Genomic DNA, 72,089 nt, shown 5'->3' with positions numbered 1-72,089 from the left:
AAAAAAATACTCGAGTAGTACTCGAGTACGAGTACTACAACACTGCTAATCACCAGACCAGCCTAAAGTCAGATAGACTAATCATGTCAAAATCGATCGTGGTTTTTTATGAATAGCCAAGGTATTGTGGAAAAAAATACCACCAAACTTTAAAAGTGAAATAAAAAGAGAAGCGTTTTTTTTAATTCGTTTTAGAGCGGAATGCATTTTTTCTTCTTCAAAACTGTTAAAGCTCCTGCGGCATGTCTTTAGAATATATTAAGCAATTTGGTGTAATTGGAAAGCCAATGATTTTCGCATTAACAATATGACGTGTATAACTTGATAAGTCAAAGATGGGGGTTATTCCTAATTTTGTTATGGCGGGTCACATAAAAAAATAACTAGGCCTGCATCACAAAGCATACATCGTCATCATGATTATTAATAATAAAGATGAACGGGAAATGGTCATGGTTGTATACCACACGGTAACCGGGATGGGGAAGGTTGGCGGGGAGCGAACTTTTTTTTCCTAAACAACATCCACATTACATGGTTGTTTAGCGCCCTCTACGACACTTTTTGATACTTACGCAGGTGTATAATTACCATGAATTTCCAGGATTTACCGAGCAGTTCGATAGCTCGGTCAGTAGAGTCGTGGTTTTGTACCGCGATACAAGGGGTCCCCGCTATGTTGGTTCGAAACACCATTTTACCCATTTCCCCCCCCCCCCCCTATTTTTTTCATATCTGAGGCTTTGGAGGGTTATTTAAAAAAAAAAAAAAGTTCGAATTTATTAGGCTCGAATTAATATTCTTTTTTAATTTATTCCCCCCATGTTTTGAATACAAGTAATTTCCAAAACGTCATGGCGTACACTAAAGGCGGATGTCGTTTGGGAAAAAAAATCGCGGGCGGGGCGGGGCGGAGCGGGGGGGGGGGGATATGCGTGGGGGATATATTATGATGCATGATATGTACATACATTGAAAAGCTTCAGGCTCCAACTCCACTTTTATTCTTTTTGCCTCACTGTAAAACGTTATAGATTGTGAATAAACACATTTCTTAAAAAAACCCACCAAATCGGAAGAAATTAATATATTATTTCGCCCCCCCCCCAAAAAAAAAACAATATTCGACCACATGCCATTTGCAGCATCAGCAAGAAATTAGCATGGAAATTATTACTCAAAATGACCTTATAACCCAATTGAATTTACTAAAATTTCTATTATACGCTGAATATAAATATACGCTGCATGAAATCCCATCATATTTTCCTTTAATTTGGCTTGTTATTGACAGGCTTGTATCTCTTCTTTAGTATGAGAAGGTTTATTTTCCTGTTATTCTTAAATATTATGTATCTTATTATAAAGAAACACATTATCATAGTGTACAATGATAGAGTTTGCAAAATTTATAATCCGTGACATTAAATTATTTTATAATGGAAGAAAACGCTTTTTTTTCTGTAGTGAGCATGATAACGTCATTGACAGCATGGCGGTGAAGTACACAACATTTCTTCTGTTAACACTCGGACTTTGTGAAGCAACCTACAGGATATGCCCAGCTAACTCAGGTGAGAATCATGTCATAAAGGTATTTTCCGTCAAATTTCAGACCTCGCGCATTGTAAAACTTTCATTCAAAATTCACGCAAAAACTTGGCAGGTGCTTTCACATTCCTTGTACAGTGTAGCAAATTTTCCGTAAATTTTACGTTCGAAAGTCGTGCAGCGAGGTTCCAGCCTTCTACCGTATTTTTTTTTTTTTTGTATAAACATTATTTTTTTTACCGTGAAAAGTCTGCAACTACTGCCGTTTTGTACGTGCACTGTAATTTCAGAAAAACGGAAAATCAACGTTTTTTTTTCCTTATCTAGCCGCCATTTGAACAGTTTTGCCAATCGGTATTTTGAAGAGTTTTGACTGTCCTTTTATTTTGAACAGCTTTCAAAAATTCACCCGTCTTTAATTTTAAGCTTGTTGACATAGCCCATTCCATATGACGTTACATCTTTGTACATACATCAATAAAGTGTGGACGTAAACGCTCATATAAATTCATTGTTTACATTGTTGTATCGAACAATCGTCTAACCGGCAACTGCCAGTCTGTATCATAAGTAGCCAGATCACAAATAAAATTAACAACAACAAATAAAATCATGCCTCAAATTAGCCCTTTGATCAGTAAGCACTCGTCTGTCTCGAAAATTGGGGGAAATCCCATATAGTACACTGCGAGCGGCCTTTTACGGGTCGGCCCGTAAAATGTAACGCGAAGTTCATTTACGGTTACTCACAGTGAACATGTACATACCTTTCACCGGAAAAACATACTAAAATTTTTCATAGTGTAGTCTAGCTTAAGTTCAAAATATTGACCACTCGCTTATTTGAAATCACTTACAAATCAAACGCTCTTAGCAAATTAGAAACCGTAATTGTATCCTTCTCTCTGAATCCTTAAAAATGAAATTCTGACTGAGTGAATAAACAAGTTGCGAAATTAAATGGGACTGGTTTGGACGGGACGGGATATGAACACCTGTATTTTGTTTTAATTTTAATAATCATGTACAATTTTCGTTGGTTTTTCTTGTTCTAATTTTGTCTCTTGATTTGGGTCATACACAATTATTGTACATTGGTCTCCTTGGTTTTGTAACCCCCCGGATGTTAACTCATTTATGAGGTTTTTTTGTGTCTGCACAAATGTTTGTAAGTTGTGTTTTTTTATTTTCAATATGGTTAATCGTGACCACTTTTGAGACAATGATCTATGTGATTATGTAAGACACAGGTCCATTAATTTGATTTTCTGTCAAACTCTATTTTGGAACCGTGAAACACTAAAAATACAAGAGGACGCTATTTAACACAACCATCTTCCTCTCCGGTGAATTGTATACAAGGTAACTGCTAGATTACTACGGACCTTGTTTGTTTTAAGTATTGGCTAGGCATGCACTCTGCACAAACAGCGGTTTTAACTTTGGTGACCTAAATGGTATTTGTATAATAATATTTTCTATATTTGTAAAGCACACGCACCGTCCAGTCTTGGTACTCTAGGCGATACATAAAAGGATTGTTGGTGTACACTTATTACACCAGTCGTCTGAAATCAATACCCTGCTAAAGCCTACGTTTTTTTTTCCAGTGAACATTACTCACAGTGCTTTTGGTAAAGCCAACTACGTTCAACGAGGCCTATGGCACCAAGTACCTTGCCCGTCCTTCCGTCCCGATGAGGCCATCAGTCGGGTCATTTGGTACAAGCAAGACAGTCCCACGACTCCTGAGCAAACGTTGATCACGCACAAACGTAACGAAGACTACCCAGAGAGCGACAGGTACGCGTTCGGGACGTCTGGTTTCAGCCTCGTCATAAAAGGTGTCGAAGAGAGTGATGAAGGACGGTATCTCTGTCAAGTCATACCGCGTGACACCAAAGACAGAATTTACCTAATCGTCATCCGAGTAATAGGTAAGCTGGTTTTTTTTCATATTATTGGCAAGAAAGTTCCCTGAAAGATAGGAAGGCCCCTACCTAAAGTTTGTGATTGGAGTTTGATTATACATTTGTTGTGAATATGCGAAACGTAGCAATGCGAAAAGTGGAAGACTAGAAATGTCCCCTTTCGATTGAATTGATGTAATAAATTAATATTTAGCCAAGAGCCCTACAGGAAACCTGTTATAGGTATTCCCAAACGGCTTATCTATTTCTTTCGCTTCCATCGAGGACACAGTCAGATAAGGTCCAATTTTCAATTGCAATAATACAGGCGAAACATTTCCAGGAGGCAGTAGTCAGGCATCTTCCACTGCTAGTTTCCAGCGAGGTCGCAGACAGACAATACCATGTGAGTGCACGTCACAGACACCAGACGTAGTGTATTGGTCAACGGGAGAGGGCGTCACTACATATACACTGATCATTGGTGCACGTTTCTCTGATAGTGCTGCCCTGCAGATCAAACATGGCGCCGATTACAGCATTGGTAGCGACGCTTCACTTACAGTCAACTCCCTAAATGACGTACAAGATACACAGAGATTCTGGTGCCACGTCTTCCAGTCAGATGGTACTCTCAGAAATTGCGACACCAATGTCAAAATTTCAGGTAATGCCAACAGCATGTAAATTGACTAAACAGATCTAGTGCTAATACTTCGATGACGAAGTAATTCCAGAAAAATTTAAAATGAAAACAAAACAAGAAACATTACGGAACTGTTTCATTAAATACTTTAAATTCTTCCTTTGTTCGTCTTTAAACATTTGCTGTAACTTTCACTCTTTTTTTGAAGTAGATGAGGTGGAATCACATAGTAATGCACTGAAGGCCTCAGAAAGATCTTTCTACCTGCAAAAAGACACGCAGCAGATACTCCCTTGCCTGAGCTGGACACCTGGCGACACAGCTTGTGAGGTGGAGTGGAGTAAGCTCGACAACCCAGATCGACAAGTCCTCAGTTACAACCTGTTGACTGGTGTCGTCGATTCTATTTCTGAATTCGATCTCGCCAGTGAGTTTGGTTTGGCGATTCAGTCAGTTGATGATGCCCATGCTGGAGAGTATCGTTGTGATGTGGGAGATGAAAACCAGATAGATGTTGAAGTCCGAGTGATAGGTAGGAGTAAGGATTGAGCTTTAAGCTGATACTTCAGATATATAGTTTGATGACTATCACCATTTTATCCCTTCATATCTTCAAGGTTTCGATTTGTGGACTTCACCTTAACCTGTATATTTTTCTTTTTACTGTTTTTTTTTTTTTACTATAGGGGATCGCTTTCCATTGGACGGCGTCATCGCTACAGAAGGTGACAGCGTGGCATTTAAACCTAAAACTAGATTTTCTCTTCGATGTCCGGCTCTCTCAGACATCCCCTTGACAGCCAAAGCAACTTTGTTCTGGTCCTTTGGCACCCCTGATGCAGAGTCTACCAATGTGATTGGCACGCTGAATCTACCAGATGGTCCGATGGAAATGTCTGATCTGGGAGACAATAACTGCCTTGGCATATCAATGGAGGGCGCTCTGCTCCTTAATAACTGTTTCCAAGATAGTGACGTCCGACACTGGTGTCATGTCTTCCCTGCGAATAGCGATCTGATCAGATCATATGTGGATGTGTTGATAGAAAGTAAGTTTATGTCCTGGATAACTCCACATCGTGGTACCATGTTTTTTGGGTTGCCAGTCCTACCGCAAGTAATACGGAAATCATAGTAATAAATTTGGATCTAAAAATTAATGTGGTCTGACGTTGCGAACTTAGCAAGTTCTTCCTCAGGGGCTAAAACAGAAATGACAGAGGTACGTACACTAACATGGGGGTGCACACAAACATGCAGGGCTGAAAGAAGAAACACAAAAGGAGGATTAGGTGGGAAAGGTCCCTTCCCACCCAGCATGGTACTTTCAAGTGCAGTTCCAGATGTGTTGTCTGCCAGATTCATATCCAGGAGTCTGACTCCTTTTCTGGCCACTCTTCTGTCACTACCCACAGAACCATTGGCAACATCACTTGTAACACCTCTAATGTCATATATCTCATTTCTTGCAGGGTCTGTGGAGTGTAGTGTTTAGGTGAGACTAAGAATATGCTCAAGAAGCGTTTCTATGCCCACCGGTCAACGGTCAACACCAAGAAACTAGGCACCCCTGTTGGTCATCACTTCAACCTGCCTAACCACTCCATTTCTGATATGATTTTGCAGGGCATTGAATCTCTTGGCCATCGCAAGGACTCAGTTCGCCTCAGCAGAGAGAAAGTGTGGATGAATCGTCTTCGAACTATTCCACCACATGGTCTCAACATCCAACTTGGAAATGATTAATCCTTTTCTTCCTGCATATTGTCTTCTGTTACAGATAATCCACCTGGTCTTCCTTGTTTGTGTTTACCCATCTTCGCCCATCTTTCATCCCTCTCCACCTCCATACTGTTTCTCCCCCCCCCCGCATCATTCCCCTTCACTCTCACACTCTTTTGTCCGTTCCCACTCCCTGTGACCTTTGATCCTTCCCCTTTCTGGTCCCTCCCCTGTTTATGCCAGACCCCTGCGGTTTGCCATCTCCCTTTGTTTCTTTGTTCTCTTATCCACCCTCCCCTGCATCTGTCCACACCTTTCCCACCTAATCCTCCTTTTGTGTTTCTTTTTTCAGCCCTGCATGTTTGTGTGCACCCCCATGTTAATGTACGTACATCTGTCATTTCTGTTTTAGCCTCTGAAGAAGAACTTGCTAAGTTCGCAACGTCAGGCCACATTAATTTTTAGATTTATATATTTCAGGTCCATTTAGTCAGTAAGCAGTTTGTAGCAGTCTTACTTTTTTTCATAATAAATTTGGAGTGAAAAGTCATAATTTTTTCCAGCTACAATGTGTTTAAATATCAAATATCTGTAGTTCGATATGCAAAAAGACAACGAACGGCCAAAATGCAAGGGCAAAATACCCTTAAAATGCAAAGGCAAAATATAGCCTAAATGCAAGGGCAAACTAAGGCCGAAAATGCAAGGGCAAAGTACAGCAGAAAATTCAAGGGCAAAGTACAGTCAAAAATGCAAGACTACCAAATATTGGAGCAGGTAAATCAACTACAAGAAAATAAATGAAAATACAATTAATAATAACGAAATACCTTTTGGACAGTAAAATATATTCAACAAAATTATGTCTCTAGAAAAAGTGTCAAGCACACATAATGAACACAAAATGAAAATGTGTGTGATTCTAGTCATTTTTAACAGCAGATTTAACAGTTAACAGAAACAATAAATTTAAAGAAATACTACAATTTCAAAATAGTATAAAGGCGACTCGTATCTTAATTAAAAGATGTTTTACTTGAACTTGCTATTAAGCATCACGAGGTGGAAGTAAGTCTTCCTGTGTCGCAATGGTGTAACTGTAAAGCAGCATCCAAATGCGATTCTGCATGTAAAGGAATCAAGAACATGATTACATGACAATAAAACTACCAGAATAGTATACATTTAATAAACAAAAAAATTGCAAACTGTAAGTTTAGTATGAATATCAAATGTTTTCCACACTAACCAAAATTTGGCAGTTAATGAACATCAGATTGCCAGATGAGCTGTGTTTTCAGCAACGACAACTTTCAAAAGAAATTCAGAACACAATTAAAAAGAGAGAACGAAAATCAATCAAAGTGCCATCAAGCCATGGTGGTTGGTGCAGGAATGAGCTCACAACCACGTCTGAATATCTAATATATGGGGCACGCCCTAAAGGGGCGCACTAACCACTAAGAGTGTATTTATTTACATCTAATTATGTGATTACAAGGCATGTTCTAATCGAGAGCTCTGCTACAAGTAAATGGTCTACCTATGAATGTTATACACAAAGAGTAACACATGTACACTGTATACAAAAGAAATACCTATTAAAGTAAGTAATCAATCGTCTACATCTGTAGGAGGGTTTGTTACAGTATCATACGTGGACGTATTTATCAATAATGATATGTTTTTTTTTTTAAAGAAAAAATGACGCACTTTAGTTAGGAGCTCGATATAAATCATCTGCTAAAAAGAACTGATTGCCAATGCAATAACACACATGGCAAACAATAAGAAGATTGCAATAAGACGCCAGTAAATCTCTTTTCTGGGATGTCAAACCTTCGTTCTGTATATCACATCTTTAAAATGAATTAATATGTTCAACGTTTGTGGGTGGGTTTACCTGAAATTCAATCATCGTTTAATATATAATAATTCATATTGTCTTCATCCGTTGCTAAAGTCTTTGTGTTAATTGTTAGATTGTCATTGGATTCTACGTATGCATTAGATTTAAATGGTGATCCTGAATCGTCTAATACCGTTGCCATCGCTGTGTGCGTGCCTTTAGTCATCATCGTTCTCGGAATTGTTCTTTTCCTGATCTGGAAGCGGCGACGACGATCTTCGCATCACAGAGAAGACAAAGAGAAAGGCGACTACAAACCGCTGGATAAACAAGGTAAGAACATAACAAGGTTGATCAGAGAAGTCAATGAGGAGAACGTTTTTAAAGAATTGGGAATGTAGGGGAATTTGCAACCTAAGTCTAATAAGTCAAATCTCTGAGTATTCCAATGAGCATTGTTGTCTTTCGTTTCATAGACAGCTTCTCAAGAAGACAGTGCAATCTTGATTGTACTTAAAGACACTGCAAACCTTATTTGATGTAAACAAGCCAGATAACTTTGGAATTTCGGTGCTTTAAATGCTAAACAGTTGTGTTTCAAAAGTGACGTAAAGAGCTTTGTCCTTCAAACTGATCCGTTATGAGGAGGTATTGTAGAATCATTGATTAGAACACTGCTGGGTTGTTTTTAAGAGTTCAGTATATCTACAGCTTATAATGTTTTGCACTTTTTGAGAAAACGAAATAGACTTGGAGACGGACCGCTTCAATATGTTTTTTTAAATTTAGAAATGACATCAAGACCTTATACCCTCAACATTCTACACATGTAAATAAAAACTTTATGAAACCTTTATTAAACTGTTATTTTCTTTATAACAACACTGCAGGATTGTATTTAAGATTTCAGTGTTATCTGCTGGCCAATATATATCGATATACCTTATTTGGCTTGTTTTTTTTTTTTCTTTTTATGACAGAGCCCGTCAAGCAGCTGGATTTGAAGAGCCTGGCCAACAAGATCAAATCGTTTGTGATCAGCAAATTGGGCAGAATTCCTATTACACCGTGGGTTGACCGGGACGATGCCTGCTTCATACCAATAGATACAGTCTACAACCCCTTAGAGATGTTCGTCAATGTCTCTCACGGAGGAAACACTGTAAAGTATAAATTAGAATCAGAGTCTGGTATCTTTGATGATGGTATTCCAGAATTGGCCAGTAAGCATGCTATAATACAAGGTAGACGGGGTTGTGGTAAGACTACGTTTTTGCACAGACTGATATACGACTGGGCCATGGGAAGAGAAGGTGCACTATGGGGTAGAGATCAGATAGTTGTTCTTGTCCCAGCTTGGTTGCTTATTAAAGCTAAAACCATCGGTGAAGCAGTCGTTGAATGCATGCTTCCAAAAGACGCAAACATTTCGGCCGAATCCACTAATGCACACTATGCACGAGACAAAAGCAACCTGACAATTTTGGTAGATGACTGCAATGACAAGGACGACTTTGATGCTGTCATGAAAGTAGTGACGGGCAATGGTTTTCTTTGCTGTCCTTTGGTTTTAACAACTAGAAACACAGACCTTGCAAACTTTGCGTTACGAAAACATAACATGCGCCATGTCACTGTTACCGGATTTACGCTCAGTAATGCTATTGAATACATCAATGTAGTTTTGAATACTGCTGAAGTAAAAGGAAAAGCTACTCCTGAGCACACGGCAGTCAAGAGTGAAGCTGAGCCGAAATCAGGTTCGACTGCAGAGACAAAAATCGAGCAGAATCTATCCGACACCGAACAACAGCCCCTAAAAACAAAGAAAGGCCCTTCCACAGACAGATTACCTGAGACAGAGGCACCCAAAACACTCACACCAAAAACGAAACGCGAACTTCATCGATATCTGGAAGAGAACATTCTTCAACCAGATATTTCATGTCTCCCAGCTGTCTTGGCGGCTCTCTGTCAGATGTCAATCTGGTCAAAAGGAGATGCCTTCAAACCTGACGTTACCATGGCAAATTTGTTCTTCAGATTGGTCAAGTGCATGTTCGACAGGAGGAAAGGTCTGGAGGTAGGTGTCATTGAGGGAAACCAACTCAGTCTGCTCACGGAAGACCAACAGAACGTACTGGCAGAGCTTGGTAGAGTGGCCTATTCAAGACTGGTCAACAGTTGTTCAAATCATGCGGACTACTCTACCGAGGACTTCTTAAGTTCGTCAGAGAAGGGAAAACACGCCTTAGAAGTTGCAAAAGAAGTTGGACTTCTTTGTCCATTGCAGGTTGAGTCCCAGGTGAAATCTACGCAACATAGTACTGAGACAGTTTCTTCTGAGGTACCAGAAGTAGACATACGGACAGGGGTTCATTGTTGTAAGAGAAAGCAACTAAGTAGAACTGAACCAGATTCGAGATATCAGGATGCAGAGCTCACTCCCCTTACAAGTCCTAAAGTTGAAAGGGTTTATTTTGTCTTGGAGATTCTTGAGCAGCTTTGCGTTGGTGTGTTTTTCGCTCAGACCAAAGAAAAGGTGAGCAAATTTTTCGCAGACAACAAAAAGATTGGCAAAAGGGAGATTCTTCAGAGGTTTTCAAATGTATTCCAGTTTGCCCTCCAAGATAATCAGTTTGACAAAGAACCTCTTGTTGATTATTGTGCAAAGATCATCGAAGTAATGGATGATATAGAGAAATTTAGATATAATCTGGTCAGGCCCTTCCATGTTGTGTTGCATTTGCAAAAGTACATCGTGTTGTGTCTCCAGCTGAATTTCGAGAGGCAGTGTGAGGGGGCCTTGAACAAGAAGCTGAAGTCGATCTTTCCTGGCGGGAGGGTCCGCTTAATTGGGACATCAAGTAACAAACTGCGTCTGTTGTCGTACCTACTTCAACATGCTCAGTCAAAAGATAACCTGAATATTACGTCGGTTGAATTGCTTCGGATTGGTAGATATGACTGGTCAGAGCTTCTACAATACATTGTATATTTTAGTTCCTGGAAAAGGGAACCTGAGGATAAGAAAACGAAGATGGAGAAACCGACGAAGAAGAAAGCTTTGAAAACAAAAACCGAAGACACTCAGGCATCTTCAACTGGAACCAAACAGGCAAGAGCTCCAGCAACACAGAAAGGCATCAAGAAACTGACAACCAATGCCGGAAAGGTCAGTTCAAGCTTAAACGAGCCTCAGCCAAGCACAGAAAAACAACCAAAAACCAAAGCTGACCAAACAACAATCCCAGATCCACGAACCGAAGGTGACAATACACCGAAACTGGAAGTCCTCCAATATTCACCTTCAGTTGGGAGCGAATCATCAAACAAGGACGGCGGCAATGAAAATGAATCTATTGACTTGTCATTAGATGAGGTTACTGCATCGTGTGATGTAATTGAGAGTAACAACGATCAGGCTATATTGAAACAGTTGTGTGAGGTAATACATTCCAGAAACCAAGACATGCCTCAGTTTCCTCCAGGAATGTCAGATATCAGTGTCCTCCAAACTGTGCAGACTTTTGGTCTACATGAGCTCTTAGATTCACAGGCAGGAGAGTGCTACTCATCGGGTGCAGCAAGAGACTTGGCTCGCTGTCTTACTCGTCTGGAAATGCTGGAGAGTCTGGTTCTAGTTGGGACGATTCTGAGTTCAGACGCTATTTGTGAATTAGCGAAAAGTGCTCACCAACTCCCAAACTTGAAAAAGCTAGATCTCCGTCTGAATAAGGAGTTTGATGACAGAGCCTTTGTGGCGGTAACAAATTTGCCTCTAAGAAAGTGCACAAGGTTGAGCGATCTGAGATTGTCTCTGTACAGAGTAACTGATGAAGGGTTTGGTGAAGTTCAGAGGAAAATGAAGGATGGCGAAGACTCGTGGAGAAGACTGAAGACACTGTATCTGCTGCATGGATCGCCTATTGAAAAGTTTGTAGGATTCCTCAGCAGTTGTCTAATGTACTTCTATTCTGTTGAATCTTTTCATATTTCGGCCCGTGAAAAAGAACAAAGAATATCGGACAATATTCAGGAGGAGTTCGAAACAAAAATGAAACATTTGGAAATCATGCCGAGTCTTGAATCCCTAGACATTGGCAGCATGGACACACTAAACGTACGATTGGCATCTTTGAAACTCCCTAAGAAGGGAATCTTAAAAAAGTACGGTGACCTGGGGAAGAGGTCGGTGAGCGGCATTGTCGAGTCGGTAGCAAATACGTACCCTGTTCCCTTGGGTGTTGCTATGGGAATAGAGGTGTCTGCTGGAAATTGAACTTCAATGCCATTGCCTGGTGATAAGAACTAAGACACTTGCATGTTCAAGTGAATCCTTGACGGTGATGAAGGTTTTGAAAATTATATTTCGGATTGCTTTACACCTTTTCATTGTTCTTTGTCAAGAACTGCAATATTCACAGAAACAAATCTGTATTTGACAGTTTGCAGGTATTCCCGTGTGAGATGGCAATGAGGTATGAGGAATTTTTTGCACAAGCCCCAAATGGGCCTCAAATCCAACGAATAAGATGATGATTTAATGCTTGAAAATGTTACAAAATTGTTCGTATGTTGATATACCATTAAAGTAATTTGTGATCACCAATTTCAGATGTTTTAAAGGGATATAGAAATTGATATGACATTTCTGGTACTTTCATTTCATCCAAGTTGTTTTTCTACCGGACAATGTATGTATATAGCTATCTTGGGAGCTCTCTCTCAGATCTGCTCTAACAAGAGATGCCTCTAGGTCTGACGTTACCATGGCATTTGTTTACCTATTCGATTGGATGCAGGTCTAATAGTAGTTGAACCTAAAATGACTTGGACTTCTTTGACTTTTGAAGGTTAAGTTCTAAGGCTGATTTTACGATGGAAAACACTGAGGTAATTTCTTCGGAGCTATCACACTTAGAGATATGGGCAAGGTTTTTTAAGGCAAATTGTGGCAAAGTGGAGTCGAACCGAGTCCGATAAGGCGGGATACAAAACTCACGCCCCTTTAGTCATTTTATTTACTGAATGGCTTGGTTCGTTTTGAAGATTGCATTGCTCTTTTCTTGGCCTAAAAGGCAGTATAGGTGGGGGAAATAAGGTTTAACACCACAAAGATTGGCCACAGGGAGATTCTCGCGAGTATTTCAGCTTCAATGAGCTGAAATAATCGGCCTCAGGTAGATGCAGGGCTACCTGCAGAACGCAACAGAAGTCTGAAGCTGGTTAAACAACAGCCCAAGATGCACGAAACGACATGGACAATTCTTCCCTTAATATAAGCCAACAAACCGAAAAAGCCCAACAAAACAACTAACAGTCTTCTGTTCCATATCAATTATTGCATAATGAGAAACGTCTGTCAATAACCAATAATTGGACAATAAGAAACGTCTGTCGAAGACGTTGGAGGCACCGACATGAAAACAAGTCTTCCAATCTTCACCTCCAGATGCAAAGGATGGCAATGGGATGTGAGAAAACTTTCTTTTTACATCTGACTTTCAAATAGTTTGGGAAATGTGCCTGATTCAAAACATTAAACTGGTATGACCAAGGGCGGTTGATGAGACACTTTCAGATCCCAGAAAAGGGGAAAGCAAATCGCTTTTCCTTTTAAATTTTACTGAGGTATCTTAGTAAAAAGAATCTGAACAGTCATGTGTTCCATTATTCATGTACTTGTAAATATGATGATTCGTATGAGTCACCACCGGGCTTTGTTTAAACTTAGTTTATCAACTCTGACTTAGGCTGTTTCTCTTCTTTGCATCTGATGAAGTAGCTGTAGCAACGATAGCTTATGCCTAAATTGTATTTTATTTAGTTTTTAAAGTGCCACCTTCATTATGAACTTATATTTGCTATCGCCAACATTTCATATCTTAAAGGGCCATTTGGTGTTAGTTTTTACGGACTTGCAGTGATCGAACCAAAAAAATAACATACATTTATGATACATACAAAACATCCTTTTCTCGGGTCTTTAACCCTCAGATTATAATTTTAAGCTTTTAATGTTGCTTGTGGCAGAAAGAGTTTTTTTAAACAATTGTTCAATGAAATTTTGATTGAATTAGTATTGTAAGTAATCGTTTATTGCTAATGTATATATAGAGAAACTGTTGTGTATTATAAATTGTATATTCAGGTTTTTACGTATTTTTTTTCTGACCAACTAACCTCCTTTTTGAATTGATAATCCATGACATTCAAATGGGAGTGGTGTCCGTCTACGAACACTACTCAGTGTACACAATAGTGTACACAATAAACAACACTCGGCATTCTCTGGTTCTAAAAGAAACAATACACTGCATTATTGATGTAGAATGTATTTATCACTAAACATGTGTATAGAGGAAGGAACATGCAGTAATGTTAGAAGAAAAGGTAATGTTAAAAGATGTAGACATACATGCTATTTAAGTAACCATAAAAAAGATAATAATTTAGTGTTGCGACTTGTGATTGTCAAACAAACAGCTGCTTTATAGAATTTAGCAAAAAATTGATTACTTGCTGACTGCATCAAGTGAATCATTTCTTGTGTTTTTCTTCTACAGTTTCGCTGAATACAAAAGGTGTTTTGCAAAGCTGTATTGTTCGGTATAACTGAACAAAGATATTCGAATGTAGTTTCCACGATAATCAAGTATATTGTCATAAGGTGTTACGTTATGCATTAGATTTGTAAACGACTGCTATACGATGCACTTGTTTTTGTTTTGTTTTGCATTATTACGATTAAATTGATGGGGTGCTGTGTGGCCTAGTGGTTACGGTGTTCGACCCGTGTGACGTGGTACATTAAACCACAACAAGGTGCTACAAAATGAGTTTCATATTACTGAAAGACTTTAAAAATAGACATAATTTCCAGCGCCTTGAGTACCTAATTGTTGGCAGATACGTGTCGCTATTTAATACTCAGATATTGTTATTATCTTTGGTTGCTTAATTACTGTTCGCTTATGGCTTACTTTATTTGTGGTATGTTGTTTTATGTTGTCTGGAGAATTCGGTTTAATTTCCACGTTTTAATTTCTAACATTTATGTCTTGCTTTTAAGATCAACGTTTGAAATGTTAACATTTTCATTGGAATAATCAAAGTTTTCTGTTTTTGTAAAATTCACAGTTTCTTATGATTCATTTGATGGAGTTGTTTTGTTATGTAGATGTCCATCCCTTTGTCGACAAAATGTTAGTTGTTTCATTTTTTCTTTTTCCCCCAGTATGCCTTTGGTACTAAACAAATGATACAGTGCATCAATGTATATTACATGTCAGATTTTAAATTAAAATAATGTAAATATCTCAATTTTGTGTGCTAATCGTCAATGTACATTGTGCAAATACATCAGTCGGTTTAAAGTTATCATTTTATTCATATTTACCAAAGCCATGTCTGGGATTAATCAAAGTTCAAAACCTCTAATGGAGTCATTTTGTATATTGGACGTCCATTTTTGTATTCCTGCACTCTCAGAAAAATAATACATAGCTTAGGCAAACATTTACCAATGTTTAGATGTACTATACGAACTAGCTTGAAATTACGTAAAAAGTTACATAACGCGTGTGTGGTAAACATTTCTTGACAGTTGTGTAACAACTGACAAATATGTCGCGTTTACTGCGTGTGCGTCATGGGTAGGTGAACAGAAAAAGCAAACACGGATGGTAAACTGTTACGTGATTTGAAGCCTGCATGGCCCCTCATGGCCTCTCTATGGCAATGAAGGCATTCTCACTAAATATCCAAGAAAATATCTTTAGTAATTTTCAGAACCATGCACACTGTTCTTCTAGAATGAGTTTTGTTGCTTGCATGTCCCGTCAAAAATAAATAAATAAAAAAAAATATATAAAACAAGACGCTGATTGTTTAAGATTTATTTTTTGTTTACTGTTTAACTTTATTTTATTCATCAGCTCTTTCTATTTATCAGAATTGTTGATCATAATTGTATAAAAAGCAATACACATAAAGACACGATCACTGTTAATTACATGATAAATGGCGTTTTTGCGCAATTTCGAATAGCTGCTGTATGAACTGGACCCTATATGTTTGAAAATACTCAACAAATACAATGACAAACAACCAGCCCAACAAACAAGGTTGTTATTGCCCAGTACATTCGGTAAGGCCGTCCCTCACACAAACAGGATACAGTGTTTGTACTGCACTGCATCGTGTATAATACTTCCCAAGCTTTACTTTCATTTTGTAGTACGTGTGAAACTACTCATCGGTAGTATTGTGCATGCCTAAGTGAAGATAATTAGGAAAGTGGCTGGTGACGTGTGGGTTCAACAAATAAACGATAAATGGGACGAGATTTTTTTTTTTTTTTTTTTTTTTTTGGGGGGGGGAATAACATTATATCTTCCACTTTCGCAATGTGGCCATGGCATCAGGAGTCAAGCTATGGGGGGGGGGGGGGTTGAAGGCATTGGGCCTGGGACATCTTAGCCCCGGAAAAGTTTGAATTGTATGATGCTTTCTACAGACAATTTGAGAAGAAGTTTAGGAATTCTAGCATTCCATTTATATAACGTTTTGTATTAAGTAAATTAACATTTGCTCTGTCAGTTTCTTTTTTTACCACACCGACCATGCTGAAAGTGAAAACATAACTAATAACCTGCAATTACAAAACCGTATGGCATTAAAATAGATACTCAGTGCTTTTTATGTCTTTCAATGTACAATTGGCTCTTCAATGTGAATTTTATTTCGTCTGGAAGATATGGGGATACTATGAAAATATTAAACAAAGAAATGAACAGGGCACCGCTTTATTTCTCACATGGTATGGTGGAAATATACCCTGTTCCTGTCGTGCATAACACATTCGATTTTGATTCACTCCTTATAACGGAGTCTTTCTCTAAGAGTGATTGTGAATAACAGACTACCTACCCAACTAAAACTCAATCGTTTAAAGTCACTCTTAATGACCGGGCCGCCCAATAATCCGAAGGTTCGATAGTCCGAAAGTTCTTTAGTCCGAAGGTTCGATAGTCCGAATGCACAACACTTCAATAAGAGGGGGTTCGTTAGTCCGAAAATGAAATAAGGTTCGGTAATCCGAACATGCAACAGTCCGAAGGTGCCTTAGCTGGAGTCTGTGAATAAAGTTAGCTATATCAAGTTACTGGGTGGAATATTATCCTATCACATGTAATTATCTAATTTAATCACGTTATTTGTTGATTGCCAAACAATTTTCTGTCCTCTTAGAGCTTTGATAGTGTTTCTATACATTTTCTGGGATTAATTCAGTATTATTGTTTTGTTATAATTAGTTAATTGCTAATTAGGCCGCATTAATTACCATGAAATAAAAGAAAAGAAAAGGAAAGAAACTATTTTTTTATTTTTTTTTTGGGGGGGGGGGGGCATTTTCAGTGTGTTATAATAAATGTATTCTAACAACTACAGTAAATAGCAAAAATCAAAGTTTAACAATACCATTTTGAAAAAAAAGGCATTCATTTGCCAATATTGAGTGTGCACACATCAGAACCTTTTCCTATTCATAATTTTACAACCTACTACTCTGTTTACTTTTCTCCCAACAATCAAGGTCAGCGCCCAGACACTCATGGTGTACTCTACAATGCCTGCCCCCCCCCCCCATTCCCAACACAAATTACCCTGGTTCATTCATGCCCACTGTTTTTCACTCATAAATTTACAGCCATCTGGCTTCCTTCCACTAGCATCATCCAGGTCAGAGACCCAACGACCCCAACCACCCATTCTCAAATTTGTATCCTTGTGGAGACATTCCTTTGTTCTCGTGTAGTAAAGTGTTCAATTTTGAAAGTGAAGTTTCAAAATGCTCTTATTTTAACCAGAATTAGTTTCCTTGGCTGAAATTTGGACTTAATATCCCTTTTCTAAAACTCTTCCATTTGCGACGGATCAACCCACCTTGGAAATTCCTAGTTTTTGAGTAAAACCCATATATCTATTTCGTGAAAACCTTGTGGAGACCTATTCATCTATAGAAATTGCCCTGTGGAGACCTTTACAATGTTTTGTTCCCTATTGTGTGTGTGTGTCTCCACAAGGATACAAATTTGTAGTCATCTATCACCAGATCCTAGTATGGACCACAGGACGTCCTTCAGAGGGGGTGTCACTTGTCAGGTTTTAGGGACTGTCTCAGAATTTGCAAGAAAATCAAGGGCTGCCATTCGGTTTGTATAGACTTGTGCACAAAGTAGCACTGGATCCCTAGGGGTGAAACCCTACTGCCAAAATAGAACAATCTGTTTGATCAATGCCAGACCTCCTGTGGTTTTTTTCATGCAGCCATGAATGAATGGGCCTAATTGTTTATCTACAGTCTAGTCTTGGGGGAGGTCCTGTGGCCCCGGGTGTGTTTACCACGTGGCCAGGACAATATAAAACATAAAAATGTGAAGAGTCAGCATTCCATCCTAAATCCTGGTAAGGTTTAATTTAATCCGAAGGTTCATTAGTCTGAAGGTTCATTTGTTCGAAGGTTCGTTTTTCCGAATTTAGAATATGGTTTATTTGTCCGAAGGTTCAAAAGTCCGAAACAAAAATAAGTTTGAATAGTCCGAAGGTTCATTATTTCGAATTGACAACACGTACGGTTCAATAGTCCGAAAAGACTAGTATAAGATCCGATAGTCCGAATGAACAGAAATGTCCGATAGTCCGTAGTGTCAGACTGACGAATCGTATTGCCCATTCGGACTATCGAACCTCATTCTCAATTCGGACTTTCGAACCCTATCGAACCCTACCGTATATTCGGACTATCAAACCTTATCATCTATTCGGAATATCGAAACTTATTTTCTCTTCGGACTATCGAACCCGATCGTCTATTCGGACTATTGAACCCTCGGATTAATTAACCTTATTCCATTTTCGGACTAATGGGCCCTTCGGACTATCGAACTGTCTGACTATGGAACCATCGGACTATCGAATCATCAGACTATCGGGCTGTAACATAATAAACATGGTAATAATAATGTAATGTATTAAGCACAAATAACAGCGAATACGTGTGCTTTACAAATACGCATTATTATTTATCATTATAATTAAAATTATTAGATCCGCATAAAATTGTAAACAACCGATTGGAGGGGACACATCAGCGGCTTGCCCTGTGTGCTATGTGCCTCGAAAAGTCGGTCACTGGACTGACGCATCAACTCGAATGACGTATCAACATTAGCCGTACTATAATCTCGTGATTTTAAGGATTTGTGCGAACACGGCAGAGCATCAGCGGAGTCTCCTTTGCCGAAATTATCTAAAATTCCTTCAATTTCCAAGATGAATTAACATGCAGAAATGTCAGCGCGAATATCGTTAATAGGAATAAAACCGCCATGTCGCACAAAAGGCTGGGGAAAATGTGAAGTTGTGGCTTTGAAAATGAACTATTGACGGTGGGGATTTCTGAACGTAAACAGAGCAGCCTGTGTTGCAAGTAGAATTCCCCTATGAACACAGTTTTACTTTCATTCTGAACAACGAATATAAATATATTGTTTTTCATATTATATGTTTTTGGGACAAGTAATAATTTTAACAGAGTGTCAATGCTGGCATCATATTGTTTTTATTGTGTATATTCCATCCATGTACACATTGTGTTTCTGAAAATGAAATACAGTGATATCAGAAGATGTTTATGCCTGTGGACACAAACAGGAAACCTCATGTGTTGCAAGTTTAGTTTCTTTAAATAAGTTTAGGTCTGCGTTCATAAAGGATATGGACACTATGTGAAAAACAAATAAGGACAATAAAGCCGAACAGTTCATATTTACAAACTATTAAACTGTTGAAATTTCAGCTCAATAAGATTTCGCAATAAGAAAGGTAAATGCATATGTCACTGTTATGAAAAAGTACCCCCTTCCTCTAAATGGTGGTTTATTTGTTTATTTGCCAGCCTGTATTTTATTATTCATTAGCACCTAAACTCATTCTTATTTAAATTCACCAACGGCCAATCCACACTCGCTATTGGTGGCGTGGCGGAAATACGTTCAAGCTATTCTGTGCATATCCGGAGAGGAGATGCATTTTCTTCATTCTCGCAAGTAATATGATACATTTATTTCTTATATTTGTAGAAGTTATTCCATTAATCCTACCAATCAATCAACTGTTCCACTTAGCGTATGTTTCTTGACATTTTCAATAATTTTGTTGTATTTTGCGTGACATGATTGTCCCTCAGGAGTTGACAGAAGGAACAATCATTCTTTTTCCTAGATCTATGTCAATATTCTCTTAGTTAAATATAGGACATATGTTGTAAATTGGATTGTGTTTTGGTTTGGAAAAGGGATGGCACTATCCCATTCAGTGACACTTCTTCTCTGGTGACTTGTATGGCTTAGTATGGGTTGTAAGCATGACTGAGTCTTTGCTGGTTATGTCCGAGTGAAATGTAGAGTGGGCGGACATAAGAGATTAAGTGACTAAGATAGGTTGGGTAATCAAATGTGATTAAAGGTGCGAGCAGAGGATTATGTTCGCAAATCCTCTTGTTAGCAATAGCATGCTTTCGTGCCTTGCTGTTAGGCACTCTTCAGTTGCAAATAGGTGATTCAAAAAAGAATCGAGGCCGACTCGCGGAAAAGTTGTGGTTGGGATTGGTTGTATTCCAATCATGTATCGTAAGTTTGAAGTGTTGTGGTTACAACCATGTGACTTTAGTTGGTTTCAACTTGTTCCTCTAGTGAGGAGAGCAATCGGGTTCGGTTAGTTTTTTGGAAGAGCCGGAGTAGGTCGGGAGTGGGTTTAACTCTTGATTTTGTTTGGGTAGTTACTCCCGGATATGATTTAAGGCTTTTCTGAAGGCAACGAATTATGATTCGGGAAATGTTTCCGCACAGTAGTTTGTTGCCTTGGATTATGTTCCAGTGATGGTTGTTTATTGCTCGATTTAAGTGACGGTGTGTTATGGTTGGGTTGTATGTCGTGGTGAAGACAGGTGGAGTTTGTTTTGATTTTTCTTCATCCTAAGATTGTATGTGTTAAACCTGTGGGCAAGTTTAAAATTAGTGGCTTCCGGGTATTTTCTAGCGTTTCACTAGAATATGATTTCGGATGCCAATTGGTAGTTGAAAGGATGGTTTATAGAGCGTATGTTACGCATTATTAATGTAAATTGTAGTCTTCACTCCAAATAATTATTGATGCTGCTTACGAGTGATTGCGGTTTGGTTTAGCAGAAGTAGGTAAGATGTTGAGGCCTTCTCCAACAAGCCAAGATTTCGGTTTGCGATGGTTTTGCTTTGGATAGTTGGTTATGAAGGATTGATATTTTGTTCTGCTAATGAGCGCAAATGATTGGAGTTGGCTCGTTTGGTTTACGATTGCATTTGTGAGAGAAGTGGTTAGATTTATTTATTGATCTCTTGGTTTCTTGGTTGAGTTTCCTTCTTGCCATGGTAGTTGAGGGGTTTGTGGTTTGAATATAACGAATAAGGTAAGATGGGGTGGGTTATATTCCAATTTATTTATTATAACAATGGCAGAATGATGGATATTTCTCTTTTGAGAGGTTGTGTTAGTAAGAGACCGAGAAGTGATGGTTCATTGGTTTTCTCTCAGGGTTTGTATGCACGTATTGCGTGCGTGAGATGGCGCATTGAGCCGTGGCGGTATTGAAGTTTGGAAAAGGGATGGCACTATCCCATTCAGTGACACTTCTTCTCTGGTGACTTGTATGGCTTAGTATGGGTTGTAAGCATGACTGAGTCTTTGCTGGTTATGTCCGAGTGAAATGTAGAGTGGGCGGACATAAGAGATTAAGTGACTAAGATAGGTTGGGTAATCAAATGTGATTAAAGGTGCGAGCAGAGGATTATGTTCGCAAATCCTCTTGTTAGCAATAGCATGCTTTCGTGCCTTGCTGTTGGGCACTCTTCTGTTGCAAATAGGTGATTCAAAAAAGAATCGAGGCTGACTCGTGGAAAAGGAGAACATAACAGAGCGAAGGTTTATTTTGTTTTTATTGGATTAAGGATTATTTTCAAGATGGCGGTCGTCATCGATCGTTTGGCGGAAATCGCCCAATAACCAAAATCGGCTTAAAGACTATGAAAATAAATCTGTTAATTCCTAGCTGTGAAATAATACTATTTAAAGAGTGCGAACGACATTGTGGTCTAATGATGATAAGCTAGCAGTGTATATTTTTTCGCGCACAAAAGCAACCCAAGAACATTAAAACTAAATGTTTGTGTTTGTATTAAGGCAGACACCGGTAACAAATGTTCGTATCAATACAATCATACAAGTTATAAAATATTTAAAACTTAATGCAACTGGTTGAAGAGTAAGGACGGTATGTGTGTATCGCTAGAGAGAGTGGGAGTTGACATGATGCCAAAGTAATGATTTCGACTCGACTTCAGGCCTATTATTCCCTTCAGGTGCAGCATACGCGCCTGTGTTGTAGACTGACACTTGTCTGGCATGCACAGTGCATTGGACTATGAACTTTATTCAGCCCGTCAATGCATACTGGCAGCAATGTGTATAATTTATAGACGGGGTTGAAGTTCAAAGTTGGAGCACGCGTGTGCAAATAATATGTTATGATAATAGTCACGCATATTTCGGGACTAAGTGGAAAGTCCCCGTAGTTTTTGGAGCACGCAATACCACGGCAGCAATAACTCAACAATATTACAGCGATTTCGTCGTTGGAGGTTTATCTTACCCGACTAAATGTGCGAAAATCGACTTGGAGTAATATATAAAACACTGAGCCGGCCATAACGAACCACCAGTGCTGTTGGTTTTCACAAGAATTATGGTGAGTTTCAGTAATCTAACGTGCCTCATATTATAATGCGCTGTTGGGATTAGCATTCTAGCAATAGGCGGTAACGTACAAAACAGTTAATCCGTTAACACTTGGACTTTGTGTAGCAACCTACAAGATCTGCCCGGCAAACTGAGGTGAGAATCCTGTCATAAAGGTATTTTCCGTCAAATTTCAGACCAATTGGTCATTATCTTTCAGAAGAGAAATTCGCTTAGAAGGGAAATCCAGTACCGTGTTTCCTTTTTTTCAATGTAAAGCTGGTAATTATGATACAACTCTGGATAATTTTGTTCAGTTTAACTCTAGCCAATTCTGAATCTCTTAATCTCTCTTTGTACCTGGATTTTTCACTGTCGTGCTGGCTGCAAATATTTAACAAATTCCCATTTCTTATATCCCGCTTTTCAGTTTTCAGCTTGACACTATGTTATTCACTTGCGGCATGCGCAATACAACCAAAGAGTCTGAATTTCTTATAGAGTCCAAATTCGGTTCGGTGCTTCGGAAGTCGCTCGGCACAAATCTTGCTGCAGTCAATTTCTCTGTTTAATGTTATCATTAATATACTTTTGATGTTGAAACAGCTGACACTGAAGTTTCTTCCATGATATACATCACATAATGTTTACATCATCGTCAAATGGTTACAGCGCCCTCTTGTGATTTAAGACTGTATCCCATGGGCGCAGCCATGTTGTTTTCACCTCGCGTAGGCCCTATAAGGTTCCAGACCAATAAATGGACTGCCATAGACCTCAGTGATATTACGCGCACTTCCTAAAATTATTGCATGCAAATCGTAATTTCGCCGGCGAAGGCAATATTGATTTTTTTGAAAATCTTGAAAATAATCGCTTATATTATATTTTCAAAACCATGCAGAATGCAGACTCCTCTTCTACGATAGTCCCGTTTCAGGCATGTCCTAAAAAAAAAACCGCCCTCTTTCAAATTGACAAGGGATTCACACAACGGGTTTTGTTAAAGTTGCGTCAGTTGGGATTTTCCTCCTTTTATTTGAACCCCCCCCCCCCCCACAATTGATCAGCTCTTAATATTTATCACAATTGTATTTATTATAATAAAGCGCTCTAGACATAACGACAAGATCGTTGTACTTTAACTGTCATAATAGCAAGGTGTATCCGCTCAACAAATAAGAGTAAATAGCAATCAATGCATTTAAAACAACGAAATGTAACATAATTGCTCTAAAAACGCAGACAAGCACAATTCAGAGGTATTTAAAGACTTCTATTTCACGATCTATACTGAGCAAAAAAATGTATAGCAACCAACCAGCAATTTTCAACTAGCGTTGCTAGTCTCAATGTTATTAAGCTCTGCGGTCATTTGTCAAAGACTCAGATTATTTCTTGTGGGGTTCCATGCCATTGAATGCATACAGAAACGTGCAGTACGTATCATTCTTGGCCATGGCTATGACTCCTACACCACAGTACTCAGCGTGCTTGGTTTGCCTACTCTTAAATCTAGGAGGGAGGATCTGCTGCTTAAGTTTGGTAACAAACTTCTAACTCTAATAGATTTAGAAACATGCTGCCACCACCAGGGAAAGTGTGTGTAACAGAGAGCTTAGATCAACCACCATCACTGGCATGCAGGTCCCTAAGTGTAGGTATGTTAGATACAACAAGTCCACCATTCCATCATTAGTTAGCATATTAAATAGTATCAACTAGTGATTTATCTTGGGTATGTAGTACATGTACACATGTAGTTTAAAATACTTCCAGTGATTTATATTATGGTTTTTGCCCTGCCTGCGAATATGTACGGGGGAAGCTGCTCTGGGTTTGTTATTTGGCTTGCCGCTGTATTCGGTTTTTTGTGTGTGCTTTTGTTGGGTTATTGGGGTGCTTGTTTGTTTGTTGCTTGCTTGTTTGTATTTTATCAATTTCTCTTTTTAAACTACTTTTTTCTTTATGGATCGTAAATGTAAACTTTAGTGTGTGTGAATAATTGTATGCCTTGTATATCATGTCTGTTTGTTTGGTTCTCTCTTTTTAATCTAATAGTAACTGTAAGGACTTTTATGTAATGTAAAATGTGATGTGTGTAATGTTTCTACATGTAATGCATGTCTGGTTGTTGTTGTTTAGTTGTTTGTTGGGTGTGTTTGCTCGTTTGATGTTCGGTTTTTTTTTTGGGGGGGGTAAGGATTGTGTTTGTGTTGGTAATCTAAATGGCTTGTGTTTTTTATGGAATGTAAATGTTCACCTTTGGTGTGTGAATTTTTTGCTTTGTATCATGTCTGTTAGTTAGTTTCTCCCTTTCAAATTTTACTGTAACTCTAACGATATGAATTTTTAGCCTGATTTTGTAAATATTGTAATTGTCAGCATTTATGCTGTTGTGTACAATATATTTTCCTTTTTAAGAATAAACCAGAATAAATAAAATAAATAAATAAGAAATTAAGGTTGACAACTCTACAATGCCATTTTCTTTATAATTTAGAAAACGCATAAGCGTACCTCAACAAACTTTTTGCCAAGAGCTTAACATCTCTAATTTGTTTTCACCATTAAGGTGCACTAAATATTATTATGCTGTTAATTAAATGGATATTACTACATGTATAACATTACATTTACTTTTCTTTTCGGAACTATTGCAACAAAAAGAAGCCAACTGATAGACCGACCTTCTGTAAAAAAAGCAAAATACATTAAAGATGAATTTTTATACAGGGTGTATCCAATCAGGTATTCCATAATGGCGTTGATTGAGAAAAGGAATTAATCATAAAATTAGCTTAAAGAATTAGTCATCAGCTGTCCATTGATACCTCACTTGGCTCACTGAAATATCAACTGAGCACATTACCTTTTCTGGACGTGGTTATAAATCAATGCCCCCCCCCCAAAAAAAAAAAAAAGAGAGAAATGTTAAGGGAAAAAAAAAATAAGTGGCAAGGTCCAATTTCAATTTAAGTGATTCTCCAAAAATGTATTAAAAATCTTGAATATCAAAGTTGAGTTTGTTATAGATATGTCTATACTAATACATTAAAATAACCCGTGGTAAGACCGAATATAATAGGCCTATGCTTATTTAAAATACCATGCATTGTACTGACATTCCATGGCACGCTGTAATAAGGTTATTGGGTACATAATAGCACTCCATTTTTTGCATATTACTCGTCTTTTTTGTACCCCCAACATGGCGCCGCAATCGTAAAAAAAATACGGCCTGTTAAGACACAGGAAAACGGTTGACGCAGTTGAACGAACGCTGATGTCGATTGATCAGTTGTCATCGAACTCAGGCCGGATGACACTCAAATTCTCGTAACGCACTCGGTCAAAAGAAAAATAGGTCTGAAAGTAAATGAAATGAACAATGTCCTTTATAAGCGTGTGTGCATACCCTCGTGGTTAGGGCCTAGCCAGATTTTAAAATACCACACGAGTAAATAAAGATTGCCTCCAACAAAAATTGTGATACATGTATTAAGTGCAGTGTACCTATCTAAACAAAAGGAAAATGTTTTGTTTATTTTCCTCTATCTAAATATCTAAGAGGATGCGGTGGGCTAGGATGACTTTGATGCGAAATTGATGCTATACTTACATGATCAATTTTACTGTCATCCGTGCCACTTAGGGTAGATACCAGTTCAGAGAAACTTGGTCTGTTGTTCGGATCCTCTTCCAAGCACTTACGCATCAGGGCGTAACTAATTTAAATGAGTCACAGGGAAACCTTATGAGTGAAGATTCTTTTGATTTTCAGATCCGCCTATTAGCACTCGCTTAGGCAGAAATCACGTGAATGAATGTTTTTTTAACAACAAAATATTTTGTAGCATAAACTAGAAACACATGCAGTGATGAATATAGCAGCTAGTTCATTGTTACATATGGCTGCATCTCTCTTTATCCACAAGACTATACCTTTTCAAAAAGACTTCCAGACTATTTAAGTAGCCCCAGGCCCACGTCATACGCATGCATACTTCTACTCATCAAACTGGTGGCTCGGCATTGACAAAAAAGTATGGCCCACGGAGCATTGTAGCTGGGTCATGTTTGCCGTACGAGCCAGCTTGAATGTTGACACGCAGAGATGTTGACCCTCGCTATCTACTGTTCCGCCAAGAGGACGTTTCAGCAGGTCTTTTTTAAGCAATAATTATATATTTTGGACGAAAACTACCTGTTGATAAAACTGAGCACCTATTAAGTGAACATCTTACCTTTTGTCGTCACAGTTGCTGGGCTTGGGCATACGGTATCCTCCGTTCAGCTTCCCGGCTAGTGACTCGCTCTTGGTGGTCGGGTAGGGGGTTCCCCCTTCATAATGTACGTTAAATATAAATTAGATACAGTGGAAAAAGAGGAAAGGACCAATTGTTTAGTTTTCACACTACTTCCAAGAATCTTGATGGAAATAAAGTTGCCTTCAACAGTTTGATAATGGCAGGACAGAAAAGGCAGTATATTTTTAAGCAGAATATGTCTTACCTATTGTGGTTATTTCCCACAAGAGGATGCCAAAAGACCACCTGATGATTAGAACAATTAAGTCAAGAATTCTTTAATTCTGTGACGGGAAATATTTTGCCAAAAAAAAATGTAGATTTAGGTCTGCATCACGCATAAAATACTCCAAACGATAAACAAGGTTATTTGTACTTACACATCACTCTTTGTCGTGTACCTCTTATACCTGATTGACTCAATAGCCAACCAGCGGACTGGAACCCGTCTCTATAAGTGAAATAAATGAAGCATAATAATAATAAAAATATTCAAATGCCAATGAAAAGACATGAAAACTAACCTTAAAAAATCATGGGTTAAATTTGACCAGAAATCATGGTCATATTTGATCTGATCTGTTTTTTTGGGTCAAAATCACACTTTTCCGAGTCAAATTGACAAATACAATGACCACGAGTATTGTCATTTTGATTCAAAAAAGTGTCATTTTCACGAGGAAAAGTTTCAGGGCAGAAAAAGCCCGGAGTCCTGGTCAAATTAGACTCGGGACTTTGTGTAGATTGTACTTTTTGTCAACTTCTGATGATATGGGAATGTCCCATTTAATGTCCTAGCTTACATGCCAAGAAAGAGGTCGAGAATCAAGATCATACATATTTGCAATCTCTCAATCAAAGTCAAATTACAAGAAATATCACCAACAGGGGGGGGGGGGGTGATGAATACCGAAAAAGAATTGCCTTACTTTGCCACAATTGAATTGAGATTTGACTTGAACTCAATGGACTATTTATAGACTTGTGACTGACGAAATTATTACCTCCCCCAAGGAGGTAATGGTTCTATCGGTGTTGGTTTGTCATTTAATAAGATAACTCAAGCAGTTCTAGATGTAATTTTATGAACCTACTTTTATGGGTGGTCCTTGATACAGGTACGAGTCCATTAGATTGTGGAATTGATCGAGATCTAAGTCTGGTTGCAGATATTCTTTAAAGGATTCCTCACCATTTTGTATGTGCGAATACATGTATATGCTATGTGAAGAGACCATGAAATTGGGACACGTGTTTGGGTCACCAGCGTGCAGTTTATGGCTGCAGACCAGTAAATAAATATCCATAGACCCCACTGATAAATGCCCCCAATTCAGAAATTCGGGATAAATACTCACAACTCTCTGCTGTATTCACGACGTACTACAAATTAAAGCTTATTTCATCATCTTTCATTTTCTGTTCAATTATCTGGGTGTTCACTAATGATTTTTGAGGGAAAATTCCATCCAAAGATGATCACTCCTAAAAGCAGTCCTGAAGCCCATCACCTACGCTCCATTGCAAAATAGAGCCATTTTAGGGCCTAATCATCATCATCCACATTTCACAGAAATGCAAGCTCGCATTCCTCTGCCTTTTTTTTTTACAAATCATCAAGTTCACGGCCTTCACAATGAATTCAAATTGAAAAATTTGAGGGCATGCAAATCGTGATTTGGCTGGTGTAGGCAATTTCGGACCAATTTACTGGTCTGCACCCTATCAAAAGCGAGATGGGAAAAAATCCCCTAAACCATGCACGTGTACGGCATAGACCCCAATGACAAATGCCCCCACTTCAGAATAGGGAAAAATACTCACAACTCTCTGAGGTTTTCAAGACGTACATCAAAGAAAAGCTTATTTCATCATTTTTCATTTTCTGTTCAATTTTCTTGGGGTTAACAATCAATGTCTTTTGGGAGGATATACTATCCAAAGATGATCACCCCTAAAAGCAGTCCTGAAGCCCATCGCTAATTTAAAAATGGACGCCTACCTCCATTGCAAAATATAGCCATTTGAGGACCTAATCATCATCTACATTTCACAGATCTACGAGCTCGCAGTCAGCTACACGGCTTCCAACCTTCTTTTTTATCTTTGTTTTTTGACCAAATCATCAAGTTCACGGCCTTCACAATGCTCTAATACTGACGAAATTTTGGACCGATTTACTTGTCTGCATCCCTATGTGCTCAAGCGCACACAACACTGAAATCAACAGGTCAATGGACTCAACCATTTGATACTATGCGTGAGTGGCGAACGTGCAATCAAATATGCAAGTCCAGTGGATATGGGTGAACAGGTATTTCTGAGGTGATTTTGTGGAGGTGTGCGCTTTCTGAGTGCTTTTTAGCTGACTTGTTTTTCACTAGTAACTGTCTTACTTGTGTCTGACTGGCAATATGAGCTTTGTAAAATACTTTCAGCATCGTATGTACCTCTCTAAAACTGAAATACGAACTTAGTATATAGGTCTGGAGTTTAGTTTAAAGCAATTACCTTTGACGTTTGGACGTAGATATCCTCCCCTCTGGACAGTCCAAAGTCTGAAACCTTAGCAGTCAGCCCTTCAGATAGTAGGATGTTCCGGGCAGCCAAATCTCGGTGGATCACCTTTTAAGATCAAAGAACACAATAACAATACCTCTGAATCCATTGTGGAACTGCTCACTGAGGACAGAGCCTTCATTTTAGCCGCACGTAAAGTCCAAGGCCAAATTTTGATTTAATTTCGGGCCAGATTTGACCTAAAGCTGGGTAGAATTGAAACATGCCATATCTCTGTGTTACTTTTCGGGGTCATTTGATCCAGAATAATGTCATTGTGACGAAACAATTGTCATTTTGACCACATTGATTTTAGTATACGTGAAATGTTTGATTTGAACCATGAGCGTGTCATTTGTCATCTGACCCCCGGATTCCAGAGGTAGATTCTTGAATCTACACCGGGACTTTTAATAGTGTAGGTTATCATTTTGATCTGGAATGTGATCAATAGAACCAAGAATAGTATCAATCCAAATAAAACTCGGACTTTGTGTCAAATCCAAACAGGGTTTCAGTAGAGTGTAAATATGAAAACTTAGCCTTTCATAATCAATAACTGAAAAAATGCAAACATGCGACGGCTCCTTACCCCCGCTTTAGCAAGGTGCTCCATTCCCTTGGCAACATCCAGAGCAAACTTGACCAGCTGATCGGAAGACAAGGCATCCTCGTCTGAGTCTGACTGTGAGCGAGCCGTCCGCAGGTAGCTGCGCAGATCACCGCGGGGAAGATACTCGAACGCGACGTACAACACCTCTGATTAAGACACAGTATGGTTTCTGGAGTCAAGGTCACACGCTATTTTCACGTGTTTATGTAAACACGTGATAGAAAGCAACTCGTTCATCTTTGTTCAACTTGATTAAAAAGGAAACTACCAAACTGAACTAAATATACATTGTCTTAATCTCAAATGTAACTTTGTCTTTTATTTACGGGTCTGTTTTCGTTGTTATTCAGTCAGTTATTACCAATAAATGTTTACAATAAACCGAATACATACGTCGATGCTGACATGCGCCAAGCAGCGAGACGACATTAGGATGGTGGCCGAAAGAGGTCATCGTGCGAAGTTCATCGATGAAATCACCTTTCTCACTCGCCGATGCGTGGCCTGTTTAAGAAACACAATGTTTAACATTATAAAGGTATATAGCTGTCAACTTAGTATCACAAAGTTGCCGTGTATATTCGAAATGTGATTAGAACAGACCAACCCATTAGGCCACGCCCACTGCGCAGGTGGACAAGAAGACGTGCGCCTCACTGAATGCCCCATTGATAATGGACATGAATGACATGCCACCATTTCCATCACATGCATGTACCCATGTAAGACACAAATACACGGATGTGATTGGTTAAAACGCCTTTGGGCGGGGCTTAATTGTCTGTGTATTGCCATTAGACCTTTGTATACAATGACCTCACATCATAAGTAGTTATAAGTTACCTTTGAGCATCTTGATGGCAGCCCTTGTCAGTTCTCCATCTTTTATCACAGCACCTGATCGTACCTCACCAAAGTTCCCTCTTCCGAGGACTCGCTCGTCCATGATGAGGTCGCTGCGAGGCACTTTCCACCCCTCAGCCCAGGGAGGTAGATTTTCATCATCATCACTATCAGGTAGCATTGGTGTTTCCTCCTGTGGTGGTATAGTGTCATCATACTCCACCTGCGGAGAACTTGTGTCTTCGTATTGGTGTGCAACCTGCTGTGAAATTTTGTATTCGTACTTGTGTGAATCTTGTGGTGAAATCCTTATTTCGTATTTGTGTGGATCTTGTGGTTCAATTCTGTCCTCATATTTCACTTCCGGTGAGCTGCCGACCTCAGACTGACCGGGTTGTCCTAAAGCATCCTGGTCCAAAGCAACATCCTTGAAAGAAAGAGACACAAAAAGACAACATATGTATTATTTGATGCAAAACATATCTATGTTTTCCCTCATCTTATCAATTTCATCTGCAAACTAGCCAAGCTTCCCTCGTTTTCAATGAATGTAAAGCCACTCTGAAAAGCTTTTGGCATTTAAGAAAAAAAATTCTTGTCAAGTCTGTAGCACGTTTTAGAATTGTAGAACAATTCGCCCGTTTTAGGCCACTAGACTTTTTGGCTGTTTACAAAATTGATTGATTTTGAAGCTCCTGAGTTTAATTTGAAATTCATTATTTTGCTTTCATTTGATTACATGTATAATTGAATTTAAACATATTTAAGATGTTTACATATATTTAAGGCCTGACAATTCGTATTTTTTGTGCATGCAACTTTCATTTTCCTATCGTTATATAAATAATAAACCTGTTTAAAATTATCGCGTGACAATTTCAATAAAATTCCTTTACACTAGAATTTCCCTTTCCATTTTTCGTTTTTCTTTCTGTCGTAAATATTTCCATTTTAATTTATTATAAATATCAGCCTAATAACAAAGGCTCACCATTTCGATAGACGATCGCACGTCTCGTTTGCTCTGAAAACTACGCTGTTCTCTTCGGTTCCTTCTAGACTTGACGAGCATCACGATTGCCATGACAACCAATGCGCTTAGAACACTGACCACAGTTACTATGGCGATAAGCACTCCATTTGCACCTTTAACGAGAGCATCTTTTTAATTGAATAACGAGCAGGTTATTTGTTTAAAATGAGATTATTTCACATATTTTCAAGACAAATCAATGTATCCTTTTGCTGACACATTCAAAGAAAGACCCGGATCAGATTTGATCCGGAACCCGGGTCAAATTTCACCTGATGTATTTGAGGGTCAAATTGCTTGTTTTTGGGGTTTTTTTTGGGCTGGTCAAATTGACACCTTTTTTTTCAAATTATGGGTGTTGAATAATAATTCAGAACGTGTAAATATTACTCAACAAGTTTCATTTGACCCTGAGAAGTATCAGGTCAAATATGACGCGAATTCTGGGTCACCTCTTACCCCGGAACCTTTAAGAATGGGTATTACACCTGAACAAAGGAAAATAAATCACATGACTATGTCGGACAGGGTCATACGTCAGAATCATAAGCTTTCCAAATGTTTAAGGTATAACTTTCTGTTCATCCTTTCTCTTTGCTATGAAGCATCGTTATGAAATCATCTTTCCGAATAAAAATCGAATGTTTCCCTTTTCAAAATTTCAGATTAGAATTGAAGTGAATATGGACTATATCAGAACATATATTATGAAGTAAAACAGTAAATTTAGTTGAATAAAGTTTGTCTTTGCAACAAAAATAGAAGAACTAAATTGAAAGGTAGTGTGGACTTTACGGTTGTATCACATAGTTTGCTTTCTCTTCAGTTGTGTCATAAACAAGAAGATGAGTCATGCAAATTATTGTCAGGGAAAATTAAAAGACCTTACTTAAGATCGAAAGAGATACCCTCTGTCACAAAACGGCTTTTGTTTATCTTTCTCCGTAATAATATTTTCATAGTGTTCATAATATTGTAATCTAAGACAAGGAATGGGTGTCCAAAATACATCACCTGAACTCTGTGCACATTCTGCTATTGAATACCCAAATCTTAACGACCATAGAACTTCATGAAGTGTTAAGATAATTCACACTTCAGTTTGCTTGATGAGTCCCTTGAATTTACACTAAAACACACATTGAGATTGTATCAATGTATGACAGAACAAACACATGATGCCCATTTTGGTGACATAAATTTGTTTCAAGGTAAAGAAAGTAACATTTAAAAAAAATATCTCAGGGAAAACAAACGAATAATGACATTGAGACGTATGCCTCAAGGTGAAATTACTGGCGGGTAAAAAGAGGTCTGGGACCAGCAAACACATACAATACTCACCTACACAAGGCGTTATCAGCACTCTGGTCCTCAGTGACTGATCACTGCTCGTTGCAAGGCACGTTAGGTTACGTTCTCGAGTCTCGTTGCCAGGGTTTGTCACGGTGTGCCAGCTGCTCACGTTGACCAGCCCAGCTCCGGTCCGTGCCTCGCTTTTAGTAGCGATCATCTGATTCCCAAGCATCCAAGTGAAGTTCCAGACCCCTGGTTTGGCGTCTTGAATCCTGCACTCGAAAAGCCGCGTAGTGCTGGACTGGACGCAGACGGGGCCAAACTCGGGATCGTCCAGCACAGCTCCCGTGGAGGGGTCCAGCAGATGCAGCGTGGCATCTCGTCGGTCCACCGAGGAGTCGTCAAATCGGGTTAGGCCAAAAAACAAATAAGTCTCCGGTTTCTGGTATGCGCGCGCGTCGCCGTAGCCATGCGCGTCGGCAAAATGAACAAAAAGAGGTTTTTTTCAATGAAAGATGATGTCTCAAAACCGCCAAATTCACTGGTTTGACTGGAATCCTGCTGCTGCACTTTATTTTAACGTGTTTTTTTTAGATGGGGTTATGATCGAGAATAAGCTTTATGTGGCCTCTCTGGACTCCCATTTGCAGTCAACAGCCGACATTTGAAGCAAGGAAAAAAAAAACAGGTAAAAAAAAAAAAGCCGCGTCGCCGCACCCCTTTTTTGGGCAAGCTCCATACCAGAAACCGGAGCCTTTTTTAGGCCTTATCGAAGGGATCATCGAAGGGTGGTGGAATGAAAACAAACACACAAGCAAAACCAATACACCTCAAATGCTTTGAAGGCGGTCCTGCATTGTCTTTTCTTGTCACGGTAGTGTACAAAACAAGTTGGGGATATTAACCAATCTGTGGTTTACTTATTATAATGTGTTTGGGATTTTTATATTAATAAATGTTTTAACTTGAGGCTTGATAAAGAATAGCCAGGGGTTAAAAAGGAAACTTTAATGTAAAAAAAAACCCGGAAAAGTGGTTTATTGAAGTGAACAAAATCTTTGGATCGGGTTCTGTAATAAGCAGACTCACGTATAACATCGAGCAGCACAGTCGCACTATAATCCTTTGAGCCTAGGGACAGCATCCTACACACGTAGACACCTCCTGATGTCTCCGTAACAGGGTCGATGGTCAAACTGCAAACCTTGTGGGTATCATTCCAGAGGTCGATGACGTTTTGATCGTCACAGATAGGCCAGGTCAATGGCTTGTTGTTGAAAAGCCATCTAAATAAAATGTCTTTCCCTATGTAATCACCGGAAAGGATGCACGTGCACGTGAAGGTGATGTTGGATCCAACGGTGGCATATTGTGGGTTTCCTCCCTGGATCTTGAGTTCTACCGCTCCAGCTTCAAAGAAAGTTGAAGATCCGCATGAAATTATATTGTAAACCCGACGACTGGAGGGGGAAAATCAACGCGGCTTGCCCTAAATGCGCTATGTGCGTTGACAGTGGGTCGACATGTAGGCGCGTATCCAGCCGGGGGGGGGGGGGGGGGAGGTGGCCAACCATAGAAACCCATTGAAAATTATGCAACCCCCCCCCCCCCTTTGCTCTGACACCTGAAAACAATTATATTGGTAATAATATACACCTTGGTACAAAATACGGACAGAGCCAGCTGGGTTAATTCTTGTAAAAATTCCTGGATCCGTTAGACGCATCGATCACGAACCGAACTCGTGATTTATACGGAGTAACCAAAAATAAACCACACATACTTATGGGCAAGGACGGCAGAGTATACACGAGCCTGCTCCGACGAAATTATCGAAGCTTAATTCTTCAATTCACAACAGGAAATTATATTCACCAGTGATTATTTTTCCTGCACCAGTGATTATTTTTACCTGCATTTACTTTGATTTCTATTCAGTGAAGAATAATGGGCTTACCTTCGGAAGCATGCAAACAAGTCAGCACAAATATCGTTACGAGGAATAAAACCGCCATGTTGAACAAAAGGCTCTGAAATTTAATGTTCCGTCTATAGGCCTATTATGTGGTTCTGAAAATGAAATTCTCACAGTGATCAGTAAATGCTGCTCTTTGCCTGTGCATTAATAAAAACAAAACAAATAGGAAACAAACCTCATATATTGTGAATTTAGTTCTCTCGTACGTATGAGTGCAGTTCTGCTTTCACTTTCTTTAAAGGAAATTTAAATGGAAACCATGTATTTTTGCTGATTCAAGGAACAACGAGACAATGAATAACACATTATTAACCCGTCAAATGTTCAGCTTGGTAAGATATCATGATATAAACAAGTGTACGAATACATTTTCTTATTTTCCTCGACTCAAAACCAGCTCATTTCCAAAATGTTAATTGATGTAGGTTTTGACTGGGATCCTAGTATTACTTTTTTATTTATTTCTTATTTCAACTGGGTGTCCCATTCAGTGGAATCCACTGGCCTCCCATGAGTCCCACCATACACAAAATACAACAAACACAGCAATCAATATTAAAAGACATACACATTAACATAAAGTCAGATTAATTTTAAATGTCATCAAGCATATGGGAAAATAGGACCCCAAGCTAATAACCAGAAGCATTAACCCCGTATTTCCCAGTTTGTTACTCGGGGAAAAGTTGCATTCTCAACTTAATTTGTTCATTGGGAGCATTATTCGCAAAACAAATTTAAGCCGTTTAAGTCAAACCATCCGTCGCGATCGAGGAAGTTATAATAGTTCCTCTTGTCTAGAACATGACATATTAGCCCTACAGGAGCATGATGCTTGATTTAGCCTATATAGATATTGAAAGAAAGGGCAGGACAGCAGACTGGTGACGAGTCTATGATTGGTTGATTCGCTCTCCTTTAATTACTGATTGTTCTCAAATTACAATGATGAAGATAGTAGCTGAGCTGATTAGGTTAATTTACTGATGAAGACTTTAAGCCGTGGAATGGGAGCCGTGAACTGCAATGGAGGTTGTGTAAGCCGTGTGGTAGGCCGTGGTTCTACAAGAAAAAAAAATAATACAATAATAAATATTGGAACCTACATTTATGAGGTGACATGTAAAAACACATGAAAATGGACTAAGATTCATGTAATAATTTTCCCCAGTATCAACTAAACTATCTAACAAACTGAGGGATTAGATAAGCTATTATAAGCCCCAAATTACACTAAATTAACAAGCAATAATGATGAAATATGAGGGCATAATCCTTAGTAAAAAGATCAATAAAATGTACGTACATGTACCCATAAAACAACATGTGATGAAACCCACGTTATTTATCCATTACAACCCCCCCCCCCCCACAAAATATCCCTTAAAATCATCTATAAATCTACTCACTTTTAGCTTCTACGCATGGCCGCTGATGGACGGCATACAGATGATTAGGTAAATTTGGGTTAACATGGGATTTTACGTTTGATTGAAGGTACAATTGGGAGATTTATCGGAATGATTTCAGGACAAATGTGACTAAAATTGGAATCACGTTGGAATTTTCTAGATTCATAATCACGAGAGGGCGCTATACCAATTTAACGCTTAGACACTTTCGTACAGCCGCCCCTAAATTTGACCATAAAATTTACTAAATCTGAAAGTGTCCCTAAGAATCACAAGAGTAATGATACAAGTTAAGAGTTTAGGTGTTGTCGGGTTCAGTAGCTGAGCTGATTAGGTTAATTTACTGATGAAGACTTTAAGCCGTGGAATGGGAGCCGTGAACTGCAACGGAGGTTGTGTAAGCCGTGTGGTAGGCCGTGGTTCTACAAGAAAAAAAAAATAATACAATAATAAATATTGGAACCTACATTTATGAGGTGACATGTAATAACACATGAAAATGGACTAAGATTCATGTAATAATTTTCCCCAGTATCAACTAAACTATCGAACAAACTGAGGGATTAGATAAGCTATTATAAGCCCCAAATTACACTAAATTAACTAGCAATAATGATGAAATATGAGGGCATAATCCTTAGTAAAAAGATCAATAAAATGTACGTACATGTACCCATAAAACAACATGTGATGAAACCCACGTTATTTATCCCTTACAAACCCCCCCCCCCACAAAATATCCCTTAAAATCATCTATAAATCTACTCACTTTTAGCTTCTACGCATGGCCGCTGATGGACGGCATACAGATGATTAGGTAAATTTGGGTTAACATGGGATTTTACGTTTGATTGAAGGTACAATTGGGAGATTTATCGGTGAATCTGCCAAAGATTACCGACGAAAATATGCTGTGCGCAGATCCAGAAGATTTTATTGTCTTGTACAACTTCTGACAGTTTTGGTAGTCGTACACTTGTCAGGCTCAGGTATAGGCACAGATTGACTACAATAAATAAAATGGAAAATAAAATGTATGTGTTACAAGAAATAATCCCGAGTTTGTGTAACCTAATTAACAGAATCAGCTGACTGAATTACATATCACCTACATGTACATGTACTCTAAATACTTGCACACAAATGTCCAAACTAAAGGCTAAATACACGTACACATGTGTGTAGAACCCTACAATGTACAAGGACAGATGAGCTTATCGGCCATGACCTAAATGCAAGAAGGGTTTATGTACACCCTGTATGATACTTGTACATGTGCTTAATAACAAGATCCAAAATAACATGCGTGGAAAATACATGTACATTTGTACATCTTTTAGGCTTACAAAATATCACTAAATCTCACAGTAATTACTAGATCATTGATATAAATTATTTAAGAGTAACCAACCGTTTAATAAACCTTGGCCAGTTAATGCTTTGGGCGAAGAATTCCACAGGTTGCAAATTCTGTCGTCATTGACATGATTGAGCTGAAGCCATGTTGCTTTTTGCTTAGCTCCCGTATTCCCGCAACAGCGCCCTCACTTGGCAAAACAAAAAATAAGAAATCTATCTGAGTTTGGCCGCTACATACCGGCCCTCTAATTGGTTATTAATCAATAAGCAATTACATAATACCAATAAACAAGGTCAAACTTTACTATTATCTTTAAACTAACACTTGAAATCTTGGTGGATACAACGCATAACAATATGTCTGTAAATACTGACAACTACTCAACACTGCCTTCAACTAGAAGACATAGCTTTGTTACAGGGCGAACTAAAGTAGAAGTTTTGTCTTCAACTTGACACTTCTAACAAATCCGTTCTTGTCCTTGACAACTTCAAGTACTCTGCCAAGCGCCAACCACCAACACAATGTCTCCCACAGTCACATTCCGCTTGGGGTGGGTTCATTTTTGCCTTTCTTGAAGTATAGGCAGATACTCCTTCGACCATCTGTTCCAAAAGAGGTCTGCGAAATACTGAACTTGTCGCCACTGCTTAACAGGATATTTATCATGCTTGTCAAACAACCCAGGAGGCAGACTCTCGCCCGACCGTTGAAGAAGCAGATGATTCGGAGTCAGGACATCTAGGTCGTTGGGACTGTTAGGGCATTCGGTAAGTGGTCGTCCATTCATGATAGCTTCTACCTCACACAACAAAGTTTGGAGAGCTTCATCACTCAGATGAACATGCTGTTCTCGCATCAGAGAGTAGAGGATCTTCCTGACGCTTCTAATCAAACGCTCCCATATTCCTCCAAAATGTGATCCTGCTGGAGGATTAAATTGCCAGGATATGCCCTTCTGTAGCAAGTTGTCATGGATTTTCTGTTGGTTCCAGGTTCTCATCTGCTCACGCATCTCACGTTCTGCGCCAACCAAATTGGTTCCATTGTCAGAGAGAATGCTCTTTAATGATCCACGACGGGCACTGAATCTGCGGATTGCATTGATGCATGAATCCGTGTCAAGTGAATGCGCTAACTCCAAGTGGACAGCTCGCGAAGTCAAACAAGTAAATATGACCCCGTACCTCTTCACCATACTTCTACCACGTTTCACCTCAAAGGGACCAAAATAATCCATTCCAACCTTGCTGAATGGAGGTTCATTCAACGCAAGTTGCTCTCGTGGCAGACTGGCCATTTTCTGCTGCTCAGCCGGGGTTTGGTATCTCCTGCAAGTGACACACCTCGAGACGATACCCTTGATGATAGAAGGTGCTCCAATTATCCAGTAATGTCGTCGAAGCTCTGCTAGGATGGCATTTTTGCCCAAGTGTCCAACTGACTTGTGTATATGCTGAAGAATAAGCCTGGAGACAGGTGAGTCTCTTTGCATCAGTACCTGGTGCCTGGACTCAAAGTCGAGATCTGCTCTACCAATCCGACCACCAACACGTAGAAGTCCATCTACCAGCTTAGGATCAAGCTTTCTCAATGAAGAAGACTTCTTGACTACCGAGGATGGTTTTCCCTCCGTCTCGTTGAGCAATTTGATTTCGTCCTTCCAATGTTTCTGCTGGACATGGTACACTAAAACCCTCTCAGCAGCCTCAAGGTTCTCTGTGGTAAGTCGAGTATGGTTAAGACTTTCTCTGTCACCTGATGAAAGAGTTTGCTTAACTCTGCTCTGCTCTGATTCGAGCTTCTGTGAACGGTGCAACGCATTGGGTTCTTGCTGTTCTAACTCTTGCTGTGCTGGCTCCTGTTTCAACCTCTCGCTTGCAGCTACTCTATCTTGGAGGCGCTTCATCACAACCAATATCCAAGCAACTGCCCGTTTCAGCCTGGTCCAATCTGAATAGTGCTCCAGAAGTCTGTCAACCGGACCGATAGGTGTCTCTGCTGTCATCAGCACAGTCTTCTTCACCTCAGCATCATTATCTGGTAGCTTGGTAAGACCGGCATCTTGCTGAGGCCATTCTGTTTCTGGCTGAGACAGGAAGCCTGGACCCTCAAACCACATGGAGCACTGAATAAACCTTTTCACTTACTGACCACATGTTGCACAATCAGCAGGGTTGAATTTGGTATTCACGTACTTCCACTGCTGCAAGCAAGAGGCATCTCTGATTATTGCAATGCGATTTGCAACAAAGGTCTGGAAGCGACAACTCTCGTTTGCGAGGTACCGCAATACCGTCATACTGTCTGTCCAGTAGTAGGTGCCGTGTATGTTGCAGTCCAGCTCTTGAGTAAGCACTTTGCCAAGTCTAACTGCGATGGTTGCTGCTGTCAACTCCATACGCGGGATAGTCATCTTCTTTAAAGGTGCAACCCTTGCTTTGCCTGTAACAAGCGAACAGCTGACGCGCCCAAATTCATCACAAAGCCGGAGATAGGCAGCCACACCATACCCTACGTCACTAGCATCTGCAAAGATGTGAAGCTGACAGCTTACAACCTGCCCAAACCCTGAAGGCTTGTAGCATCTCCTGATCCTAAGCTGATCCAGGTCTTTCACCTCACTGAGCCACTGATTCCAGATTCTAAGATCTTCTCCCTGGATCTCTTCATCCCATCCTATGTCTCGTCGACAAAGACTCTGAAGGAGAATTTTGGCCTTCAACACGAAAATAGCTGCGATACCCAGAGGATCATAAACTGAACTCGTGAAAGAAAGTATTCCTCGTCGTGTTGCAGGTTGCTTTGGCAAACTGACTTTGAACCCCAAGCTGTCTGATTCCACAAACCAATAAACCCCCAGAGCTCGCTCATTGGGAAGGTTCTGATTCTCCATCGACAACTCTCTGATGTCTTTTGCCCGTTCCTCTATTGGCACCGTCTGCAGAACCTGATGGCTATTTGACACCCATTTTGTCAGATGAAAGCCGCCTTGTTTGCACAGGGCTGTGGTACTCTGGATCAAATGAGCAGCTTCTTGTTCTGTACCAACCGAGACAAGACAGTCGTCTACATAGAAACTTCTCTTCACTATGTCACATGAAGCCTCTCCGTAGTCACCAACATTATCCTCAACAGTTTGCTTAAGAGCAAAGCTTGAGCAACTCGGTGAGGACACTGCTCCGAATGGGTGAACTTTCAGACGATAGGCAACCGGCTGCTCTTTGAGATTGGCATTTGGCCACCAGAAGAATCGGAGGCAGTCACGGTCTTCACTGGGAACTCTTACGTGGAAAAACATTGTGGCTATGTCTCCCATTATAGCTATCTCCTCTTGACGGAATCTCAGGAGTACACCCATCAGACTGTTTGTGAGATCTGGTCCTTGGAGTAAGACGTTGTTCAAAGATGAACCCAGGTATGTAGCCGCACAATCGAAGACTACTCTAATCTTATCGGGCTTGCGGGGATGATAAACTGCATGATGCGGAATATACCACACCCTGCCGCCTGGCCGATGTAGGTCTTCTTGTGGGACCTTTTCGGCGTAGCCTTCACTCATAATCTTGAACATGAACTCTTTGTAGTCACTGCCGAATTCACTGTTTCTCTGTAGTTTGTGTTTCAGACTATCAAGGCGCTTCAATGCCATTGACTTGTTGTCAGGTAGCTTTACATCTTCTGCTTTGAAAGGTAGACCAATACAGTAGTGACCATCTCTGTGAGTGATAGACTTGTTCACCGACGCCAAGAATCTGATGTCTTCTTGAGAATGCTCTTTCTTGTCGTCAATGAGCCTCTCGGGGAAATCCATGTTGATGGTCTCTCTAACTAATCTATCCAGATGCTTGAGCTGATCTACCTCTGCTACTGCTGTGACCTCAGCCTTGTTTACAGAGAAACTACAACTTATGTCACTCTGTACTTCTTCAGCGTCTCTCATCACATTCCAAACCACCCAACCGAGCATAGTTCTTGCAGCATGAGGGCTACCCGCTGGACCAGTTTTCAGATCAAACGGGGTGTAGGCATCTGACACATTGTTACCAATCAGGAGTCCAATGTCTGCATCTATTTCAGGCAAGCTGATGTCTTTAAGATGGTCCCACCTGGAGATGTCATCAGTCTTTGGAATATGGTGCTGGGGAAACTGGTATTGTGTCTTTGGTATACATGACTGGAAGATCAATCTCATTCGTCATGTCTAAGTCGCTGACCTTCAGCCCGTCGATGAGATACGTCTTCATGGAGTAGGGCTTACCCATGGTGTCCAATGTAATGGACTTACATGGACCACTTGCTCCCAACTGCCGGGCTAGACTCTCACTACAGAAGGAAACCGTGCTTCCAGTATCCATGAATGCGTACGTTGGTACAGCCTTGATACCATCTCTCAGCCGGACTTTAACCGGTACAATTGCCATGGTGCATTGACCCTGCTGACCGGCCCTCGTATTACCACCTGCATACTTTGCAAAGTTTGCACACTGCCCACTGCTGCCATCTGGATTAGGCTTTGACTCGGGCTTGGGAACTCTGTTCTCATCGTGGAGGCAGGTTGGATGTCGACGTTTGCAAATGTCACAAGTGGATCTATGGCGACACTCCTTACTCTGGTGACCACGCTTGAGACATCCGTAACATAGACCTTTGGATTTTGCAAACTCTGTTCTTTCAGACAGAGGCAAACTGGACAGACGCTTGCACTTGTCAGTATGATGGCCTGTGTCAGTGCAATATATGCACACGTTCTTCACTTCATTGCCAGACTTTACTGCTGTCGACCTGTTGTCTCCTTCTCTGTTACGCCATGTCTGCTCGGATTGGCCACTTGAAACCTCGGTTGCAAAGCTGCCCCTTGAACGATTGGTGTGCTTGGTGACGACCTTTGCCCCTGTGCCTTTTACATCTTGGCTCAGGGCCTCTCTGCCGTACATGGGATCCATCACCTTCTTTGCCTCCATTTTTACAAATCGAACCAGTTGGCTAAATTGGACAGTCTCGCCTTTGTCTGAGGTCTGCCGAACAACATTTCTCCACCTGTCATGAAGATAGAATGGTAGTTTACCCACCAACTTCCTCATGTTGTCGGGGTACTCGAGGACCTTCACTGCTTGAATGCATTTTACAGCATTTTCACACTCAACCAGCAGAATTGAGAAGTCATCAAGTGCCTTCGGGTTGTCCGGACGAACACATGGCCAATCGAGTGCTTTCTTGATGAAGGAGTGGGCCATGAGATGCACGTCTCCATATCTAGATGCCAATTCTTTTAGAGCTGCAGGGTATCCTTGCTCAGCAGGAAGATGGCTGAAACCTGAGACAACTTTATATGCCTCTCCAGTAGTGAACTGCTCCAAGTAGCTCATTCGCTCATCGTCATTATCAGTATGTACTGCCACTTTAGTGTTGAACTGCCGGATGAATTTCCGGTAGTCGACTGGTTCACCACTAAACCGCTTGATTTCAGGAGTAGGCCTTTTTAGTTGTCTGACAACTGCAAGAAGAGCGTTGTCACCTGACATGCCAGTTTCACTTCGGTTGCTGTCACAGTGCTTGTCACCTTGAGCTGAAACAGAATGGTCATTATTGACATGCAATGGCACTGGTACACTATGGCATGATGAACTATTACAACTTTGTTTACCATGTTCTTGTACACTACTACTTTGGTTATGACTTTCTGGTGTAAAACTATGAGCATTCACATTTAGTGCAGATTGACCACTATTTGTCTGGTTTACCAAGTGTGACTGGTTATTGGGTTGTGCTACAATGGACACAGTTTCATTATTCAACTGCTTAACTGAATTTGAATCTCTAATTGAAACAGCATTTGATTGTAATTCAAAACTGTCCAAAACTCTTTCCTTGGCATGAACAATGTCCAGTTCTGTGGTCAAATTCAGCTCCTCTTCTTCCAACCTCAATTTCAACTTGGCCATCTCTATCTCTCGTCTCCTCTTGAGTGCCTTCATTCTTGCCTCCAAAGCCGCTTTCTCCTGCTCCGCCTTGAGTCGTGCCGATGATACAGCGCTGGCAATGGAAGCTCTTGAGCCCCTTCCACTGATGTGTGATATGCTTGTCAGATTTTCGCTGTCAGTGGTGCCATGGCGTTGGCGTGGAACTCCGACATCTTGCTCCTTCTGTGACCGGACCGTTTCCCAGTTGGAGTAATACACCTTGAAGTTCTTCAGGTAGGTATCTCTACTGTCCCAACTGTTGTCCAGATACTCCTGTAATTCTTCCTTGGACAGCAAAGTACAGTACTCGCTGTTTTCTTTGAGCAAGTCCTCGTAAGTTGACATCCATTCCTTATATTCAGCGCGTACTTCACCTTGGTCATGCTTTTCATTCATGAGAAGTTCAAGCCTTTCAGTTTTCGACTTTATTTGCCTGAACAGCTGTGACACGCGCTTTGCTTTCATGTCCTTTTGGTAGGCAAGTCCCTTTTCTGTGTGCATTCTTGCCCTCGATGATTCATGTAAAGCAGTATCTTCACTGTCCATGTCAACTTTCTCATGGTCATGACATGTAGCTCCTTGCGTGCTAAGGTCTTCTGCCCCTTTATCCATCCTGGTAGTAAACGTCAATGATGAATCTGCCAAAGATTACCGACGAAAATATGCTGTGCGCAGATCCAGAAGATTTTATTGTCGTGTACAACTTCTGACAGTTTTGAAATCGAGATCCTAGAATGCTGTTTTCTCGGAATATACAGCTGAAGCTGAGCTGAAACTTCATCGGGTTAGTTGTTCATCACCCTTCTTTAGATTTTGAGCACTTTCGTTGCTTTAAACGAACAAAATGCACAAATTACAATGATAGACTATACCTTTAATAATTCCCGTTCATGATGTTAATTATTAATATCATGATGACGCGTCTTCTGATCATTATGTTTGACCCAGGTGGCATGTTCACTGTGTGTAAATTTTACTGATCTCATGGAGGTTTTTCGCACCCTCTGTTATTGCTAACATTTTACGTGAATTCCAATCAGCACATAGTATTGTCAAATACGTTAGGCTATACACAAACTCACCATATATTAGTTATTACTCGTTGCAAATTATCAACACTCACTGGTTGTAGTCAGCTCAGTTTTACATATTGTTATTCTATGTTGGATATCCCACTCAATAAGCCGAGTAAGACGATTCTCCAAAACGAAATCGCGGTTATATCGTGAGTTATTGTTGCTGATGTATTGCGTGCTAATCGTACTACGGGGACTGTCCAGTTTATGGCTATCTACACACGCGTACTGCAACATAACCTGAGCCAAATAGCTGCTCAACATAATGCAATGACGAGATCCATAAGGTTCATAGTGCAATGCACAATACAACTATTTGTACGTGCATTGTGTAGACCTAGCTGTAGATAAAGTCTGTACGTGCTGCTCTGGTTGATACTCAGACTATCAATACGCCATACCATCCGTACACTTCCACAAGTTCGAGTTTTGTATTGCAATGTCGGCGTCTCTCTCTAACCCCCCCCCCCCCCCACTCGGAACTGAATCGTCATATAACTGCACCACCCGTCATCCAAACTTTCCAAATAATATTATTCCATAACTAAAAATTAACGGACTCTTTTCGTTCGTTCTCTCATGTAACTTAATATGAGCGAATATCAGTTATGAAAGAATTAACCGAAGATGTAAAACAAAATCATGTACATGTACATCTTTCCGTATGGTCGTACGTTGAATCAAAAAGTCTGTATAAATATTATATTTTATTAATAAATATCTTGGAGAGTTGATGGTTTCTAATTGGTCAAGACTCGAACACGTGGCCTGGCATGAACGGTGATAATGGACCGGCTTCAAAGATCAAGCGAATAAATGGCCCCTGAACCAGCATTAATCAAGCCCCGTTCAGCCCCATGCAAGCCAATGATTGGTCAAAATATAGCAACAGTCCTGCGGTAGCTTGTAACAATAGAGCACTGCACATGCGCTCAACCCCCATCGCTTGATACTGACGCGCGCGTACGCAACACAGTTGCTAGAGATGTGTGCGTGCGCGCGCGTAAGGAAGTTTTGAAACGACATCCTACAGCAGTATACAAATATAACATGGTTTGAGGGTTAACAATCGATATTCGCTCCCCGAGGTATTGGAAGTTGACAAACAAGTTCCCGAGGCGAAGCCGAGGGAACTAGTTTGTCAACTTCCAATACCGAGGGGAGCTAAAATCGACTGTCAACCCGAAATAAACCATGTTATATTTGTTTTACTATACCTCATACATATTCAATTGCCGATTTGTTTTATATATAATTGTGCACTTAAAACAAAATTATCGGAGAAACTTGAACAGCTCACCAAAAGAATATTGTTGCTCAACTTCACTAGTTCGGTTCGTTTGCAATACAGTAACTACAGTTGTAAATACAGTTGTTTGTGTACAACTTTCTTTTGTACAGAAGGCATCTTTATTGTCCATACATTTTCTCCAGTCCGGCAATTATATAATTTACTCGAACCGCGTACCGTGCAACCAAACAACTCTTTTGGGCGATGTTCGCGCGTGCGTACTACACCCGTGCGACAGTTCCTCGATTGCTTTGTAAAGCGCATGCGTAGTAGACTGTCGCACGTGTAACCCGTGCGACAGTCTACTACGCATGCGTATTTAGCCTGCGCGTGAATCCTCGCGCGCGAGTTTGGTAAACAGCAAGAATGACATCTGGCACGAGATGGTGAACTGACCAGTGAGAGTTTGGCTCTCGATCATGAATATGTATGAGGTATAGTAATGCAGTATATACTGAGGATGTTTACGACGAAAGCGTAGATCTACGATTTATTTTCTTTGAACACTTCACCCATCGACATATTTACCTTTCCTAAATCAAGCATCTTTGTAATTCCGGACACAAGGAATGTGCAAACGAGATTTCAGCTTCCTCCATCAGGTAAAGATATGAAAACATTGTTGTTTCGCTACGGCAGCAGTTTCTGTTGAGTTTTCGTCGTTATAGCTGTTAAGCTAAAATATGGCCCATGAACATGAACACAAAAAAAGTCTGGAAATATCGCCGTAAGAAAGTAACAAAATTGTAGCATTTTAACTGTTTATTTCGTTAAAAATGCATTTATTAATGGGAATAACAGTGTGAGGATCCGGTCTTCACTGCGTGATAATGACCGGATGTGGGGGTGACCGCTGTTCGTCTCGGTCCATTAACAGCGGTCACCTCCACACCCGGTCATTATCACGCAGTGAAGACCGGCTCCTCGCACTGTTATTCCCTTATTAATGCTGCTTGATTAAAACTTAAACTTGCCGTGATGACCGTTAATAAATGAAGGTGTCCGAACAAAACACGTTACCCCCCCCAAAAAAAAAAAATCATTTCTTTAATGGTAATGGACATCATTTTGAAAAATTTCAAAAACGAAAAATGCCTAAATAAAACAAAACTTAAATATCTGTACGAAAGTGTCTAAGCGTTAAATTGGTATAGCGCCCTCTCGTGAATCTAGAAATACCAACGTGATTCCAATTTTAGTCACATTTGTCCTGAAATCATTTCGAAATGATTTCAGGACAAATGTTGGACGGAGCAGTCTGAGTGTTTAAGAATCAAGAAAATATTAATATTCAACAGGCATGTCTTAGCCGATGCGTTTTGGCTTGCACGACGACACACACCCACACATACACCCACACACCCATACACATGTGTGTATTTGCCTGCAATCGGGGACTCCATTTGTCCCTCTTTTTTTCCCATTAACTTTTTAGGAATACCTCCCACATGTTTTGTACACATCGCCAAATTGGGGACCTTCGGGAATTGGGGACCCTATTGTCCTCTATTGTTCAACGTCCCCTATTGAACGCAGAAACAAACTCAACAACACACACCCACGTTTGTTGATGTAAATCGAGGATTTTCTATTGTTCCTCTTCCATTTTCCCTTGTTTATACTCTAACTTCTTTGCAACAGCTCTTATTGGTTTTGTATACGTTTTCTAAACGAGGTGTCCTCGATTTGGTTCCAGTCCTCGATTCATCAATGATGTTGCACGTGTGTGTCCTCGACTTCACCATAAACAAACACCGGCAATAAAAAAAAAAAATCCTCGCGTGTTCTAAAACAGACGCGACACAGAAAGCGAGCATTAATTAAATGGCTAACTTTAACAACAACAAGAATTAATTAATTTATCCTCGTCGCCAATGTTGTATTGGCACCTAAATACCTCAGTGCGGGGTGCACAGCGGTGGGGACTCGATACAGAGACACATGTAGACTGTTTGAAGCTACTCAACTTTTAGCAACAGCTCTCATTGGTTTTGTACACGAATTTTCAATCATTGACTATCGGTCAATCCTGGACCCTTTATTTGTGTCCTTACCCTTTTGTCCTTAGTGCCGGTGTTTACATACTCACATGTGCATGATTTATGCGTGACTTGACAATTAAAATTATTCGGAATTTGTTTGCAATGGCCTTATTTCTTTATTTGTCACACTTTGCAAGTACTTCTTTTCTCTCCATTTTTCATTCATCTTTTGTATTTCCTTTTTGCATACCCCCTCCTTTTATCAATTACTAATCTTTTCTGTTATAAATATATACTTTCGGCTGTTTTATTTCATTTTACTTATGATGTAGGTGTTGTCCGTTCTTTTCATAATTAGTTTAAACGAAACGAATTACGTATCAGAAAATTAACATTAAATGAAAAACATTGCACAAATGTCACAAATGCTTGCCTATTCACGAAATTGAATGCCCAAAACGCTTACCGCGGAGAGTCCGCGCGAATTTGAACGCTATTTGCATGTTTTTTTTCCTAATTGAATGCTGACTCTTTAATTATGTTTTCCAAATGTGTGCAATCGTGTGCTCATGAAGTTAAATTGATTGATACAATTTTTGCTCTTTGAATGGTGATCTAGTTCGTCAATCAATTTCGTCGTAAATTGAATGAACCTATCGTTAATTCAGATGCTAAGTTTACGAAGTTTGGCGGGAAAACCTATATTTAAATCTAAACACAGTTGAAATAAACTTCAATTTCAATACAAAATTGGTGGAAAATGTATTTCTCTCTTCCAAACTACCTCTTCGCGAAATGTTTGAACCTAAATCTGTGGCGCGCTCTCTTTGGAACAAAACCCGCTGCGCGCAACGCACAACGCGCGCACCAGCATGCATTTGCACACGAATACTGCGCCGTGGAAATATCCTTTTGTTGCTAATGGTAAAGTACCTTGGTTGCTATGGGTATAGTATTTTTGGCCGTGCACAGAAAGATAGCAAAAATAGAAAGTAACATGTGACTCGCTCTTGGCAAATCAAGACACAGAATCTGTGGGTTAGGTGTTATAAATGCACATAAACTATTGTCGCAGCTGTGATAGGTTCGTAATGGGAAGCGATTAATGGATATTTCTATTCTGGGAAAAGGTTAATTAATTTGTGTTCCTGTGCAATGAAAAAAAAAGGAAATCTGTGCAATTATTCATGGTGCAGTAATCGTGGATCTTTTCAAAATAATCTTTCCGCGATTACTACTCGGCAACTGGAGCCACGACGCTTGGAATCTATTACGCGATCTCCCAGGCAGGAAACCAGCTTGCTCTGGTATTAGGTGTTTTGTAATTGGGCCTCATTTTTTCCTCGCGTGTTTTAAAACACACGCGACACAGAAAGCGAGCCTTAATTAAATGTCTAACTTTAACAACAACAATAATTAATTAATTTATCCTCGTCGCTAATGTTGTATTGGCACCTAAATACCTCAGTGCGGTGGGGACTCGATACAGAGACACATGTAGACTGTTTGAAGCTACTCACTGCCTCATGGCTGGCACACGCACGGGAGTGCAAGACCAGCACGGCACGCTTGAATGGTTTATTATGTAATCTACTACAGTAGGGGGATCGGTCTGTATAGCTTTTTGCTTCTTTAGGGTCTTTCCCTGGCTTAAGGATATCGATCACACGAGCTTTCCGCCATATTTTAGGAAGTTGGGAGAGGATTACACAATTGTTGAACAGCAAGAGGAGCCACTTTCTTATAATCGGTCCAAAATGTTCAACCTGTTCTGTGCGAATTTCATTTAGACCTGCTGCCTTGCCGTTCTTGAGGCAATCGATTGCTGTTTGGCGTTCCTTGCTGTCAAACCACAAGGTTGGCTCTTTATCACCCTGATGAAATGGACTCCTTTTGTGGCGTTTCTTGTGTGGTGGTTTACCGTTTAGAAGCAGTTGGTGAGCAACCTGATCTGATGTAACGAAGAGTGCAGCGTTGCCTTCTGGGGGTCATTGTTGAGCTTCTTGATGGTTGACCAAGCTCTCGTACTGTTGTGTGTCATATCGACACTGTCAATAAGTTCTTGCAAGGATTTCCTTCTTTCCTCTGATATAACTGCCTTGAGCCTCTCCCCTGTGTTCAGGTTGGTGTTCATGGTTTCCTCTGAGAAGGGATCTTCTTCGTACAGTTTTGACTACTTCTCGTACAATGAGGCACTGTCAGCTGAGATGCCAGGTATTTAGTACTCCCTACATCCGCGTAGATTTCTTGCAAAGCCTGGTGGTTTGAAAACAGAGGTCACGATTAGTTTGTGACTGGGATCCATGGGTTCTTACACCCTCAGTTGCAAATGGCACATACCCTCGGGTGTACAAAACACCATGGACCCCATCACAACAGGCAACAATTGTATAATGTAGCACGGCTTGTTGCCGTGGTTCGACCAATCAGGTTACAGAATTCAAGTTTATTTGTCGACAGTGTGAAACACACACAACGTGTATCGTACATTGAATTGGATATGGCTGGAAATACGAAATTGTATGCCACAAAATGTCCGCCGCATCACGATGTAAACAACCAGTTATTTCGTCTTTTATCGGGAACGGCAAGACAGATTCCTTACAACGGAAGAACAATCCATTTAGTATAATTAATCCAAAAATGTGGACGTACTAAAATTACATTTCTCTTGCAATAAGTCTGTAATGGCTTTGGCATTGGAATCCGAATTTCCGTGTCTTTTCACTAATTCCAAAATTATCATTCCGTTTAACAACTGTTAGGTTTTTTCACTCAATGTACATTTAACTCTTGATATTGTGTGTTTTTGGCTGACAGCTCAGACAGAGGAATTTCATACTAATTTATTTTAATTTTAGCTGAGATTCTAACTTGACATCCCTCGTATTTTCGTTTTTTTTTTTTTTGGAGAGGGGGAGCCTTGTTTTTATTGATGGAATTTTATTTGTTCCAGTTTCAGTATTGGAATGTTATTTTCTGTAATTTTATTTTATATTATGTACCTTATTTTCTCAGAAATAAACTGTTAATATATAAGCCGATTAAGTATCCCAAAAAACATGATATAGGCCAGGTAAACACAGCACATTTTAACATGGTCTAATTCTTTACCTGTGTTATCCTTTTTCGTGTAGTGAGCTTGATAATATAATTGACATCATGGCGGTAACGTACACAACAATCATTCTGTTAACATTTGGACTTTGCGAAGCAGCCTACAAGATATGCCCAGCAATGTCCGGTGAGTAATATGCCTATAGTTTGTTAATTATCCATCAAATAATAAATGTTGCCGTTAGTTTTCTCGTCGTAAAATCTCTTTTAATCTCACTCATACGATTCTCTGTCACTTGTTTTCAGTTAACAGTACTCACAGTGCTTTTGGTACAAGCAACTACGTTCAACGAGGCCTATGGCACCAAGTAACATGCCCATCCTTCCGTCCCGATGAGGCTATTATTCGGGTCATTTGGTACAAGCAAGAAAGTCCCACGACCCCTGAGCAAACTTTGATTACTCACAAACGTAACGAAGACTTTCCAGAGAGCGACAGGTACGCGTTCGGGACGTCTGGTTTCAGCCTCGTCATTAAAGGTGTCGAAGAAAGTGATGAAGGAGGGTACGTGTGTCAAGTCATACCAAGTGTCACAGCAACTCGAACCAAAGCAACCAACATCCAAACTATAGGTACGATGTTTTTAAGTATCATTGGCTAAATGGTCCTACAGAACAGGCCCATCGGTCAAAAATATGTGATTTGTTCATTTGTATTGGACGGAAAAGAACGAACAAAACGATTGTTTAATAAATGACATAGTTTTACTAAGGGAGAATATAGTTCTTGTCAAATCAAAGAGTATTATCACTCTTTAAACTATCCGTAAGCCCAAATTTATTCTATGAATGCAATATTAATGTCTCCCAGTTTCCATCAATGACTCAGTCAGATAATACCCAATTTTTAACTTCAATAACACAGGCGGTACCTTTCCAGGAGGCAGCAGTCAGGCATCTTCCACTGCTACCTTCCAGCGAGGTCGCAGACAGACGCTACCGTGTGAGTGCGCGTCACAGACACCAGACGTAGTGTATTGGTCAACGGGAGATACTACAGATACACAGATCATTGGTGCACGTTTCTCTAATGGTGCTGCCCTGCAGATCCAACATGGCGCCGATTACAGCATTGGTAGCGACGCTTCGCTTACATTGAACTCCCTGAATGACGTACAAGATACACAGACATTCTGGTGTCACGTGTTCCAGTCAGATGGTACCCTCAGAAATTGCGACACTAATGCCAAGATTTCAGGTAATGTCAAAGGTATGTTAATCGACGGGAACCTCGGACGTAGTGCTTTTTTCGAAAACGAAGTTAATATTGCCAAACAAATTAAAAAAAAGAAAGAAATAAATCAAAACAGTTAGAAACATTTTCTGAACTAAACTTTCATTACCGATTTTAAATTCTTCCTTTGTCTGTTTTTGAACAGTTTTTTTTACATTTTATTCTCTCTTCGAAGTAGATGAGGTGGAATCAGCTAGCGATGCACTGAAGGCCTCGGAAAGATCTTTCTACCTGCGAAGCGACACACAGCAGATACTCCCTTGCCTGAGCTGGACACCTGGCGACACAGCTTGTGAGGTGGAGTGGAGTAAGCTCGACAACCCAGATCGACAAGTCCTCAGTTACAACCTGTCGACTAGTGTCGTCGATTCTAGTCCTGAATTCGATCTCGCCAGTGACTTTGGTTTGGTGATTCAGTCAGTTGATGATGACCATGCTGGAGTGTATCGATGTGCTGTGGGAGATGAAAACCAGATAGATGTTGAAATCCGAGTGATAGGTAGGTACAAGGACTGAGCTTTTAGCTGAGACTTTAGATTTCTAGTTTCATGAAGATTACCATTTTGTCTTTCATATCTGCAAGGTTTCATATTGCAACAGACAGTTGTATAGCCTTTTATTGCCATGTTAATCTGTTGTAAGCCGCCGGCGGTGCTGTGGGCCGCCGGCGGAGGGCCTCCGGCGGAGTGCCCTGACTTGTTTCTTTTGAGATGGGCGCGCACCGGAAATTGGGTTCTATTTCGGGATGCAATTGTGGTTTGGCGGGCGCCGGAGGGGATTTGGCAAAGTGCCTGTGGATTGTTGTACATTGTTATACATTGTTATACATTGCTATCTGTATTGTGTTTGGAAGAGCACAAGTGTAACGTTGTAGTTGTTGTTGTTCTGGCAGCCGCGCGGAAATTGTCTTGTTGGAAGTCCTGTGCCTGCTCCCCTTTTCCGTTGTTACCGGTCTTGAGGGACAAGAACCCCTGGTCCACGCTACAATATGCAGGCATCATTCCAATCTCTTTTTTCTCTCTTTCTTATTGTGCTTTCTTACTATAGGGGATCGCTTTCCATTGGATGGCGGTAGCGCTACAGAAGGTAAAAGCGTGACCGTTGAACCTGAAAGTAGATTTTCCCTTCAATGTCCGGCTCTCTCAGACATCTCCTTGACAGGCAAATCAACTTTGTTCTGGTCCTTTGGCGCCAATGATGCAGAGTCTACCACTGTGATCAGCACACTGAATCTACCAGATGGTCCCATAAAGATGGCTTATCTGGGAAAGGACTGTCTAGGCATATCAATGGAGGGCGCTCTGCTTCTTAATAACTGTTCCCTAGAAGATGATGTCAGATACTGGTGTCATGTCTTCCCTGTGAATGAGGATCTGATGCGGTCATACGTGGATGTGTTAATAGAGGGTAAGTGCATGCCTTTCATGACGTCACATCTTGCTACCATGTTGTCGGCTGCTGGTCTTATCATAATTATCATACGTGGATGTATTTATCAATACATGTAGTATATGTTTACTTTGATCTTTTGAAATAAAACAAAGTGACTGCACTTTTATGTGAGGAGATCGATATAAATTACCTGCTAAAAAGAACTTTGATAAAAATTGGAATGATGCGCAATAGCAAAAGATCATCAGAATGACGCCATTAAATCCTTTGTGGGATGCCAAACCATCCTTCTGTATATCACAGTCAACTAACTGTAAAGGAAATTATTGTATACTTGTAGATTCAAGCTATCGTTTGATATACGACATTCAAATTGTGGGAGGCTTAAAGCCATATAATACAGTTAATTGCATTATTGTCATTTGATTCTCTGTATGCATTAGATTCAAACGATGAACCTGAAACATTCAATATCGTTGTCATCGCCATTTCCGTGTCTTCAATCGTCGTTCTTCTTGGAATTTTTCTTTTCCTGATTTGGAAGCGGTGTCGACGGTCTTCGCATTCTAGAGAAGACAAGGAGAGAGGTGGTTACACACCGCTGGATGAGCAAGGTAGAAAAATAGAAGGGGTAACAAAATAATAAAAAAGGCATTGTCAAAAGAATATGTCAGCGATGTCAATGAATGCCTCTTGTATTTCGCATCCCCGTCAAGATATTTCGACGAACTTGTTTCTTTTGTTTCATGGTTAGCTTATCAGGAAGGGTGGGCACGATACTTGGTGCCATACACCTTGCTGAAGTCAGTACAAACTGGATTGTACTTTCCATGATTGCTAACCAGATAAGATAATACGCAGACCGGAGAATATGGGCATTGGGAAAACATTGCCCCGTTGTTGTATTAAAAGTGACTTAAAAGCCTGTTTTCAACGAGCTTCTTTCAATGAAATCTTTGTGACAAAATACGCGACCAGTTTTTAATACAACACTCTAACAGTGCGATTGTATTCGAGTGTTCAATGCAACCTGCAGGCCAATATATGCACTCAATTAAAATGTTATTTTTTCCTCTAATTGTGTGACAGAGTCCGTACCGAAGTTGGATTTTAAGACGCTTGCGAAGAAGATCAAAGGGTTTGTGATCAGCAAATTGGGCAGAATTCCTATTACTCCGTGGGTTGACCAGGATGATGTTTGCTTCGCACCGATAGATACAGTCTACAGACCCTTAGAGATGTTCGTCAATGTCTCACACGGAGGTAGCACTGTAAAGTATCAATTAGACTCGGAGTCTGGTATCTTTGATGATGGTATTCCAGAATTGGCCAGTAAGCATGCTATAATACAAGGTAGACGGGGTTGTGGTAAGACTACGTTTTTGTATAGACTGATATACGACTGGGCCATGGGAAGAGAACGTGCACTATGGGGTGGTGATCAGATAGTTGTTCTTGTCCCAGCTTGGTTGCTTATTAAAGCTAAAACCATCGGTGAAGTAGTTGTTGAATGCATGCTTAAAAAAAAAGCAGACATTTCGGCCGAAGGCATTAACGCACACTACGCACGAGACAAAAGCAACCTGACAATTTTGGTAGATGACTGTAATGGCAAAGATGACATTGACGCTGTCATGAAAGTATTGACAGATAATGAATTTTCTGGCTGTCATTTAGTTTTGACGACTAGAAACGCAGAGCTGGCAATAGCTGCGTCACACAAACATAGCATGCGCCATGTCACCATTACCGGCTTTACGCTCAGTAATGCTATCGAATACATCAATGCAGTTTTGTATACTGCTGAAGAAAGACGGCAAGCTACCCCTGAGAAAAAGGCAGTAAAGAGTAAAACTGAAGCGAAATCAGTCTCGACTGTGAACAAAAACATCGAGCAACATCTGCCGGACACCAGACAGTCTTCAAAAGTGTCAACTCTTCAAGAAACTAAGGAAAGCCCTGCCACTGACGAAAATCTTGAGAAGATAGAAGCACCCAAAACACTTACCCCAAAAAAGAAACGAAATCTTCATCGATATCTAGAAGAGGAAATTCTTCAAACGGATCTTTCATGTCTACCAGCTGTCTTGGTAGCTCTCTGTCAGATGTCAATCTGGACAAAAGGTGATGCCTTTAAACCTGATGTTACTGTGGCAAATTTGTTTTTCAGAATTGTCAAGTGCATGCTCGACAGGAAGAAAGGTCGAGGAGTTGGTGTCATTGAGGGAAAACAACGCAGTCTTTTCACGGAAGACCAACTGGACGTACTTGCAGAGCTTGGTAGAGGGGCTTATTCAAGGCTGGTTGACAGTTCTGCAAATTATGCAGACTACTCGAAAGCGGACTTCTTGAGTTCGTTAGAGAAGGGAGAGCACGCCTTGGAAGTTGCAAAAGAAGTTGGACTTCTTCATCCATTGCAGGTTGAGTCCAAGGTTGAATCTACGGAGCAAATTACTGAGGCATTTTCTTCTGAGTTATCAGAAGTGGAGATACGGACAGGGTGTCTTTGTTGTAAGCGGAAGCAACAGCAACAAAATGGGACTGAACGAGAAACCATGCACCAGGATATAAAACTCACTCCCCTGACAAGTCCGAACGAAGAAAGGGCTTGTTTTGTCTTGGAGATTCTTGAGCAGCTTTGCGTCAGACCACAGGAAAAGTGAAAAAATGGTTCGAAGACATCACAAAGATTGGCCACAGCGAGATTCTCAAGAGGTTTTCAAATGTATTTCAGTTCGCCATCCAGGATAATCAGTTTGACAGAGAAGCTCTTGTTGATTATTGTGCAGAGATCATCAACAGGGGATACAGTCAGGTCAGGCCCCTCCATGTTGTGATGCGATTGGAGAAGTTCGTAGAGTTGTGTCTCCAGGTGAATTTTGAGGGCCAGTGTGAGGGGATCCTGAACAAAAAGCTGATTTCGATATTTCCTGACGGGAGGGTCCGCTTAATTGGGATATCGAGTTACAAACTGCGTCTGTTGTCATACCTACTCGAACATGCTCAGTCAGAAGATAAGAGTAAACTGAATGTGAAGTCGGTTGAATTGTTACGAATTGGTCGATATGACTGGTCAGAGCTTCAAGAATACATTGAATATTTTACTGCTGCAAAAGGGGAACATGAGAAGAAGAAGAAGGAGAAGAATGATAAGAAGGAGGAGGAGAAGAAGAGGAAGAAGGAGAAAGCTTTGGAAACCAAAACGGAAGGTAGTCGGCCATCTACAACTGGAACCAAACAGGCAAGAGATCCAGCACCACAGGAAGATATCGAGAAGCTTTCAACCGATGCAGTGGAGGTCAATTCCAGCGAGCCTCTGCCAGACGCAGAAAAGCATCCGAAATCTGAAGCTAGCCAAACAACAGTCCAAAATCCACGAACCGACATGGTAAATTCTTCCGTGAAAAGAACCAAACAAACCAACAAATCCCCGACCAACAACCAACAGTCTGCTGATCAACTTCAACAGCTGGATAATAGGCAAAAGACTGTCACAGACGTCGGAGGAACCGACATAAACAATAGACCAAAATTGGAAGCCCTGCAATCTTCACCTCCAGATGCAAAGTTTGGCAATTCGAAAACTCTTTCATCCGACTCTCGAATCGGTCTTGGAAATGCACCTGATTCAAAACATCAACCTGATACGAGACGTTCAACTGATGATGACATTCATCAGCCTAGCGCAATTCAATCAAGGGCAGTTGATGAGCAGCTCTCACTCCCCGGAGAAGGGGAAAACAAATGTGAAGATGTACTGCTTCCAACACAATCACTATCAGTACCCATGATAAGCGACTCATCACTCGAGGATGATGGTAATGAAGGTGGATCTAAAGACTTGTCTGTAGATGAAGATATTGTATCCTTTGATGTAATTGATAGTAACAAGGATCTGGCTGTACTCAAAAAGCTGCGTGAAAGGATAGAATCAAGCCACCAAGACATGCCCCAGTTTCCTCCTGACGAGTCAGACATCAGTGTCCTTAATACTTTGCAGTATTTTGGTCTACAGGAGCTCTTAGAGTCACAGGCAGGGGAGTGCTACTCATCGGGTGCAGCAAGAGACTTGGCTAGCTACCTTCCTCGTCTGGTAATGCTGGAGAGTCTGGTTCTGGTTGGGACGATTCTGAGTTCAGACGCTATTTGCGACTTGGCGAAAAGGGCTCACAAACTCCGAAACTTGAAGAAGCTCGATCTGCGTCTGAATAAGCAATTCGATGACAGAGCCTTCGTGGCGGTAACAAATTTACCTCTACGTCAGTGCAAAAAGTTGAGGGATCTCAGACTGTCTCTGTGCAAAGTATCAATTCAAGGGTTTGATCGTGTACAGAAGGAAATGAAGAAGGATGGCGAGGACTCGTGGGGAAGATTGAAGACACTGTATCTGCTGCATGGATCACCTGCCGAGACGTTTGTAGGATTCCTCAGCAAAAGCTTAAAATACTTCCATTTTGTTGAATGTTTTCATCTTTCAGCCGCCATTAAGAGTGAAAAAATACAGGACAGAAATCTGGAAATGTTCGAGCAAAATATGAAAAATCCGAAATTCATGACAAATCTTGAAGCCCTAGACATTGGCAACATGGAGACACTGAAGGTAAAAATGGCCTCTTTGAAACTCCCTAAGAGGAAGGGATCTGGAATCTCTGAAAAGGTTCTGACTCTTGTTTCTGCTGTAAAAAAGACAGCAAGCGACATTGCAAAACCGGTGGTAAAGCAGGCAGCAAGCGGGATTGCAGAATCGGTAGCAGAAACGATAGGTGGTCCAACTGGTGCCGTTACGGGTGCGGCTGTGGGAGCTGCGATGGAGGTCGGTGGTAACGTTGTATCGCCTGTTGATAACAGTCACTTTAGTGTCGGAACGTTCAACTGAAGTCTTGGAGAATGATGGTGATTTGTTTAAGGTTTTCCTCCAGATTACGTCTTTCTTCCATATTAATCGGGGCCACAAACCGCAATATTAACACCAAATTATGTATTGGTGAGCATGCAGATACATCCCCATAAAAGTTGCGCTGAAGCGAGGGGAGGGGATGTTATTGTTTCGGCTTGTTTCTCGGGTTGTTGGGGTGCTGGGGTGTTGGGACGCTTGTTTATTTGTTTGTTAGGGGCGTTTATTTGTTTTTGTTTGTTTGTTGGGAGGATATTGTTTCGTTGTTTTTGTTTCTTTTTTTTTGTTGTTGACTGTTAGAGTTACTTAATGTGTAATGTCATATAATGGTTGGTTACATTTCAATTTTGTTACACCATGATGTTTTGGTCCGTGTTGTTTGATTGTTAATTGCCTTATTGTATTGAGCTATTTCATTTTTTTAATTGTTTATTGGGTAATTGGGTTATTCTTTTTCAATCTGCTGATTTCTTCATAGCCAAATTTTCCCTTATTAATTTCCCAGCAGTAGTGTTGTTGTTGTTGTTGATATATATGATTATATTTCTTTGCTTGCTAATTTGTTCTAAAAAAAGGTGAAATTTAAAACTGATAACGTTAAAAGAGCGTTTGTGAGAATAATTTAGGAAGTTGATTTACCATTTACGTAATTTATGAGCGCTGATTTCTGTTTTTTTTTTCAATCGTTGATTTATATGTAACTGTAAGGCTTCCAATGAAAAGAACTTGTATAGGACTGAACTCAATGAATGTCAATCAATCTTAGGATAAATTACAGATTCAAGATGGGAGTCCTCATTCATGTACATGCAAATATACGCTCTTGCCAACATTTCGATGTGGATTATGTTTAATGGATTTTTTTGTAATGGACTTGCAGTGCTCGAGCTGAGTAAACTCAATGAATACTAATGTTCAGATAAATTACAGATTCGAGTTTTGTAGCCTCGTTCATGTACATGTTAATGTTAGCTGTCGGCAACATTTCGCTGTTAAAGATGCTTAACGAACTCTTTTGTTTTATGGACTTGCAGTGTTCGAGCTCAAACTTAAATACACTTCTGATATGTGCTACTGATAATTTCTTTCTTTACCCCTTAGTTTATACGTTTAAACATTGTATGTTAGTCATGGTTCGAGGATTGTTCTTGAATTTCTTACAATCAAATACACATATCATTATCGCATTTGTTTTTTAAGTAATTATTTGATTGCTAATATATATACACAAATGTATATGTATACGTTGAGTGTAATAAAGCGAAATGCAAATTTTAATTTTCAAAATCAAATTTTCAGTTACAGCTGCCAAACCTATTACAATGTAATTAACTGTTGCAAAAAAAATAAAAAATAAAATGTGTTCAGAAATTAAGCACTAAGTTTAAAAGCATATTCATAAATACCTAAAACAGTTTGCCCATTCCCATTGGTCGAGAGCCCGTCACGTGGCCGGTCTTAAACGGATTATAAAGACATGGCTGGGTGGTCTTAAACACTTTTCCCACTGCCACATGAAATTTTGACTCCTGTGAAATCCAGTGCCTTGCATTTACCGTTGTATCAAGTAAGATTGGAGGCTTTGCATGGTGGATATACTAAATAATGAAAGGTTTGCGGCAACACCATGTGCGAATAATTTCGCAACTAAGAGAATGGTTCTGAAAAGAACCAGAGGTATAAACTCGACGTTCCGGTCAGTATGCTCTGACCGTCTTCAGGAGAGTGCCTAAACTCTAAGAAAATCTTCAGGAGAGTGCCTAAACTCTAAGTTTCATCACCCCAGCATCAAGCCATCGGTCAACCGCACCCTAGTACAGAAAGCCTTTGAGGTCTGCGACCAAGACAACCTCAAGCGTGAACTCAAGCACATCCAGGCGTCACTACAACGGAACGGCTACAAACCCAACCGCATCAAGATCAGCAAACCTGACCAACGGGTCTCCTATACCCAAGGTCCTTCCACTGTATCTCCCTCAGTCACTCTTCCTTACATAGGTCCAGCTTCTCATCATCTGCAACGCATCCTCCGACAAGCCGGCGTCAAGGTGTACCACTCATCTGGCAACAAGCTCCAAGGCAGCCTCCATACTTACAAGGACAAGCAGGACTCCTCTTCCAAGACGGGAGTCTACCGCATTCCATGTGAATGCGGCAAAGTCTACATCGGCGAAATCGGTCGGATCCTTCCCACTAGGCTCAAGGAACTCAGAGCACATGGACGGCGAGGGGATTTAGACAAATCGGCCATTGTCAAAAATTCCCACATCAACGACCACAAAGTTGATTGGGATGCGGCCGAACTCATCGCACCGATCCAGTTCTGGCATCTAAGACGCGCATACGGGAAGCCATCGAGATCCGCAAGCCCAACACAGTTCCGCAAGACATCGGGTTTCACCTCAACGACATCTGGCTCCCACTTCTCCAGACTGATGGGTCTCCTATACACTAGGTCCTCAGCTACCACCTTAGACTGATGGGTCTCATACACCCTAGGTCCTCAGCTACCACCTTAGACTGATGGGTCTCCTATACCATAGGTCCTCTCTCTACTGACGCTGCAACCCTACTGTTCCACTTCATTGGGCACCAAGCTTGCTCTAGGATCCCGTCTACTTGGCATGCAACCTCTGGTTCTTTCTAGAACCATTCTCTTAGTTGAGAAATTCTTCGCACATGGTGTTTCCGCAAACCTTTCACCGTTGTATTAGTTGAACGTTTACAATCCTTGTACTTTTACTGGTATGTCAGTATTGTATAGCCTAAATTCACAACGCACTCATCACATTCGCATCTTAGTGTCATCGCGCGCGCCAATCTCTATAAAAGGAGTTGTTTATGTCTCACACTTGTGCTGGCCACTCCATTATATAGCTAGAGGGTTGCTTCGAAAAACAGAAAGTACATTGTTGAACAAAATCGTTGGACATTTAAATTTTGAATTGTTTTGACTTTTGGACTGTGAAGTTTTAATGAATGGGAATACAAAGGGCCGGGCTATTTTGAATATTTTACAGCCGGGGGGGGGGGAAGGCAGACTCCGCCCCCCATTAAATTTCGGCCATCAAGTGCATAGAACAACTTATCATGAACATACCCAAGACATTTCATGATTATAGGTCAAAGGGTTAAATTTGGAATTATGCCTATTTAATTATTCATATGTATGAATGGTAATTCTGCTCTGTGTAAACTACATATAATTATGGGAAAGTTCAGTTTTCACTGCGCGTAGCGCCGGAAAATTGTTTTCTACGCGACAGCCCTTGGTCCGATTTTTATGTTTTTGGTATCAAAAGATGCGCAAGGCTCGAGGCTAAAAAGTCGGGTCGGGTCGCGAATAAACATTTTGAGGGGGGGGGGATTCCACCCCTCCCCTTTTAGGGTTTAGAGTGGTTGGAGTCTGGAATGCTGCATATTACCTGAAGCGAAGCTGAAGGTAATTACACCTAGTGTTTAACAATTATACCTAGTGTTTAAGTGCACCTAGTGTTTAACAATCCCAAGCACACATTTTTTCCCCTTGTCCATAGTACCAATAAACAACACGAGGATGACGACACTAAAGTTCTATTGATTGCGCAAATAAATAATAATTCGTATGTATGTATGTATGTATGTATTTGACATGTTTTAGAGAACCATCAAGTAGTGCCAAAAGATAAAGTAATGTTGGAAATGTAGACAAAAACGCTATGTAAATAAACATAAAAAATAGATAATAATTTAGTGTTGCAACTTGTGAATGCCAAACGGTGTACTGCTGCTTTATGAATTTGGCAAAGCTTTAAGGTGTTTCTGGTGTAATTTCAAAGTTTTAACATTAATTAGTTGCTTTTAAGCTTAACGTTCATAACCTTTTTATCTGAATAATTTAAGTTCTCTGAATTCAAAAAGTTCACAGTTGCTCAGGATATATTTCCTTGATTATTATTTTTTATCATATGATCCAGCAATAGGCTTGAAATCCACCATTGTGTTGATGCAATATTCATTTATTTTGCATTTTCTTTTTTTGATAGAATGTTTCTGTTTTAAAAGGATAATACATTGCAATTTTGAAACGAGATATTTTACGTAATAGGTTTAAAGTTAAGATAACGTGATTATCTCAAATGTCTGTTTAAAAAATGTAAAACCTTGTAATATATTGTTACGCCTTGGCATATAGATGAATTTGTTTAAGGTCATCATTTGACGCACATTTACAAAGCCATGCCTAGGATGAAGCAAAATTGATGGGTCCATTTCATCCATTTGGGGTCCATTTTTTCGTTTCCCTGTTACATCTGTTAGAAGACGTTGTAAGTTCATGACACATTCTTTAGTGAATTATATTTCCGACGATGATCATGTTAAGCAGAAGCCCTTCTAAACGAAAATAGTTTGATGTTTATTTTAATGATTTAAATGGCAAATTACACAGGTCAGATGTAACAGGGACATAAAAAGTCACTCTGTTTTGGGCTAACTCTTTTACGGAATGACCAATATGCTTCATGGTTTCTCGCAAGACTTTTATTTTAAAGCACCTTTACATTGGAACTTTAGTTTACTCTGTTACCTTCATTTAACCATTCATTTAAAAACAATATTTTAATGTTGTCATTTAGCATTGCCTTAAAAATATTCATATACTATCATTAAAAAATACATGAATCATGGAATCTTGCGTTATTCGTTTCTGTTTGTCTGCAAACTTTTAAAGGTTTTCAAAAGATATAACACTATTCTTGACTCGAACGTTGCGTGTAAATATCCATTCCTCTGAAAGGTATGAAAACTCTGAGAAATTCCCTTTAAGGTGACAACGTTAGTGAAGTGCATTTTATTAAAGATTAACAATGTTACATTCTTTCCGACCATCTTTTAACCTCGCGCCATTCAAATTACTGTTCAATTTAGAACTATTTTAATTTGCATCCAGTGAGTTTGCCTTTGCGGTTTATTTGACGATTCGTAAAAATGCTTTATCCTCACTTCAGGCTTGATCCGGCATCGGCTGGCTGCATGTTATGCGAGTTAATGGCTTCTGAATAGCAGCCCTTGGAACAATTAATTATTAGACAGTTTGTATATTGAAAACTACCCACATAAGGCTAGATTGTACAGAGCAACGGTGTCATATGAAATTTGGACTCCTTAGAAAACTGGTATCTTTTCCCTTAAAGGGAAAATACTACATTTGGCTGATGCTTTTGTACATGCTTTAGCGATATCTACCCCCCCCCTCAGAAATGTATTGATTGGGGAGGGGTTAGCATTAATACAAATATTGTTATACTGACTTGTTTGAGGTTTTGTGTTTGTAGATGCTGGAAAAACCAAGAAAAACAATCATGTTCTTGTAGTCTTGTTCCTTGACGCCACTTAAGATGAAACTGTGCAATTTATAGACGTCGAGAAATTGCAAGGTCAGGGAACCAGTCTAGCTGGTTTGTACCCGTTCATAGGTGTGTAATCGATTGCAAACAAAATGCGGCCTAACTAAATACGGTAAATTGGGGGCAGTGTTTGAAAAAAACCCCACTTTTTTTTGGCAAACGCTGGAAATTGATACAAAAAATACTAGTGGAGTGCTGTAGCCTCGCGGTTAAGGGCACTGGATTCGTGGTCTGCGGGTAAAGCTGCAGGTTGAGGGTTCGAGTCCAACCTGGGGTCATGGTGCTGGTGCGTGTGGAGTAAATGGGTACCTGTGAAGGCAGAGATGTTTATTGTGATTGAATGAGCTTCCTTGCGCCTAAAAGGCTGCATCGAGCTGTATACTCCCTGTGGAGCTGAGATGGTATTTGGAATGTTTCATGTGCCAAATGAGCAGGGGTAATATTAATAATGACGTTGCGCCTTGAGCATTAGTCCTGGTGGATACATTCGCTTTATAAATACCCGCTATTATCACTTTTTTTGTAAATGACAGCACACCAGGTGCCATGATTTTACAGGATGCTTTAGACTGTCATTCACTAACAGTCCAGTAAGGTATATCATAATAATTTGGTATTTTTTTTATGTGTTGTATATTCCCTTTAAATGGACGCTGACCCTCAAACGTGTGCTGAATTGTTGATTACGGCATGCGCAATATTTATGTTTAATATATTATTCGGAGGACATCAGGCTTAAAGCTATGGTCTATAATTTTCGATTAGATTCACTGATTATTTTGAAAGACAAGCGCCTCTTGACCTCTAGATTATGACCAATCAGCGGGCACTTTCTATATCGGGTCTTCGGTCATTCACCCGCTGTGCGTCATAGACATGAATAAAAAAAACACGTCTCATGCGATCTGTATCATGTATGCGATATGGGGCCGATTGTTGTTGTATTACAAAACATGCATTCGAATTGACCAGTCAAACCTTAAGTCCTGATTTGGGAATGAAATTACGTCACGATTAAGTCAAATTGACTCCGATTGGCTGGCGGGCGGCTTGCATGTATCTATATGCTTAGACGTATCAGACGTTATGTACAGGAGACTTGGCTCCGTGGGTAACGGGTGATACTCAGATTAGCTCAATGCCCACTCCAGTCAATTTCTTTATCACTATTGAATAATGGCATTGGATGGTGAAGCAGCTGATACACTGTAGTTTCTGCCGTGAATCACGTCACATGTTAACCTCTTTGCCAGTTAGTTATAGCGCCCGCTATAGTAACCTGTTAATTTAATCCATAGGCGCCGCCATATTGTTTTCATCTGGTGTTACTATCCCATTAGAAGTTGTTCGATAAGTCTTGTGGATGGCCGTGATTCATTTATGTGGCATTCCCCATTATCTAGTGAGTGGCGCATGAATATCAAAAGCTTCCAAAACTCTCTTCTGAAGTAGTCCGATACCAACAGACTACCAGTAGAAATATCGCGTTTATTACTAGCTGCGTGTGCGTCATGAGCCGATGAACAGAAATGGCAAACAGAGAGAGTAAACTGTAACATGATTGTATGGTCATACATGGCCTCTCTATGTCAATAAAGGCATTCTCCGCAACTCCGAGAAATATCTGTAGTTCCTTTTAGAACCATGGACACCTTTCTTCTACAATTAGTCCCATTGCATGCGTGTCCAGTAACAAAACGCCCTATTTTAAATTAACAATTAAGTGATTACCCAAACGAGGTTTGTTAAAGTTTTATATCTTAGTTTTCCTTTTATTTTGTTTGCAGGAGACCATTATTTACCAGCTGTCAATATTGATCATAAATGCACCGATCACAATTATATAATGAGAATCAGATATAAAGGCAATATTGTTTTGTTTTTACATAGTAAATGGCTTTATCGCAAATTTGTATTTAGCCGCTCTGTATGATGAAATTTGTATTTAGCTGCTTAGTGAAGCTGGCCCTATGGCTGATTAGAACCAACATACTGACAAACAATTCAACACCACGACAAATATACTGACACACAGAACTCAACACTCGCCACATGAGCAATCTAACTTTTTTTTATTATCCAATAAATTTGTCACGGCCACTCAAATTAAGACAACCGAGCAAGTTTTTGAACTAAATATGAACTGGGCTTGCTTTGCTTCCATTTCAGTCCCGCACATTGGTTGCCATCAAGGATCAATTGCAAAATGTTTTGGATTGTTCTAGGAAAAGTAGTTAAATCTTCCTTTTCCGCAATGCGGATCTAGCTTTCAGGAGACGGTGGGAGGGGGGGGGGGGGGGGTGAAGGCATGGCTTTCTATGGGTTCCGGGGCATGCTCCCCGGACAATCATGAAATAACGGTGCTTCCTTCTGCAATGTGAGGATTACATTTATGAACTTTAGCTTTCAATATATATTTGGTTCCATTTTACTAATACATGTATCATGAACATTATGTCAGTGGTTGATCACAAAAGCCAACCTGAAAGTGAAAACATAACTGTTACGTAGATAGTGCAATACCGTATGGCATTAAAAGAGAGATGTACTGTTTTTTTTATTTCTGTTATTGAGGTACATTGTCTTTAATTTGAAATTGATTTCCTCGAAAAGAAGTTGTGGGGAAAATATTTAAGTCAAAATGAGAAAAGCACAATTGTATGATATTCCTCGCTGACTAATATAAAGAGTTTTATGCTGCAAAACTGCACAACACCCGCCACATAAGCAATCCAACCTTTTTATTGCCCAAAAAAATTGTCATGGCTATCCCTAAACAAACAACAGCCAGTTTTTGAACTGCATGAACTCTGCCTGCTTAACTTCCATTTCAGTCTCGCACAGTGGTAATTGGCATCAATGCTCATTGCAAAATATTTGGAATGACCTTGGAAATGTAATTGTATCTTCCATTTTCGCAATGAGGCCAGGATTGCCAGGGGAGGATCTAGCTTTCAGGAGACGGTGGCGGAGGGGGGGGGGGGGGAGGCATGGCTTTCCATGGGTTCCGGGGCATGCTCCCGGACAATTATGAAATATACGGTGTTTCTTTCTGCAATGTCAGGATTACATTAAGGAGCTTTATAGCGTTCAATGTATGTTTGGTTCCATTTTACTAATACATGTGTCATAACATATGTCAGCGGCTGAACGGGTGGGGGGAGGGGGGGGGGAGCCGTTACTGCATGTACACAAGATACATCTGTTACTCTCTAGTTTATATATATAACACTATTCACCTGTCAGTTTATTTTGTTGATCACAAAAGCCAATTTGAAAGTGAAAACATAACTGCTATGTAGTTGCAATACCGTATGGCATTAAAAAAAAGAGAATTACTGGTTTTTTTATTTCTTTTATTGAGGTACCTAATTTGATTTTTTTTCGTCTGAAAGAAGTTGTGGGGAAATTAGGAAATACTTAAGTAAACAATGAGCAAAGCACTATTGTATGATACTCCTCACTCAATCACAATGAGGATTAAACAGTCACACCTGTCCCTGTAACGTCTAACACAATTTTAACCTTAAATTTATATAATGACTGATATTCTATTGAACTATGATGTGACTGAACGACATGTAACCAAAAGCGGATTCGAACTTTTGCCAAGCAAAGAATGATTTTTTCCTGCTAATATCGATACATTTAAGATTTATAACTTTAACCCTTAATTACGGGGAGGGTTTAACCATTAGCGCTAGATGAGTTTGCCTCTTAGGTTGAGGAATGTTTTTACTGACCGTCGCGTATCGCGACAAATAAGTGGAACACCTTAACCATTAAACGAAGGCGAGCTGGGCGAACGTTTTACGGTTTAACAGGCGACTCACAATAAGATATGACATTACGCTTTGTTAAGGCCAAAAAAAGGTCTCCGGTTTCTGGTATGGAACTTGCCCAAAAAGTGGTGCGGCGACGCGGCTTTTTTTTTTTAACCTGTTTTTTTTTGGCTTCAAATGTCGGCTGATGACTGCAAATGGTGCCCGACTAAACTTAGTGCAAATATATGGGAGTCCAGAGAGGCCACACAAAGCTTATTCTCTATTTCAACCCCATCTAAAAACACGTTAAAATTGTGCAGCAGCAGGATTCCAGTCACACCAGTGAGTTTGGCGGTTTTGAGACATCATCTTTTATTGAAAAAAAAAAAAAAACGTTTTCATTTTGCCGACGCGCATTGCTACGGCGAGGCGCGTGCATACCAGAAACCGGAGACTTTTTTTTTACCTAAGCCAGGTGGGAATGAGATCCACCAATTCAAAGGGTGACGTCATTATGTCTTTGGTCCTATGTTCATGGTGTTTCGTTAATAATATAATTGACTGCCAATATTAGATTTTGCGAAATCCCAAACAAAGGTTTCATAACATTTCATTGATTGTGACCACTCCGTTTATAATTATATTTGTCCCAAAATCTGCCATGAACAATACCGTGTTTATCGCAATAACTACTCTGCATGTTACACTACATTTCCAACTGATATTACTCTGGATTATTTCATAGATTTGCTGTGCGAAGTCCTTATTGTTTCTGTCCGTTGCATTTTACAGCTCGTCAAAAAAAAAGTGTTTCATGCTTCTCATGATTATATCGTTTATAAAATAAATTTTTGATGCTCGTGGTAAACTATTGTCACTAACAAAAATATTAACAATATTAACCTTAATAATGAAAGGTTTGCGGAAACACCATGTGCGAATAATTTCTCAACTAAGAGAATGGTTCTGAAAAGAACCAGAGGTATAAACTCGACGTTCCGGTCAGTATGCTCTGACCGTCTTCAGGAGACCTGACCTGACCTCTCCTGAAGACGGTCAGAGCATACTGACCGGAACGTCGAGTTTATACCTCTGGTTCTTTTCAGAACCATTCTCTTAGTTGAGAAATTATTCGCACATGGTGTTTCCGCAAACCTTTCATTATTTAGTATCTTCACCATGCAAAGCCTCAAATCTTACTTAATATTAACCTTAAATGGGCCGGGTTATTTTGACCTCACAGCCGGGGGAGAGGATGGTCTGGGTCACTGAGTGTAGAAGCATTATGAAACCTGGTGCATGCATGAAACAACCTTATATAAACATACCCGAGAAATGTCATGACTATAGGTCAAAGGGTTGGTGTAATTACCAGTTGATTCATTATTCATACACACCAATGCTTCGTGTACAATACATTATGGGAAAAATTTAGTTTTCACGGCGTGAATATTTTTTTTCTGCGCTGCTCGGTTACTCATAGTTATGTTTTTGTTATGCTATATGTTTTTGGTATTAAACGATGCGCAAGACTCGAGGCTAAAAAGTCAGGAAAGCTCGGGAGGGGGTATCGTGGAACAAAAAGTAGGGGGGCGGATTTCGTTCCGGCCCTTTTAAGGTTAAAGGACGGATAAATACAAGCATGACAAATAAATTATCGTGTAGGAACTTAAAGAAATAGATAATACACCTTGCGAGCTGCCTCTTTGTTACACATATTCAATTGGAAAACAAATAGAATTGCAGGTGAGTCATTTCGCGTTGTAAACAAAACCCTAATACAAACAGCTGTAGGGTCCAAGCATATAGTTTTAGTTTCACACACACATACACGCAACAAAAATAGTGCACATTTAATTTGCATATATTTGCACAAAATCAGCCATACGGAAATACAAAATAGCCAATTTCAGTCAGAAGACGTCATGATATCCCAAAGACAAGTTTTTCACTGCCGGTTACTACAAAAGTACTCCCTGTTAGAAAAGTGAAAATAATTACGTATATTATTTGACAGAAAACTCACAAAAGGACTTGTATACTACGAAAATTGGATAACGAAAGGGACGCCCACTTCCACCAAAGCCCCGCCCCCTCTATTCAACCCACGGTGTTCCCTTCAGATGTATCCATAATACTTGCAGAGGAGGATGTGCGTAATGATCGTTGCAATCGTCGCAGTCACGCAAATACTCACGAGAACTCGCAGCACTGTCTTCGCGTACTCAGACTCTGTCAGACACAAACAAAGAAAATACATTCTTTCCCCAACCATCTTAAATACAAAAAGAGGCAAATTCTGAACATTAATATTTTGAACTGAAAGTTATGGGAAACGAAGACGACCGCAAAAGCTGGAGACAATATATACAGGGTGACCCAAACAAGCAACCCTAAAACATTTGCCTTTCAAACAAAAGGGATGAGTGAATTCTTATGTTTTTGGTTTCAGATTAGAGTTCAGAGTTTCTTCCAAAAACAACTGGAAAAAAATAAAAAATAGCACTTTGGGTTATTGAAAAATGGCAGTAATGCAAGTGGTCATTTTCATCCTGTACACAAAATATTACCACGGTAAGAGATTTTCACTGTAACTATTTGTGCATGTCCTAATCTTTTCAAACAACATGGCACATAAGATGAAAAGAGTACAAATTAATTTGATGGAAATACATTTTATTTTCAACCTGAACAGTTTTGTTTGCCTTTTTAGTCCTATCTCCTAGAGCATCATAAATATGTCGAAATGCTTACATAATTTGCTTTTTGTCAGCAACCCAAAGTACTATAGGTTTTCCCAGCTATTTTACAACTTGTATCAGACGAATTCCCTATATCGATACTTTAATTTCTTCCCCGAACATCGCCAAGCTGAATTCTTTATTTGAATTTCAAAAAGCCACCACTAGATTTCATTTAAGGTTCAGTATAATTCAAACTGTAAGATTCGTCCAAAATCTTTTAGATTCGTCTTGTGAAACAATCGGCGTTGAATTGAAAAAGGAAATTCGTTTTGTTGTCATTCGTTTTAATGTTCTTGTCGTTACACTTCGTCTTTGGTGACTTAAAACGTTACCATATGTTTCCCAGCTATTTTAACACTTTTATCACACGAATTCCCTATATCGATACTTGAATTTCGTCCGCGAACATCCCCAAGCTCAATTCTCAGTTTGAACTCCAAAAAGCCACAACTAGATTTCATTTAAGGTTCAGTATAATTCTAATTGTTAGCAATCCGATGCCTCCAAAATTTTTGAAATTCGTCTCATGAAGCAATCGGCGTTGAATCGAAAAAGCAAACTCGTTTTTTTGTCATTCGTTTTAATATTCTTGTCGTTACATTTCGTCTCTGGTAACTTAAACGTTACGATCAAAAATGTGCCCAATCTTTGGAAGTATAGCTGTAAGTTTTGAGTTTTCTTTGACAATTAACATTGAAATTAGAAATCGAACTTTCACAATATGCTCTTTGCTTTATAGTATATGGAAATTAAGCATTAAAACCAAACACCTTCGTAATGTTGCTCTTTGATATATGTTTATGAATAAAACAACAGAAATAAGGTATGATGTTTATCAAAGAACAACATCAAGATCATTAGTGCATATTGGGAATTGTCAATTCCTGACTCTAATGTTAAATGTGAACCACAGAAATACAATTTCATACCTTACAGCTAACTACTTTTATTTATCCTACATATAAGGAAATATATGTTGAATTATCATTGTTTTAATATGCATAATTCTTAAATAAGTCTAAATATTTGGCGCATTTTCTAATGGTATAAGATTTAAGTCACTAGGGACAAAATGTAATGACAAGAACGTGAACACGAATGACAACAAAAAACGAATTTGCTTTGTCAATTCAACGCCGATGGCTTCACGGGACGAATTTCAAAGAATTTGGACGAATCGAGGGTTTGTCCTCACGGCTTGTGTGCAGAAATGGCGGTGCGATAGGTTTTCTTTAGAGTTTGCATAAACCGCTCGACCTCTCCATTTGCGCATGGTCAACGTGGCGTGTCTTTGCGGTGTTTGAACCTTAGGGCCCTGTCACACT

General features: G+C 39.9%; 4 protein-coding genes and 1 long non-coding RNA gene across 5 annotated transcripts; 1 reads left to right on the top strand and 4 right to left on the bottom strand.

Moving 5' to 3' along the window:
- Positions 1-25,813: 25,813 nt before the first annotated feature.
- LOC119732120 (hepatocyte growth factor receptor-like) lies at positions 25,814-35,185 on the bottom strand. The gene is made up of 13 exons (XM_038205515.1): positions 35,128-35,185; positions 34,260-34,580; positions 33,219-33,548; positions 31,833-32,002; positions 30,842-31,268; positions 30,392-30,502; positions 29,978-30,144; positions 29,338-29,451; positions 27,207-27,277; positions 27,032-27,072; positions 26,764-26,860; positions 26,139-26,244; positions 25,814-25,885 (listed from the first exon to the last, which is right to left on the bottom strand). Exons 1-13 carry the CDS (start codon positions 35,183-35,185, stop codon positions 25,814-25,816), a joined length of 2,085 nt encoding a protein of 694 aa, XP_038061443.1.
- Positions 35,186-37,469: 2,284 nt separating this feature from the next.
- Positions 37,470-38,352, bottom strand: LOC119726478. The gene is made up of 2 exons (XR_005270829.1): positions 37,972-38,352; positions 37,470-37,566 (listed from the first exon to the last, which is right to left on the bottom strand). It is a non-coding gene; the product is annotated as an uncharacterized LOC119726478 (long non-coding RNA).
- A 127-nt stretch (positions 38,353-38,479) lies between these two features.
- On the bottom strand, positions 38,480-40,042 carry LOC119732110. Its single transcript, XM_038205504.1, has one exon. It carries the CDS (start codon positions 40,040-40,042, stop codon positions 38,480-38,482), a length of 1,563 nt encoding a protein of 520 aa, XP_038061432.1.
- Positions 40,043-40,066: 24 nt separating this feature from the next.
- LOC119732101 lies at positions 40,067-41,890 on the bottom strand. The gene has a single exon (XM_038205492.1). It carries the CDS (start codon positions 41,888-41,890, stop codon positions 40,067-40,069), a length of 1,824 nt encoding a protein of 607 aa, XP_038061420.1.
- Positions 41,891-51,377: 9,487 nt separating this feature from the next.
- On the top strand, positions 51,378-59,031 carry LOC119732090. The gene is given in 8 exon segments (XM_038205481.1): positions 51,378-51,476; positions 51,596-51,922; positions 52,215-52,552; positions 52,767-53,082; positions 53,631-53,990; positions 54,419-54,589; positions 55,065-56,615; positions 56,618-59,031. Coding segments are annotated over 8 exon segments (5,379 nt in total). The 5' UTR covers positions 51,378-51,394; the 3' UTR covers positions 58,852-59,031.
- Positions 59,032-72,089: the final 13,058 nt, after the last annotated feature.

Source organism: Patiria miniata, unplaced genomic scaffold, assembly GCF_015706575.1.
Source record: "Patiria miniata isolate m_02_andy unplaced genomic scaffold, ASM1570657v1 HiC_scaffold_1, whole genome shotgun sequence".
NCBI lineage: Eukaryota > Metazoa > Echinodermata > Asteroidea > Valvatida > Asterinidae > Patiria > Patiria miniata.
The sequence above is the reverse complement of the archived record's forward strand: the minus strand, read 5'-3'. Positions and strand labels throughout refer to the sequence as shown.

Coding starts and splice junctions, on each gene's coding strand:
- LOC119732120 (XM_038205515.1), bottom strand. CDS start 35,185: ATGGCGGTTTTATTCCTCGTAACGATATTTGTGCTGACTTGTTTGCAT. Junction 33,549..34,259: donor TGTGCTGCTCGATGTTATAC/GTGAGTCTGCTT, acceptor TGGACCGACGAG/ATGCCACGCTGCATCTGCTG. Junction 31,269..31,832: donor TGCGATCGTCTATCGAAATG/GTGAGCCTTTGT, acceptor CTTTCTTTCAAG/GATGTTGCTTTGGACCAGGA.
- LOC119732101 (XM_038205492.1), bottom strand. CDS start 41,890: ATGCTCGGTTGGGTGGTTTGGAATGTGATGAGAGACGCTGAAGAAGTA.
- LOC119732110 (XM_038205504.1), bottom strand. CDS start 40,042: ATGTGGTTTGAGGGTCCAGGCTTCCTGTCTCAGCCAGAAACAGAATGG.